This window comes from Martes martes, assembly GCF_963455335.1.
Source record: "Martes martes genome assembly, chromosome: 1".
In the NCBI taxonomy this organism is placed as follows: Eukaryota; Metazoa; Chordata; class Mammalia; order Carnivora; family Mustelidae; genus Martes; species Martes martes.
This window is the reverse complement of record NC_137888.1, coordinates 107,516,435-107,568,014: the sequence shown is the minus strand read 5'-3', so window position 1 is coordinate 107,568,014 and position 51,580 is coordinate 107,516,435. Positions and strand designations below refer to the sequence as shown.

At 42.2% G+C, this 51,580-nt stretch overlaps 2 protein-coding genes across 2 annotated transcripts; both read right to left on the bottom strand.

Annotated features, from left to right (window-relative positions):
- Positions 1-503: 503 nt before the first annotated feature.
- HRG (histidine rich glycoprotein) lies at positions 504-10,065 on the bottom strand. The gene is made up of 7 exons (XM_080808448.1): positions 9,766-10,065; positions 7,957-8,073; positions 7,039-7,129; positions 5,727-5,893; positions 4,684-4,767; positions 2,891-2,992; positions 504-1,414 (listed from the first exon to the last, which is right to left on the bottom strand). Exons 1-7 carry the CDS (start codon positions 9,961-9,963, stop codon positions 584-586), a joined length of 1,590 nt encoding a protein of 529 aa, XP_080664574.1. The 5' UTR covers positions 9,964-10,065; the 3' UTR covers positions 504-583.
- A 3,780-nt stretch (positions 10,066-13,845) lies between these two features.
- FETUB (fetuin B) lies at positions 13,846-27,577 on the bottom strand. Its single transcript, XM_080805926.1, has 7 exons — positions 27,156-27,577; positions 26,722-26,829; positions 25,156-25,243; positions 23,070-23,233; positions 22,232-22,333; positions 15,188-15,271; positions 13,846-14,345 (listed from the first exon to the last, which is right to left on the bottom strand). The coding sequence occupies exons 1-7, from the start codon at positions 27,387-27,389 to the stop codon at positions 13,962-13,964; spliced, it is 1,164 nt and encodes a 387-aa protein (XP_080662052.1). The 5' UTR covers positions 27,390-27,577; the 3' UTR covers positions 13,846-13,961.
- Between the last annotated feature and the right edge of the window lie 24,003 nt (positions 27,578-51,580).

Below are 51,580 nucleotides of genomic sequence, written 5' to 3'. Positions count from 1 at the left end.
TTAACCTACTAGGATGGCAGCCTGAAATGGAAATTAATTTGCTCTGAAAATAAAGTGATATTTCTTGTGCCCCTGAACTCATGGTTATGATTTGTTCCTGCAATATTCTTTGCAGTTCATAGCCCAAGCCTTGATTGCATCAAATTGAGTTTAGAACTTACTTTTTTCCAAAGGGAAACTTAGAGGACTATAAATAACAAGTAGGAGGGAATTTGAATTTTGGGTTAGAAGAATAATCCCTTGACTGATAAAACATACCTTCTTGGTATGCCCAGCTACAACCTAACTATTCGGTGAGGAAAGACTCTAGACTTAAAGGAGTTATTAAATCCAGGAAAGAAAGAGGATCAGAGATTTGCTGCAAGGATTTCGTGGTCAGTGACAGACTTGTAGCATTGACATCTTTCCTCTCCTTTCTTTTCGTCTCTCTCTTCTCATGTCATCTCCTCCCCCACCCACATTTGCCCTACCGTGAATATGTAAGTAAGGCTAAAGTACATGAATTTTGTATTCATCATTGATCATATTTTATTTATGGTTCTAAGTCAGAACATTAATTTTTCTCCATCAAGGAAATCAGATTTCATTTTGGAAGTGAGTTTGCAAAAAACTTCGAGACATGTGAAAACTCACTCTTAAATGTCCCTGGGCATGATTCGGAAACTGATTGAGGGAAGGGCTGAATTTCTAACTTTTTAGGATTGTTGAGGTCTGGCAATGAGAAGCTGGGAAAATTGGCTTCTGGAAGAGGAAGAACTTCACCGTCCTTTAGTGGAGGTAGCCGGTAAACATATCCCATTTGTCTCCAGTGGAAGGGAAAGTGTCTTTTACCTAGACCTCTTTCTTCTGAGGGCCTAGATGGCGGGCCATGGCCCCGGCGATGGTGATCTTCAGGACTCTGGCTTTGGGGTGGTGGGTCACAAGGCCCATGGTCAAAGAAATCATGGCTGTGGGGATGGTGTCCATGGGGATGGTGTCCATGGGGATGATGCTTATGGGGATGGTGTCCATGGGGATGGTGCCCAGGGGGATGGTGTCCATGGGGATGATGCTTATGGGGATGGTGTCCATGGGGATGGTGACCAGGGGGATGATGCCCATGAGGAGGGTGTCCGTGGGGATGGTGCTCACTGGAACTATGATTATGAGGGTGTCCATGGGTCCCACTGGGGCCAAAATGGGGGTGATGACATCCTGGCCCTGGAGGCGGCCATCGTGGAGGAGCTCCTGCCTGAAATGGTGGTCTGTCTTCTAGGAGAGGTGGGCATCCAAATTTATGTGGCTTGTGGGGATGATGGTGATCTCTAAATTCATCAGGCTTAAATGGAGGCTTCCCAGCAAGAGAATGCTCATGCCTACCAGAGTGGTGAGGATGGCCAAAATGGTGTGGTATACCACTGATGTTTCTACATTCCTGGTAAAGGATACAGACAAGTGAATGTTATTGCAGAACACAAAATGAGAAGTTAGATGTGAAAGTCAGTTTAGACCAATGGATTTCAGACTTCCAGATTCCACAAATCAATTTTAAAAATAGGATAGCAGTCTCAAAGTTTCATCCATCCAAACTGACATTTAAAATGCAAATAATGGGGCACCTGGGTGGCTCAGTCAATTAAGCATCTGGTCATGGTTTCCACTCAGGTCAAGATCTCAGGGTTCTGAGGTTAAAGCCTACATCCATTTCCATACTCAGCAGGGAATCCGCTTAGGATTCTTCCTCTCCCTCTCCTTTTGCCCTTCTCCCTGCTTGAGCTCAATCTCTCTCTCTCTTTATTTATTTATTTTTATTTTTTTTTAATTTATTCATTTGTTAGAGAGAGAGAGCGAGCGAGCACAGGCAGACAGAGTGGTAGGCAGAGGCAGAGGGAGAAGCAGGCTCCCCACCAAGCAAGGAGCCCGATGTGGGACTCGATCCCAGGATGCTGGGGTCATGACCTGAGCCGAAGGCAGCCGCTTAACCAACTGAGCCACCCAGGCATCCCATCTCTCTCTCTCTTTAAAATAAATAAGTAAATCTTAAATAAAATAAAATAGAAACAAAACTGTCATCTGCTACCATCATTATTTCATAATCGGAATATTTTGATAATACAACAGTCAGAAAGATATCTCAGAGTAAAGGTGGTTCTTCAGAGGCAATAAATATTGTATTATGAAAAACTTTACTTATCATTCCTATTTTCTCATTTCAACATCAAATGGTGAAATTACATTGTAGAATGCTACTTATATGGTATAAGCATCTCTTACTCCTTAAGGGTGAGCACTTCATTTCTTCACTCTCCTTCTTGTCCAGATTTTAATTAAAAAAGAAAAAAATCTGTGGAGCCTTGCTCCTGGTAACCAACCTGTCTTGCCCCTCCCCCTCTTTGTTTTACGGTTTGGCACATAGACGTTTGGATTATTTTCAGTTTTTGCCGACATGAAAAATGCTGTGATGACTATCTTGGTACGGAACAAAGCTTTCCGGGACAGATGTGAAACATTGCTCTGTGCCTTATTTTATGCATCTTTATATAATGTGTTTGAGGTTTATTCATTGCCCTTAGGTCCTAGGCTTGATGGTGAAAGCAAAGATTTGAGTCTCAGGACTGGAGCTTTGGCTACAAGGACCATTTTCAAATTCATTAGACGTTCATTGAATTGGTTTTGATTTTACTTTACAAAGCTTACCTCTTCCCAGTTGAGGTATCATATCAGCAATTGTACCCCATTCATTCCCCGGGGGCCTATTCTCTCTGTATTCCTTTTCAGCCCCCTCTCATCTCTCTGCCTCTATCCCTATCTCCCTACCACCCCCAGAGCTAAAAGAACAAAATACACTATGCGTATGAAAATATCTCTTTGTCTGGCACGGCACATGACAAAGATGACTTAAACAACCCACCTCAAAATTGAAGACTTCACAGTTTATGGCAATGTGTTCTGGGGTTTCCAAGTCAGAGACTTCTACATCATAGGACAAATCTGCTCTGCAGAATCCCAAGACCTATAAAGAAGAGAGAAGCCTGTCAGTGTGTATACGTATGTATTTGCGTGTGTATGTGTGTATGCAGGTCGCAAGAAGGTGCACAGCTAGAGCTGTGAATTTTTATATATTTGGTAAAGATGAGCTTTAGAAAAATCAGGGTAATATTGTCAAATATCTCTGCTAGTTATTTAACAATCTTTCCCAGTCAATACTTGGAGAAAGTGCAGTTTCCTAAGTGGTTCACTTCAAGTTGCTGTGGTTCTCTTCCATGAGGGGTCACACCAGGAGCACACCAGGGTCACCCCATGGGGGGTCATGAGGGATACCCCATTATTGATGCCTTGCCTTTCATCCAACCCTTCTGCACTGGAGACCCAATTTCCTGTGCCTAGAGAGAATGAAGAGAGGTGCCGACTTTACCCAGACCCTTGAAGGAAAGTGCTGGAAAGGAGGGAACCAGTATGAAAATGGGTTTGCTGGACCCTGTCAAAGTGATTTAGGGCCCTACCCTGAGTACAGAGGCTATGACTGGCTGGCATCCCTATGCTGCAGAGGCTCCTAAACCCAGCTGTCAAAGTTAGACTAGGACAAGAAGACAATGCTTTTTTAGAAGCGACAGTTAAGCACTGAGGTTCTGAGAACAGTTCTGGAGTCAGACAGAGCTATGTGAATTCTGGCTTCACCATTTACCAGTTGTGTGAGTTTAGGCAAGTTACTTGAAATTTCTAACTACCTTCAGGTTGTGGGAGGGCTTAATTAAATGAGATCATGCTGCAAAACCCTTAGGACTGAGACTCCTCTTCTCTGGCTGCCAAGTTTCTGCACTGGGTTGTTAAGGATTTGTTGAAGAAGGGACTGAGAGAGAGAGAGGTATCTTTTCTGGGGGCAGGATTCTAGAACTGCTTCAGGTGGGAATACTGACCAGCCAGAAAGGAACTAACGAATGCTTCCTCTCTTCTGGCCCTGAGAATATGCTGTTAAACCTCAGAATTATCCTGAACTTGAAATCAGAATGCCACTGTTTAAATCCTATGTCCTAACACTGTCTAGCTAAGTGCACTTGGGCAAGTGATTAAACTTCTGGGCCCTTCAGTCCCAGGGAAATGAGTGCAGACATTTGCTTCTCCTCAGTACAGTTGTTACAGTGATCCAAGGCAATAACATCAGTGGAGGTGTTTTGGAAACTCTAAGTCGCCCTACAAATGCTGAGTTTCACTAATAAAAGCTTTCTACAGATGCGTGAGTATCCATTTATAAGTGATTAGGGGGAAAATCGCATTGGACTGAGCATTAGGAGAACTGCATTCTAATCTCAGCTTGGATATGAACCTTGGGCAAGCCCCCTTGCTGGTCCTCAGGTACGTCCATATTTGTCACAGGGGTTCACTGTGAAGAGCAAATGAGATGAAGTGAATGAAGGCACCCATGGTGTAGGCTCTTAACTCTTTAGCTAAGTCTTTAATCCTAGTGAGTTCAAATTCAATCTCAGTGTCAAGTTTAGGTATTTATTGTGCATATTATAGAATCGTACTTTTATGACTCATTTAACTTCCCTGTGCCTCAGTTTCTCCATTTCTAAGAGACAAAAATAATATCTTCCTCACAGGGTAGTGGGGGGGGGGCTAACCCTGGAAGGGTGCCTGACGCGGGGGGTGGGGGGGTGGTCTCTGAATGTTACCTGGTATTTCAGAGACATTTATTATACTCACATTATGGTGCCTGGGGAAATGGTGGCTCCTGGAGCAGTTTCTCATGGAGAAGTCCACGTAGTAGTTGGTTCTTTCCCCTCCTCTCTAGAACAAATTGGATCAAAGCAGTTTCAGGCACATAAGAAGTTAGAATAAAGGACAAGGCAATAGATGCCTACTACCCAATGGACTGTAAAGCACCACAGTGATTCAAATTGCCAATATGCGCCCTTTTTCTCATGGCCACTGTCTTTTAAAAATTTATCACATAAGTGACAAGGTAAATACTATTTCATTGAAAAGGTCAATAATATAGACATAACCAAGCAGTGTGAAAACTCACCCTTCCTGCTCCTGATCTCTTCTTCCCAGAAGTACCCCTACCACGTATCTGATGTGTTTCTCCTAACCTTTTCCTAAATATGTTGCCCATATACACACATATCTAATTAACACAAATGGGCTCAGAGTCTAAGTTTCACTCTCTAACCTGCTTTTCCCCCTAGGAACTCTTCCCAGTGCATACAGACCCAAAACATTCTCTCTAGTAACTGTGCTATATTCATTCCATCACAAGTACACACCGTAATTAATTTAACTTGGCATTTTCAAAATGCAAGACATTCATCAGAGAGCTGCTTTACAACATCCCTCTGGGTGGGAGGCAACGGGAGCCCTGGACTGGAAGGCAGCACACCCCTGGGTGTGCTGAGATGGTGTCTCTGTGCCTCAGTTTCCTATCATCATACAAGGAGGTTAGGACTGGGTGATTTTCAACGACTCACGTAACCCCAATATGCTCTTCTGTCTTTCCCTCCTTCCTGTCTGAGTTTTCCCTCCTCTTCAGTAGATATTTATACTCCCCACAACTCTCCAACATTAAAAAACTACAGGGGAGCAGTTTCTTTGGTATCTCTTGCCTTTCGGTTGAGGCTGCAACAGGGCCCTCTGTTAGAAAGGAGCTGGACATGTGAGGCCAGTGGAGAGGGCCAGTGCCACCGAGTCTGGACCTGCCAGGTTGGAGCTGGGCCCTCAGAAGCCAGCTGACATGAGCAGAGACTCACCGCTCTGACAACTCTCTCCACTCGGTCCACTCTGAAAGCAGCAAAATCTCCATTCTCCTGTTTGTACTTCTCAAGGGCTTTGTTGGCTAGTTCCCTGTAAGGCTCAGTTTCTTCTAAAAAGTCGAGGAGTACGGGGCTATCTTTGGTATTGGTCAGTGCCGAAGAGACTGGGGAAAGAAGATGGCAATTTTGCAATACTGGGTTGGAAACAGCAATGTCAATGCTGGGACTTAATACACATAAGTATGGTTGCAAGAGGAATGATAGCTCCCATTTTACAGATGGGCAAATTGAGGGTTGGAGAAGCTAAGTGATTTGCTTGAGATCAAATCAGCCAGTCCGCAGCAGAGCTAAACTTAAATCCAGATCCTTCTGATGCTTTAGTCTCTGTTGTGAACCCATTGAGACACACCTCCCATCACTCACAAAGGGTTAATATTTCACTAAACTCCTCCTGTCTCTCCGAGGAGGCAGAGGCATTATTAGCAGAGTTTTGCCCAGAGAGAGGAGATACAGGTCAACCTTTCTTCAAGGTGACTTCCTGAAGGAGTTGCTTGGCTATTAAATTGTTATAAGTTGAATCATGTTGTAATGGACAATTTTTAAAGGAATTCTGTAATGATTCTTTTGGAAACAACAACAAAAAAGAGGATGACACTCAGAGTCAACAGTCCTGAAATAGGATCATGTCTTTACCACATTTTGGCTGTGTTCCCAAGGCCAAGTCACTGAACCACTTTGAGCCTCGGTTATTTTATCTCTAAAATAGAAAGTATCATAATCTTTACCTCGTTTGGTCTTGTTTTAAGATGAGAAACGGGATAAACTGTGTAACCGCTTTGGGAACTCTACAGTAATACACAACTTTTAGATGCTGAAATCAGTAATGGAGTGCTAAGTAGTCTGCAAAGTATGCTACATAGAGCATCTTACTTAATTCTAAGAAGGATCCGGAAGGCTAATACTATTATGATCCTTATTTTACAAAGGAGGAAAGCTTAAAGAGGTTAAGTAACTTGCCCTTAAGATGGTACAACTATTAAGTGAGGAAGCTGGGATTCAAACTCAAATGTGACCTCAGAGCATACGTTCTCTACAATGATACTGTACCACCTCTTACAGATTTCTATTCTATATCGAATTTCTTTAAGGGAAGGTGTACCAGTAACAGAAGAAAACCCTCTCCCTTCTCCTCTGAAGACAGCAAATAATAATCGAGTCTATGAGGGCAGGAACCATTTCTTAGCATTATATGATGAATACCATGGTGTAATTGTTAATCCAGAATTAGCATTTTAACAGATGACCATACCAGAACTTGTGGTGCAGTTATAGTCATTCACTCTGAAATGCTGGGAGTCATTCAAACATTGTGTAGCTATTACCTTACACTGTCCGATCACCTGTAAGAGAAAAGGGTTTGTGTCATTGCATACTGCTTTCCCTGGGTTGAATGTGAGGGGACAAAAAGTGAGGTCACGAACCCGTACTATCCACTGAGAATTCAGCTATGTTTTCTCTCACCAAATCCTCTTTCAAAACCTGTATTGTCTTAGTCTATATCTGGGAGCTGGATACTGTAGGCTTCCAAAACCTTCATGAGAGCCAGGGAGAAACTGTTTAAACAGATCATAACCATATCCCAAACATTTTCAAGGGAAAAAAGTACTAAAAGTTCTACATATGCAAACATCTTATTTTCTAGAAGTGAAATCTTGTATATGTGCTTAATCTTCTTTGTGTTCTCTTCCCACAGTGGAGAGTCTGGTACCTGAGTGCCCACGTGCAATGTGTAGAACAAGACCCTATTCCTCAAGGTCACTGCAGTTAATCCCTTCGGCTATTCCTGCCGATGGGGCCAGTCTTTACAGGACATACTGACAAGTTCATAGGTACTTAGACCCATGGAGTGGACCTTAGGGTCCAGCTACTCCAAACCCCTCCTCTTCTTTCACAGTTGAGGAGGCAAAATTCTAACGACTTTAGGTGATTTGCCAAAGGTCTCACAGCTGGGCTTGTTATCCCATGAGACCGTAATCCCCAGGATCCCGGATCCCAGGTATGGCTCTGGACAGACTATTCCTCAAGGTCAACAAAGTCTTCATGAGTCAAGAGGCAGATTCCTTTCTCGCTGTGTTAGCCACCAGGCAAGCAGCCACCCTGCGTAAGCAGAGTAGACAGAGGTCAAGGTCAAGAACGATAGAAGGAGAAGGGTACCTTGCTTACTTACTATCTCAGGTACACGTTTAGAAAGAGCTGGCTCACAGTCATCCCAGCGTTTCCTGGATAGGACCGAACAGTCAGATTCTTTCACATCCAAGACTAAGTAATAGACAGCCACAGATTCCTGAGGAATGCCAAGAGAGCAACAGGTGAATAGCATGTGGGAGCCCAGTGCTTTTTCGAGAAAAGCAGTCTCTTTATTTCTGAAACAGAAGTCCTGCTCCTCTCCAAACCCTCACAGATGTCCTACCTTTGTGTCATTTGATCTACTTATTTTGAATAAATAGCTTCAAAGAGTTGCTTCCAAATGTTCTTTTTAACTGGTCATGATGCTGCTTCTGCCCACAAGCTTTAAAAAGCAACCACTAAATAGCAGTGTGGGTTTGGGTGGAGGTGGTGAAGGTGCAAGCCCAGAATTATAAGTGATGACAGCCTCCAATCTGTACGCGCAGTCATGTCCTCTCTCCCAGGTCTATTCCTGAACTTGGATTGCTTGCCTTGATTTCAACTTGCCCAAAGCTGAAACCACTCTCTTCTCCTACAAACCACCTCCCTCTCCCAACTCCCCTTGTCTTTCAGCAGAGGCGTCATTAATTACTGATCGCCTTAGTCTCTGGCTTAGAATCAGAATCCGGAGATCAACTTTGACTTCTTTCCTTTGCTTTCACTACCCAGGCACCAGGCTTGCCCATGGTCTTTCTTTGAAATGCCTCTTGTCTTTCCTTCATTCTTCCTGTTCTGATTCCCACTGTCTGAGGCTGGTCCTCATTTCCTCCCTCCCGAACACATGAAAGAGCTTCCTGGTTCATGTCACCTGCCTCCATCTCTCCAGGCACACTGTGGACCTGCCTTACTCACCCACATAACTTCTCACCACCACTCAGAGGTAGCACTGTCCCAAGCCATCCTATGCTCTGCACAGGAGGCAGAGAGCCTGAAATGGAACCAACGGTCACTGAATTGCTGCTTGAATCCTAAAGTCCAGCAATCGGTCTTGGTCTCTGCAACCTGTACTGTCTCCGTCTCTAACACTGGTAACAAGTAGAATGTCTCTGCTTGTCTTCTGCGCAGCTCTATGGTCTGGCCTCCTTGATTTAGCGGTTCCACCAAAGGAAGCACGTGGGAGCTCAGTGCTTATTTTGGGGGTGGGGTGGGGAGGGAAGCCTCCTTCCAGAATCTCTATCAAGCCCTCAAATATACTCCAAATGAGCATTTAATCTTATTATTATGTGAAAGCAGTAGGCTCTCTTTGCTTCAAGATAAGCCTAGTTTCTCTTCCAACCTAATAGCTGCTCCAAAGCCCACATAAATCTTCTGGAACCACCCCGCTCACCCCTTGGCTTATGTGCAATTACTCCCTGACACCCTCCTTCCTGATTCCCTACCCACACCCCTCTCCCACTCAATTTTAATCTCCTTTCCTTAGATTGTTTCAGCACCTATACCGCTCACTTGGCTATGGAAGTGGGCCCTATCTTACACAGTTTGCCTGTGCGTGTCTGTGAGCCAATGATTCTTTCCTTGAGGACCCCAGCCACGCTTTACTCTAAGTCTTCTCTTACAGTACTTAAAATTTGATTTGGCTCAGAATAAATGCTTATAGGGACTTAGAGACTGATTCACAATTAAGGACATACAAATAGCAGATGTGAGTTCGAAGGAAAGAAGAACAATGTAGAGCAGCAGCAGACACTAAACCGGAAGCCCTAGCCAAAGCCACTGCATCGTGCAAAGCAGCAAGATTCGGGCCCAGAACCACTTTCCCCCTCGGGGCTCCTGGTCTCCCAGCTCAGCTCTGGCCCTGCCAATTCCTCACCGCTTGGTCCAAATGGGCATCAGCGACCCGCAGCAACTGGAAAAGGTAGCCATGCCGCCGTCCCTTATTGATCACGTCTAGCACTTTCCCAGCAAAGGGCTCAGTAGCATCGCAGTCTGCGGGACTCACAGCGGCGGCGCAGGAGTTCTGCAGCGCGACCAAGGGGAGCAGGAGCAGTGTTGCCCTGAAGGCTCTCATTTCCCGCACATGTGAAAACCACCCCTTGCTATAGCTTTATCCCAGCAGAGAATTTTATACAGACTTTTTAAAACACATACAAACACACACACACAATTGATTAAACAAAGTCTTTATGCATTTCTGTTATGTAACCAGGGAGAGTCACCTTGACCCCTGGTTAAAACATCTGTCAACATGCTGTAAATGATTAGTGGGTCCCTGGGGACATAAAGTCAAGACAGGCCTCTGGTGAGTGGGTAGACCCGTGATCCACACGAAATCTGGATTTTTCTAGTAGTAGCAGATCCAGAGTGTGTTTTTGACCTTAAGCACAGCCTACGTTGGGGTGTGGGATGGGGTTAGAAGTAAAGCAGTTCTCTGCCGTCTGCCTGCCTGTCTCCACCGGGAATCTCCACCATCACGCCCTGCCCCCTCCCCCCACTCATTATGACACCCAAAGTCCTCAGTAGGATGTAGCTGCATTGCCGAAGGGAGGGAACACATTAAATGGTTAGCACCATAAAAGGAACTGAGTTCTGAGTTAAATAGAAGGATTAAAAGCCTGTGACTTTGGAGTCAGATCTAAATTTCAAACCTGCCCTGTTCTCCTACTGTGTGATGCTGGGTAATCTACAAAACTTCTCTCATTCTTAATTTTCTCATTTACAAAATGGAGATTCACAACTCTTGGCAGGATTGGGTGATACTTAAATAAGAAAACACATAGAAAGTAACTAGCGCAATGCTCAGCACGGATTCAGGTGTTGACTAAGGGATGTGCAGTCTTGTTATCATTGTGATCACTACAGTATCTGAGAAGAACTGGGGAACCCCATGTCATTTCAGTTCTCTGTGACCCCTAAAGTGTGCAAAAGAGAATTGGTTTATGCGGAAGAGAACGGTGGTAAGGGTAGGAGTCAAGCAATTTGATGTCCTGTCCAGAAAAGGGGTTGGGAGGACTAACCCTTAGGAGGGGCTCAGCATGGGAGGCAGACCTCGGGTTAAGTTGATACCCCACCCCACCCTTTTAGAGAGACAATACACCTGTACACACTCTTCCCACCAGTGGCAGCCAGCATCAGACAGGACCAGAGGGAATCAGCCTAGGTTCCCTCCCATGACCAGTCCCTTGAACAGCAGCTCCCCTCTTCCTGCTCTCTCTGCAGTGAGTTGTCTCTAAAGGCCAAAGCAGTGGTTCTCATACTACTGAGAATCACCTTGTTGGGTCCGCAATGTTGGGTCCCCCAATAATGGGTCCGTGATTAAAGGAGCAAGACTGATACAAAGCAAAGGTCAAGCAAAACTTTATTTTGCGCCAAGCATCAAGAATCAAACCGAACGTTCGGGGCCGCGCCTCTTACAGAGAGGGCAACCCCTCTCTGCTTCACAGACTAGCTTTTAAGGGCAAAGGCCATGCGGTTGGGCCTGGCCACGCACAGGTGGCCAATGAAATTGTAACACACAGAGAAAGCTGCACAGTCATGCTAAGTGACCAATTGAATTACAACTTACCCTAGTAGATATTTGAACGAGCCTATCACCTTGGTCAGAATTGGCACCCAAAAGATGCCCAAAGGGCGGGGCCCATACTCCTTGGTAACTAGGGAGACAGTATGCACGCTTTACTGATTGGATGTCTCCACCTGACCCGACTCATCCCTGCATTTGGGCTGTTATCTCCACCTGACCTGACCCACCCTTGTATTTGGGCTTTGTTACCTGGACTGGTTTCCCAGACTTGATTTTAAGTAAGTTCCCCTGGGGGGGGGCGGTGGGCAGGGTCAATTTAAGTTTTACTGCATAAACAACAAAATGGCAGTTCAACTGGGGCGGGGGTGGGGGGGGCCTCTGGCTGAATAGGCCCTTACAACCTGAGGGGCTTTTAAAACTCTTATGCCTAGGCCTCTCCCCAGAGCAATTAAATCATGACTCCTGGGGGGTGGACCCAGGTGTGGGTACTTCGAAAACTTCCAGGTGATTCCAATATATATTCACAGTCAAGAGCCACTGGACTCTAAACAGACCCTGAAGGGAGGAAAAGAATTGGAAGAGGGAAGGAAAGGGGAGGGTATGTAAAAATCAGGCCTCACTTCCCAGAGTCACAGGTTGGCCTAGCAAGGGCTAACCATGGAAGACACATGTTTTCAATTGTGCTTGATATTGAGCTTTTAGTATCAGTGACACTAGCTTTTGAATGCCGAAGGAGAACCTCTTCAGTGAATTTTAGAATGACAGGAATGGTATGGAATCTGGCCAAGTTCCTACTACGGGGACTCGAACCGGGGTGGGACAGGGAGATGGCTATAGATGAGCACAAAAACTTGTACGTTTTGATGAGCTGAGCTCCTCCATTAAGCCTTCTATTCTTGCTGTCTTGGCCAACCCAATACATAGGGCCTGTGGGGGAGCTGAATGCAGGTGGAGGGAAAGGCAGGGGAGGGAAGGACTCCCGGGATGAAGATAAGCTTTTCCTCCAGTTTTGCCGAGATTTAGGTGTGCTCTCTCGAGCCATGCATTCTCTTCCCCTTCCTTTGCTGAACCTTCAAGGTCAGTACAGTGCTAGTGATGCATTGTGTTTCTTGTTAGACTCTTGAGTGAGACAGGTTCTAACACTCAGCATGACGCCTCTCCTCCATCATTTTTCCTTCCTACAGGAAGCAGCTAAGACTAACAGCGTGTGAATATTGTCTGCTTCTCTTAAATGAATGCTGTCAAGGCCTATGTGCCTCTTCTAAGAACCAGTGCCGGGCCGGAACACAGTAGTTACACCTGCAAATTCCCTGTTGTACTAGCTTGCTAGGGCTGCCATAAGAAAGTATTAGAAACTGAGTGGTTGAAATGACAGCAATTAATTTCCACACAATTTGGAGGCTAGAAGTCCAAGGTCAAGTTGTCAGCAGGTTACTTTCTTTTGAGGCCTCTCTCCTTGGCCACCTTCTCTCTGTGTCCCTGTATGGTCTTGCTTCTGTGCTCATCTGTGTTCCTGGGCTCATCTGGGCCCATGTTGTACTAGGGCCCACACTAATGATTTCATTCTAGGTTAATTACCTTTTCAAAGACCTGTATACAAATACAACCACATTCTGAGGTACTGGGGGGTTATAACTTCAGCATATGTATTTTAGGGAAACAATGCAACCCATAACACCTGTCAAATTTCAAAAGATATGTGTATGTATATGTATATGCATATATTTGTGTAAATATATATTACATATATTTGTGTAAATATATATATACACACACGCAAACATACATGTGTACAATATATAGTATATACATATCTATTATTTTTTAAATAATAAAACTGGGAATGAATGTTATCAGGTCCTGAATATTTACTAGGAGCAAAACTATTCCAGGAGCCAGAAAGCTCCCCAACTTGAAGCAATGTTGGGTTCTCCCCAGGCTCAACCACAGACCACAGGCAACTGTCTCTTCCAACTACTCCTATCGATAGGTGAGTTTATCAAGTTCTGGGACTCGGAGATTACTCGGACAGGTCAGAAAAAAAGCCACAAAATTCCACCCTCAGGTTGAAGATTGTGCAGACAGTATCTGACTGATACTTGGTGTTGAAGTAATTATGGAATAAAGGGAGAATGATACTCTGATGAATCCCAGTCTCTTGGTATCCTTCAATTTTCATCTCCTTTTGATCAAAAGAATCACAGTGTGCTCCTGCCCAGAAAGAAGAGGGCATTCCTAAGTATGGCAGACCCTATAGCAGAGACTTAGCTGAAAGTCAGTAAGATTACAGAGGGAGAGGCTGAAGACAGGGGATGCAGAGAGTGTCTGTCCGTGGTATGAGACCCTGGATGGTTCAGAAGAGATGAAGCCTCATGTACAAGTACGCAGTATAGTCTTACACTTCCAGAGAACATGATGAGACCAAGAGAGTCAGATTTGTACTTTATTAGTCACTCTACATTTGAACTGCCTCTCTATCTCCCTTCCCCAGCACCTCTCTTCTCCTGCAGGGCACTATACCCCCCATGGAATTCTCTATGTGGTTCTCATGGTGGGAGGATAAGAGGGTTATTCTTCTGGGCTGGTCCTGGGCACTCAGCAGAGTGTCGTTCATCCTTGGGGAAAGGCAGGACAAGCAGCTTCTGCTCCGCAGGCCCAATGAAAAGGAAGGACACATCCAATCTTTCTCCCTGAGGATTTGCGGTGAGATCCAGCTTCACAGGGAAGGCCTCAGCATGGTGGTTTTCCTCAGCATCCTCGGGCTTCTTCTCATCATCGAAGTCAGGGAGGTGTTGGACAGATCCTTTAGGCACAGCTTTGGGGGGCAAGCCAGGAGTAGGAGCTACAACCTTCTGCTGAGATTCTTCCACCCCAGGGAGATGTGCTGGTCCCTGATTAGCAGCATCAGCTTCCCCTCCAGGGGCAGGGCCCTAAAATAAGAACATTTTCAAATAAGGGAACATTTCCAGGAAAAACTCCTACCATGGCTAGTACCAAGCTAAGCCTGTTCTGGGACTTTCTGATGGAATGTCTCAAAGCTCCGGAGACCAGCTAGAGGGATGATTTAACTCTGCTTAAAGGGTTAAAGGGTTAAAAGAAGCAAAAGCAGACAACAGAGTATGTGAGACTACAGGCCTCACAAACTCCGAGCTGAACAATGGTTTGGAGGGGTTGAATGACTTCTTCCAAGTACCTTGGGGTGCTGTCATACCATCCCAGTAGTGCAGCCACAGTCATCTTTACTCATGGCTTATTCAATGCCATGCGCCACACAGGGCCCTTCCTCTAGTCCCTTTCATTGCTTCCCACAGGGATCTGAACACAGTGGTTGTTGCAACCCCATTCTACAGACAAGACAACCAAGACTCAGAGAGGTAAGAAGTTGCCCAGAGTCACACACACCTCATAGGTGGCAGAGCAGGACTGGGACAAGGTGGCCTGTCTCAATCACCCTCTCAATGAGAGCTGGCTGCCTCATAGTGAACACTCGGCAAATACTTTGGGAAAGGGTGAGGGTCTTTGGGACACTGGATTTAATGTTTCAGAGGCCTCAGCCATCTGAGCTAGGATATCTCTATTTCTGAAGGAGTCTTATTTATTCTGTAGGACCACATTGTGACTGGAAAAAAAAAATATATGACTGGTCTTTAACCAGCCACCCTGTGGGTGTGACCTTGGGGCAGCCTGAATAAAGTGGTGATCATGGATTTTAGGAAATCAATTATCTGCTCTCTTGTTCAATGAGAAGACAAAAAATTAGATTGAAAAATACCTGTTGTTCAAAGAAGTTACAAGACACGGAGACAAACTTTTCCATTGGTGTTTGAGTCACGGAACCTGTGCAAAGACCAACAGGCTACAGACAGAGAAAATACAACATTCTGTGAGTATTATGATTATTAGTGATTAGAAATGGAAATCAACTTGTTTTCTGCTTGTGTAGACCCACAGCTAATCAACATTTTTATGTGCCTACAATGTTATGGGCAGGCCCTGAGCCAATTCTCTCTACATCATTTTTGCCAATCACCCAAACTAAGCTAAATTTCCTCCAGTTATGTGGAACTCAGGATGTACTTTTTAAAGTAGGCTCCATGCCCAGTGCTGAGCCCAATGCCAGGCTTGAACTCATGACCATGAGATCCAGACCTAGGCTGAGATCAAGAGTTGGATGCTTAACCAACTTAGCCACCCAGGGGTCCCTAAACTCAGGATTTCTTGAGGAACAAGCCATTAGAAAAGTCTTTGTATTGAGCAGAAATCTGTGTCTATAGAACATCTATATCTTGGTCTTACTTCTACCCTTGGGTCATTTTGAACACCTGCTCTCATTTTGCACACAGTAGTGGCCTTTTATGTACGTTCCACCCAGAGCTTTCTCTTCTCAGACAAAATTCCTCTAAGCTCCTTCAATTTCTCTTTATTTAAAAATAAAATAATTTTGTTTTCTTTATACAAATATAATAAATAGTTATTTAGAATACAGATAAACAGAAAGTTAAAAAGGACTCATAATTGCATGTAAGGTAACTATTTCTTTTCTTCTAACCTTTTTTCCTATGCATATATATTTTTATTCTAGATAAATAGGATTACATTACATATTTTATAACTCCTTCTCATCACTTAGTAATATATTGTGAAAATCCTTTAATGGCATTAAATAGTGTTCTGTGATCTTTTTTATAATCATTAACTAGTATTCTTCTGATTATTTAACAAGTTCTTAGTTACTTCTTAGGGTAAATTCCTAGAAGAGGAATTTTAGAGACATAGAGTACACATATATTTAAGGTCAAATAGAATATTATAATAAAATGTTGCCTCAATTTCTAAAGAAGAACTCTTAAGAAAGAATATTCACATGGAATATACTAAAATGTATCTAAATGGATTGCCTGAATACCCTATCACCCATGTGAAGACTATGTAAAGAGAAGATTTGAAGTTCCTTATGATGGGAAAATCCATGAGTGTAGAAAGTCCTCAGAGAATGGTGCTTCAGCCTCTTCCTTCTCTAATTCTTCACCAAATCATATAGGGGACACTAAGAGAAGCTTCTGGAGAGACTGCAGTTACCTGTACCAAGTAGAGCCTAGCTACTTCCACTCTGACTAGAATTTGCTGAGCTACTCTAATTCATGCTGAATCTAGAGAGAACCACAAAAAGGGAGCTTGTGGACATGCTTAACATGGGAACCCTAGAGTTTTGGGACATATGGGCTATGATGTTTGTTATCTGCTTCTCTCTCAGGGCATTCTGAAGGCAGGATCTTGGCTAAAGCAGCCTACTATGGTAGGGTAAGGAAAAAGGGTGGGAAAGGGAATACTATCTCCACTGTTTGGAATAGTAAAAATGTGTGAATTTCTTGAGACAAGCAAATGCCATAGGTAGGGCTTTTTTGAAAGTACCTTCCCAAGGGACAATATTCCAGAGAAGGGATAATAATAGGTGAGAGTAAATCACTTGTTTACTATCACACTAAAGTGATAGTTAAAATCTGTGGGGGCTGAATCTGAGAAGGGGTGGTTCCAAGAAGTCAGCTAGAGAACACATCATCCTGCCAGGAAAGAACCTCTGGATGAAACCACACCTGTACCACTTGAGAGAACCAGCTCTGGAACCTGGCTTATGGAGGGCCAGTGTAGACCAAGAGAAATCCAAAACTGCAGTTATATAAAAAAGACTTTGGGCTCTTCTCTCTTCTCCTCTTTCACTCTTCTTGGAACTTGGAAGAGCAAGAATTAAACAAAAGATTACAGAGAGGGAAGAAAGAGTGAAAGAATAGACCTTGACCCCCTTTCTCACAGCAGGTCCTAAGCTCTGAGTCAGGATGAAGCTATGAAAAAAGAGAAAAGCTTTGCATTGGATATAAGATAGAAGTTTTGATTCAGAATTGACTGAACAGATTTTTTTTTTCAGACCTGTAAGTGAACTTTAATTACCTAAGTGAAATTGTCCTTATTATTGATAATGACCAGAATGCTATGGGATCTGTCCAAGATGTTATTGACAAGTGAGAAAAAGAGATCCTACAGAATAGGGTGAAAATGTTTTCCCAATTGTTCCTTGAGAAAATTCACTTGAATAATTATACAAGTCTTTCGAGACACACATTTTAAAGATTTTTTATTTTATTTTATTTATTTGACAGAGAGAGAGAGAGATCACAAGCAGGCAGAGAGGCAGGCACAGAGAGAGAGAAGAGGAAGCAGGCTCCCTGCCTAGCAGAGAGCCTGATGCGGGGCTGGATCCCAGGACCCTGGGATCATGACCTGAGCTGAAGGCAGAGGCTTTAACCCACTGAGCCACCCAGGAGCCCCGAGACACACATTTTAGACAAAGACACATGTAGGTTGAAAGTAAAAAGATGGAAAAAATATAAATGCAAACAATAACAAAAAGAGAGCTGGAACGGCTATACATATGTCAGACAAAATTGACTTTAAGATAAAAATTGTTAGTAGAGACAAAGAAAAACACTTTATAATGATAAAAAGGCCAACTTATTAAGAAGACACAAAAACCATAAATATATATGTACCTAACAACAGACCCCCAAAGAACATAAGCCAAACTGACAGAATTCAAAAGAGATAACAACAAGTCAACAGTAATAGGTGGAAATCTCACTTTCAGTAATGGATAGAACAACTATGCAGGACATCAACAAGGAAAGAGACGACTTAAACAACACTATAAACCAATCATTACAGAATGCTCCACCTAACAACAGTACAATATATACCCTTCTCAAGTGTACATGGAACATTTTCCAGGATATACCTTATACTAAATTTTAAAACAAACTTCAATTAATTTAAAAGAATTCAGATCATATGGTGCATGTTCTCCAACTACAATGGAATGAGATTGGAAATGGATAACAAAATATTGGAGAATTTTGCAAATATTAGATGACATACTCCTACATAACCAATTGGTCAACGAAATAATCACAAAGAAAATTAGAAAATACTTTGAGATGAATAGAAACCAAGACAAAACACACACAACTTATGAGATTCAGCTAAAGCATTGCTGAGAAGGAAATCTGTAGATGTAATTGCTATTGTTAAGAAAAAAAAATAATAATAAATCACTTATGTAACGTTCTACCTTAAGAAACAGAAAAAACAGAAAAACAAAACAAAACAAAAATAAAAACAAACTCATCCCAAAGCAAACAAAAAGAAGGCCATAATAAAGAACAGAGAGGAAAAAATTAACTAGATGATTACAAAAACAGAAAATGAAACTGAAAGTTGATTATTTGAAAAGATCAATAAAATTGACAAAATTTTAGCTGGACTGACCAAGAAAAAAATGTCTCATATATTAAAATTGGAATTAAATTTTAGCCTTTCAGAAATAAGAAGGGAATACTATGAACATCTTGTATGCTGAGAAATTAAGTAACTTCGATGAAATGGACAAATTCCTAGGAAGACATGAACTACCAAAACTTAAGAAACAGAAAATCTAAATAGAACTGTAACAAGTGAAGAAATAGAATTATTAATAATAATTCTTTTCTAAAAACCCCAAACTCCTCATAAAGACAAGTTCAGGCCCACTGTTGAATTCTACAAAGCATTTAAAGAAGAATGAACACCAATCCTTAAACTCTTCCAAAATAAAATAGAAGAGGAGGGAAATTTTCCCAACTCATTCTGTGAGGCCAATATTAAACTCATGGAAATCAGGCAGAGAAAACACAAGAAAACTATAGATTAATATCTCTTATGAATATAAAAGTGGAAAATCTTATTAAAAAAATACTGGCAAATTGAATTCAGCAACACGTAAAAAGGATTATTCATCATGATCAATCGGGATTCATTCCCAAAGTGCAAGCTTGTTTTAACATACAAGAGTCAATCATTGTTAATACAATAACGACAGATTAAAGGAGAAGAAAACCATGGCTACCTCCTTAACTCAGAAAAAGCATTTGATAAACCCCAATACTGTTTTTTCATTAAAAAATTTTTTCAGAAAATAAGAATAGAACTATTTCAACTTAAGAGGGCATCCATGAAAAACTTATAGTTAACATCATATTCAATGATGAAATACTCAGTGTTTTCCCCAGGAATACGATAAGGATGTCTACTCTTCCCACCTCTGTTCAATATTATACTGGAAGGTCTAGCCAGGGAAATTAGGCAAGAAAAAGAATTAAAAGGCATGCAGATTGGAAAGGACGAAGTAAAGCTATCTCTAATTGCAGATGACATGACCTTGTATGTAGAAAATCCTAAGAAATCTACTAGAAAACTATTAGAACTAGTAAATGAGTCCAGCAAGGTTCCAGGATACAAGATCAGTATGCAAAAACCAATTGTATTCCTATACACTTATAGGAAACAATTCAAAAAGAAAATAAAGGGAAACAAATACATTATTTTAGCATCAAAGTGAATAAAATATTTAGATATACAAGTAAGAGAGTATTGAACATTGAAAATTATAAAACATTGTTGAAGGAAATTGAGTCTTAAACAAAAGGAAAGACAATCCATATTCATGGACTGAAAGACTTACTATTGTTAATATGACAGTATGTCCCACATTGGCCTACAGATTCAGTGCAATTCTTATCACATTTCTAACTTCTTTTTTAAAAATAGAAAATTATTATGAAAATGCAACAGATCCAGAATACCCAAATAATCTTGAATAAAGAGAACAAAATAGGAGCACTCACACTTCCCAATTTCAAAATTTACTACAAAGCTATAATATTCATGATAGTGAAATAGTGGCATAGGAATAGCTATATAGATCCATGGCATAAAATTGAGAGTGCAGAAATAAACCTTGACTTTTATAGCCAAGTGATCTTCAAGAAGTATTCCAAGACACTTAAGTGGGAAAAAATGATTGTTTTTTTTTTTTCCCACAAATAATTCTAGGACAAATGGACATCCAGAAGCAGAAGAAGAATGAAGTTGAACCTCCTACCTCACCAATATAAAAAAAAAATTAACTCACTACAGGTCACAAACTTAAACCTAAGAGCTAAAGCTAGAAAACTCTTCAAAGAATACATAGGAGTAAGTCTTAGTGATTTTGGATTAGGCAATGATTTCTTAGAGATGACTCCAAACACACATTCAGTGATGACACAAATAAATAAGAGGGGCTTCATGGAAATTAAAAAACCTTTTGTACTTCAAAGAACATCATTAAGAAAATGAATAGACAACCCAGAGAATGAGAGAAAATCTTTACAATCATATATGGGATTAAGGGATTGTTATCTAGAATATGTAAAGAGCTCCTACAATTCGACAATAAGAAAATGAGTAATCCAATTTTAAAATGGGCAAAGGATTTGAATAGACATTTCTCCAAAGAATATATATACGATAATGGCCAATAAGTACATTAAAGATGTTTAACATCATTAGCCATGAAGAAAATGCAAGTAACAACCAAAATGAGATGCCACTTCATACTCAATAAGATAGCTATAATAATTTTAAAAAAGACAGATAATTATAATAAGTATGAGCAGAAATGTGGAGAAATGGAAACCCACATACATGGCAGATAGGATCATAAAACTGGTGCAGTCACTTTGGAAAACAGTTTGGCAGTTCATCAAAAGGTTAAACGTGAAGTGTGACTCAGCAATCCCACTTCAGACCATACACCCAGGAGAAACGAAAAGACAGTAGGCATAAAAACTTGTATACAGATGCTCCTAGCACTATCATTTATCACAGCTCCAACAGGGAAGCAACCCAAACAGCCATTGACTATTGGATGAAAAGCAGTACTTGGTGCATCCATGCAAATGAACTATTATTTGGCCATAGAAAGGAATGAGGCACCGATACATGCTACAACACAGATAAACCTTGAAAACATTATGTTAAGTGAAAAAAGGCAGACACAAAAGGACCTACACACCATGATTCTGTTACATGAAATGTCTGGAAGAAGACAAAGTCATAGAGACAACAAGTAGACTAGTGGGCTCCAGGGACTTGGGTGTGGGGTAAGGGGAACAACTGCTAATGGGTAAGGGGTTTCTTTTTGGGCTGACGAAGATATTCGAAAGTTAGATAGTAGTGATGGTCCACAGCTCTGTGAATATACTAAAAAACCCACTGGACCGTATATCTTAAAGGGTGAATTTTATGATGTGTGAATTATCTTAATAAAGCTGTTAGTATAACTAAGGAGAAAAAAGTCTTTTGACTCATTTTGCCTGATTGTGCTACACAATACTTTGTGTCAATTGATATTTCCCACCAGGTGTGTTTCCGATGGTTTCAAGGTTCCCTGCCCATCGTGGACACATTCTTTGAAAAAAGGCCTGTTTGACTTCTTTGTCCTTCATAAGAGCGGTCCGAGGAACAGAATACCATGGTGTATTCCAAATGTAACAGGATTTGTTCGGATAGAATGTCTGAGAAGATCTGAGAAACCACTGAGAAGATCTGCCTATGTTTTACAATGTCTATGATCTTTTTTTTGCAAAGTCATCATATTGCTGATGAAAATTGCAATTATGATAATTGCATCATAAACCACTGAGAAGATCTGCCTATGTTTTACAGTGTCTATGATCTTTTTTTTGCAAAGTCATCATATTGCTGACGAAAATTGCAATTATGATAAAGTAAAATCCTTATTGTTGTACCTGAACCCGCACAATCTCTACTTAGTCCATTGTTCCTTAAGGGGAACAATGCATCTCGTGCATTACAATACCTCATGTAATAGTTTATGCTCAGAAAGTACATATAGGTCATTTGTGAACTCAAATCCTAAATTATGAAGACATTCAGGAATACTTACCTCAGAGTCAGGGGGCTGAAGTGCACAGCTGCTGGCCTGGGATTTGGTACATGGTGATTCTTTGATTAAGTATTCCACAAAGTAGGCAGGGCCAACCACCCACTGGTATGAGACAAGAGTTGAGAAAGAAAAAAATCAAATCTTACATGTGGAGAAATGATTCAGGTTTGGCAGCATTTTATTTAGGAGAACCAAACATCCTCAGTCAAAGTCATGGTCAGCCCAGGTCTGCTGCTGTCCCTGTACTCCCCACCAAGATCAAAGCATGTATTGTGATTCTGTCATTTAAAAAATCATAATCACCATACTTTTCTTCCCTTCTTAAGGATTTGAAAGGGCTCTAAAAACCTTCCTAGGTTGAGCGGATTTTTCCTCCTGTAGATTTGTTTTTAGATTAGATTTTCTCTATATGATAGATTTAACATCATCCAAATGCAAATGAGCCTCCACTTTCCCTAATCTGTAAAACTCATAATCCATTCCAGGCCTTAAGATGAAGCAGAAATTGACTTGCTAAATGGACCATCATCAGTTAAATATAAGAGTGTAGCAGCAAATAGTGAACCTAAGTAGAATAACCAAGGAGACCATGAGTCGACTTCCCTTCTCACCTTAAGGCCAACGAAGTAAAATGGAGTCCCACAACTCTGGTGGAAATCCCCTGGCATAACTCAGACACGGAAACATGACTGATGTACATCGGGTCCACCCAAGGAGGGAATAAAGAAAAGGCTTTTCAGGTCAAATTAAAAGGAGTGCCTTGATATTCACCTCAGCTTAGGAACCGAGAGGAACAGTTAGGAGAGACATCGTTGGTGTAATGACACTTCAACCTCACCTGTCTAGAAGCCTGGGTGACTTGGACGAGAGAATACTGCTTTGAGGGGCTCTCACTGTTGTATTTTGCAAGAGACTCAAGGGCAGCTTCCAGATACTCAGGATCTGACAAGTTGGTGGGGAAGGGGCAGTCAGGGCACATTGTGTGAATTCTTCTTCGAGAAACTGTGGATGCCAAAGAGAGAAGTTTTAAAATGAAACTCCTTAATGATTTTTAATCCCATAAATCATGACTACCACAGAGGCAGAGATCAAAAAAAAAAAAAAAAAAAGAAATCATTTCGGCAAGGAGGGAGTGGAAAAGACATTGTCTAGAAAGAAAGCAGTCAGCAGAGAGTTTCCTGCAATGACTGTATACTACTTTCATAATTTAAAAAAAAAAATCAAAGCAAGATTTTTTCACCTCACACAAAGGTATTTACATGAAGAATTGTGTTCAGAAATGCATGTGTGTCATATTGATACAAAAACTTGCCCCCAGTTAGCTCAGTGAAGATATCTTCCACCAATCACTGCCTCTGTCAAGCAGACTGAGTGTCTTAAAATGTTGGGATTTCATGAGTGTCATGTCTTATTCACCTTTTAGTCCCCAGCACCTAACATAACATCTAATGCATTGTAAGTGCTTAGCAAGTGCTTGTTGAGTGACACATAGAAGGTAAGCACACCCTCCCCAGTTAGAAAATACAAGCGAGCCAGAAAACACACATCAGTCAAATCACTGTGTGACTGGATAGAATAATCCTGCTAAAGGTGTAGCGAGCATTTCCGACTGGAAAAAGCTGGAAGTGGCAAAACTCTCATGGAAGTCAGGCCAGGGAACTTTTCTGTAAGTTATTTCTGTAGTGCAAACACTTTGTTTTGATCAATTGCATGCTGATTTGCATGTATTTGGGCATTCTGGGAGGCAGTTTCCATAGCTTGTCACTCCTGGCACCATCATCCCCATGGGTCACTTCCTAACCTCCCGTATCTCTGGCACCTATGACATCCATTTAAATCCCAGTCTGCCTTGTTGGTTCTAGTCTGGTTTATTTATATAAAACTCCTCTTGGCAACCAGGAAGCTTAAAGCATGGCCAATAAAATATTTGATCTGTTGCTTTATCTCCCAAAAGAACCAGCTAACATTGTTATCTCTTGGAACTTATTAGAAATGCAGACTTTCAGGCCACGCCCCACAACTCTAGAATCATAATCTGCACTTGAACAAAGATCCACCAGGGGAGTCATATTCACACAATAGTCTGCCAAGTAACCACATCCTATTTGCCCAGGACTTGGATGCTTTTTTTCCAAAGAAGGATCCAGAACAAATGCACGTGCATATTTGAAATGTCATTAGTTTCAGCCTCATTCTTAGTTCATTTATTCAACAATACTATGGACTCCTTACACTTGATAGGAATGGAGGGAGAGCTTTGGCAGGCAGGAAGAAGGAAGACATGCTTGGCTTGATGGAAGAAGATAGGAGACCCAAGTCAAGGCAGCCCACTCTCCGTTCCACGAGGAGTGGTTAGGCTAACGTTGTATAGGAAAGACAACAGGTGAGCACCTTTCCTTTCTGGAGTAGAGAACATGGTGGAAGAAGCAGCACCGGCAGGGGCCCTCAAACAATGTAAGTTCTAAGGGCAGTGGGTGTCAGGTGAGGGCATCCTCAGTGGAGGAGGAAGCAAACAGTACATGTGGAGCCTGGAAAGTGCAATGTGTGTTTGGAAAATAGTGAAGCATCCATTCAGTTTCAGAAGTACAAATTTGGTGTAGTCAAGGAAATAACATCAGGAGAGCTAGAAAGGGGGACTAGGGACCAGAGCAGAGATTAAGCCATTTACATCAGACTGAAAATGTAGGATTTAATGCAACCGTCTATAATAAAGGATTTAAGTGGTGTATTTAAGAAGATTCTTTGTGGGAAGAGGAGTGGTACAAGATGAACTTCACAGGAGAGGCAAATACTGGATATAAGAACGTGGCCTTTGTATGAATAGGAAGTAAGGATGGGAGAACCGTGTATTCTCTAGGCATAGCTCTGTTTAATGCTCTTTTCCATATTTTATTAAAATGAGTAAAATCAGAGTGCTCTCTTACCTGGGCGAAGAGTACAGTTATAAGCAGATAAGTAGAGAATCCTTTCTGGCCTGTTAACATAATATATTGCTTTGCACCGACCATAAACCTGGAACAAACACACATTTTATGAGATGGTGGAACAAACCCCGACTTTTAAAAATATCCAAAATTAGATTGGACATTTTATTTTTGAAGATTTATTTGTTTGAGAGAGGCAGAAGGAGAGGGAGAGAGAATTTCAAGCAGACTCCACACTGAACACGGAGCCTAACGTGGGGCTGGATCTCAGGACCTTGAGACCACCAACCTGAGCCGAAACCAAGAGTTGGATGCTTAATGGACTGTGTCACCCCAGTTCCCCCGGACATTTTCTTTTTAAATAATGAAAAACTAAGGTCAATTTTGGGGGTGTGGGGTGTGAGAAACTTCCAGCCACTCAACAATTCACTCAACCTTCTTCTGAGACACAGCTGGTCTATATTTCCCAGCTTCCTTCCAGAGTAACTGTGACTGTGTATAATTGAGCTGCAGCCACAGGAAGGTGAGCAGAAGTGACTGTAACCATTTCCAGGTGGCCCATGAAGTTTCTTCCCATGTGACCTATCCACCATACTCTTTCGTTTTCGATAGTCTGATGCAGAGAAGCTTGGCAGTCATAGAAACCACCAGTTGAAGGTGGCAGTCTAGATCCACAACGTGGAGGAAACATGGGTCTCCAAGGCACTTCTGAAAGAAAGCTCCCTCTTGATCAGGAATTTCTATTTTGAGCTTTACATGAGTGAGAAATAAACTTCTATCATGTTGGAATCAGTATACAATTTTTAGGGTATATATTAGAGCCACTAGTGCCACCTTAAATATAATTCACAACAGGGTAAGAACACTTTTTGCTCTTTAAAACCAGATAGGTGAATTTGACAGATTTGGTTAAATGATTAGAAATCCTGAGTAAATAGTTTACTTCTAAACACAGTTCTGTACTCCAAATATAAAGTTTCACGTCAATTAATGGACATAACCTCAGGATAACTGAGAATCAAAAGAAAGCTATGTTATTTTCAAGCTTCTTCATGAGTCCCCTTTAAAAGGTTGACTTCTGAGGCCTTTAGGTTCTATGATTCCAGGAAATCCTTCCATAGCACCTCTGGCAGCTCCCATACTGTAATCTTTCCCTCTCCCCAGCCTCACATTTCATATTAGTGCTCACCGAAACAAAGCAAAATAAAACCAGGAAAGAAGCTCTCTCTCTAATACTTCTATAGTCTTCCTTAGGTATATATCCAAAGCATTACCTCTCAAATCTTTTTTCTCACAATCCAAACACTAGCTCGGAATCTATAGGAAGTTCTTGAAGGTAGGAAACCATTTGGGGACAACTTTTCAATTCTGGGGTCGTGACTTCTAGTGGGATGCTCAGAAACTCCTTTGATTAAGCTGTTTGATCTACAGCCTTAGAATAACCACATGGGTGCTCTGCCCGAGAATTGATAATGAAGGACATTCAAGAGATGGACACATTGAGCAATCTTCACCCAGGTCAGAGAACACCTAGCTTCTGCAGCATGCCTGGACACAAGCACTTACCGATCTATGAATGTACCTCACCCCACAGTCCTTCCACGCCTTCCTAGTGAGTACATGGCAGTCCGTTTCTAACACATCCAGTGTGAGATAGAACACAGATCCCAGGACCTGTAAGAGGGGGTTGAGAAATTCACTGCATCCCACATGAAGCAGAAACTGGCCAAGAAGTCTCTGTTTTATGGCAGAGCCAAAGTCTTTGATGTTTGTGAAGATCATGGGTAACCTGTGGGACGCTAGACAAGCTTCAGAGTAGGATAACTATGAGCCCAAGAACAAGAGTGAGTAGCACACCCTGGCGGAGAAGAGAGGAATGTTCTTAGCAGGATTTCCAATTCGGAAAGCATCTTCCAACACGTGTCTCTGGGGTCCCCTCCCCCCGGATGTCCTCCTCAGCTTGTGTAAGCACCTGCTCACGATAGGGAACCATCACTTGCCTGTCTGTGTTCGCGGACATCGCTCACTCGGTTGAGGCTCAGCACGTAGCCATCTTTTCGGTCCCTGTTGATGTCCTGAAGGGCAAAGCCTGCGACTGTCAGAACATCTGAGTCATTGCAGCCACGGGAGAGCAAAATTGCGGGTGCGATGGGTGGGGGGAGTGACCCCGGTACAGATCTAGCCCTGCAGCATGCAGCCAATGTGCAGAGCACCAAGGGTAGGAGCAGACCCATTCTGTAGGGAACAAGGTCCAGGGTAAGTCAGGTTATAGAGTTACAGGGATTGGGCTGCTCGCAGCGCTCTCTCTATAAAGCCAATTTGCACAGTTTTGTAATTGCAATCTGAACCTATTACCAGGTTTTGAGACCCAATGTCCCATTTTATCTCCTTGAATTCTGAATGTGGATTTCCCTGAGTCAGTACTTTGGATGGGATTTGCCAATGTTTCGAACCTTGGGCCCTGCAGCAATCTCATATTCACGTGTCATGTAAACAAATTTGTTTCCTAACCTTTTCTGAAGAAACCATAATGAACACTCAGGTCAAGGCTCCTAAGAGGTCATGACTGGATTCTGGTTTGTGTCCAGGGCTCTACCCGAATCAGAATACGTGGGCTGTCACCTTTCTCCTTCTCTCCTGGCACCTGCCCTCCAGCCGATGTCCTGGGCCACACTAATAGTTATCCCGGGCATGGAACCTGGGGTTCGGTCCCAGTGGTGTTCAGTGAGTTCAGATTTCCTGCCTGACTTCCCATGTTTACCTCTTATTAGATCAGGAAAAGGGCTCTAACTTCACATCCCCTACAAAAAGTAACTGTGACATCCCTAATGCACTTTGATACGTGGCTAGAAAGTGGTCTACTTGGCCTTATTTGAATTTTTTAAAACAAAGTCTTCATTTAAAGAAAAAAGAAGTGAATGATTCATCAATAGTTCTTACATCATACTCCAAGTCTACTTCTCTTTCTGTGGTCTGTATGGAAGCAAACTCCTTAAACACTATGCTTAAGAAGAGATAACTAATCATTCAGAATAGAAGGAGAGATAAAGAGTTTCTCAAACACTGAAGGAGTTCATGCCCATTGAACCAGCCCTGCAAGAAATATTAAAGGGGACTCTTTGAATGGGAAGAAGATATAAAAAATGACAGCATAAAGGTAGCAAACATAAAAGTAGTAGAAATGAGTATTTCTGTAAAAAAAAAAAAAAACATCAGTCAAGAAACTCACATGAGAAAAAGAATATAAAATATAGGGGTACCTGAAAGGCTCAGTCAGTTAAGTGTCTACCTTTGGCACAGGTCATGATCCTGGGGTCCTGGCACTGAGCTCAGTGTCAGGCTCCCTGCTCAGTAGGGAGTCTGCTTCTCCCTCTCCCTCTAACCCTCCCCCCTGCTGATGCTATCTATCTCTCTCAAATAAATAAAACCTTTGGGGGGAAAAAAAGGATATAAACTATAATAACATATACCTAAAATGTGGGGAGGAGAGGAGAAAAGAATGGGTTCAAACTTAAACAACCATCAACCTAATATACACTGCTATTTGAAGAAGAGGTTATATACAACCTAATGGTAACTGTGTATCTAAAACCACTAATAGGGGCGCCTGGGTGGCTCAGTGGGTTAAAGCCTCTGCCTTCGGCTCAGGTCATGATCTCAGGGTCCTGGGATCGAGCCCCGCATCGGGCTCTCTGCTCAGCAGGGAGCCTGCTTCCCTTCCTCTCTCTCTGCCTGCCTCTCTGCCTACTTGTGATTTCTGTCTGTCAAATAAATAAATAAAATCTTTTTTAAAAAAACCACTAATAAACATGCAAAGAATAAAGAGAATGAAATCCAAATATATCACTAAAGAAAATGTGAGAAACACAAAAAAGAATCAGAGAAAATCTTCAGAAACAACCAGAAAACAAGTAATAAAATGGCAACAAATATATATCTATCAATAATAATTTTGGTTTTTGGTTTTCTTAAAAGACTTTATTTGTCAGAGAGAAAGAGAGCAGGGGAACCAGCAGGCAGAGGGAGAAGCAGACTCTCTGCTGAGCAGGGAGCCCAATGCAGGACTTGATCTCAGAACCCTGGGATCATGACCAGAGCTGAAGGCTGAGGCTTAACTAACTAAACCACCCAGGTGTCCCTATCAATAATTTTGAATGTAAATGTACTAAACACTCCAACCAAAAGAAATGGGATGACAGAGTCGATAAAAAAAACAAGACCCATCTATATGCTATCTGAAAGAGACTCATTTTAGACCTAAAGACATGTGCAGGTTGAAGGGATGGAGAAACATTCATTATGTAAATAGATGTCTGTGGAAAGAAAGCTGGAGAATACTTACATCAGACAAAATAGACTTTAAAACAAAGACTAACAAGAGACAAAAAAGAACACTATATAATAATAAAGGGGACAATCCAACAAGAAGACACAATTGTAAATATTTATGCATCCAACATAGGAACACCCCAAATCATAAAACAGTTAATAACAAACAGAAAGGAACTAACCAATAATAGTGCAATAATAGTAGAGGACCCTAACACCCTACTTACATCAATGGACATACCATCTAAACATAAAAATCAACAAAGAAACAATCATTTTGAATGACACACTGGATCAGATGGATATATTCAGAATATTCTAGCCTAAAACAGCACAATACACATTCTTTTAAAGTGCACATGGGATATTCTCCAGAATAGATCATTAGTGCACAAAACAAACCCCAATGAATTCAAGAAGATCAAAATCATACCATGCATATTTTCTGACCACAAAGCTATGAAACTAGAAATCAACAAGAAAAAATCTGGAAAGACCACAAATACATAGAGGTTCAACAGCATGCTACTAAAAAATGAACAGGTCATCCAAAAAATCAAAGAAGAAATATAAAGTTATATGGAAACAAATAAAAATGAAAACACAATGGTCCAAAACCTCTGGGATGCAGCAAAAGTGGTCCTAAGAGGAAAGTTCATAGGAATACAGGCCTACCTCAAGAAGCAAGAAAAATATCAAATAAACAACCTAAACAACCTAACCTTACACCTAAAAGAGTTTAAAAAAGAACAACAAATGGAACCTAAGCCCAGCAGAAGGAAGGAAATAATAGAGATTAGAGCAGAAACTTGTGATATAGAAACTAAAAAAACAATAGAACTGATCAATGAAACCAGAAACTGGTTCCTTGAAAAAATTAATAAAATTGATAAACCCCTAACCAGGCTTATCAAAAAGAAAAAAGAAGGGACCTAAAAAATAAAGTCACAAATGAGAGTGAGAAAATAACAACAAACACCATAGAAATACAAACAATTATAAGAGAATATTGTGAAAAACTATATGCCAACATATTGGACAACCTGGAAGAAATGGATAAATTCCTAGAAACACATAAACTACCAAAATTGACATCAGAAGAAATAGAAAATAGACAAATTACTAACAAAGAAATTGAATCAGTAAACAAAAAATTCTCAACAAACAGAAGTCCAGGACCAGATGGCCTCACAGGCACATTCTAACATTTAAAGAAGAGTTAATATGTATTCTTCCCAAACTATTCCAAAAAATAGAAAAGGGAGGAAAACTTCCAAATTTATTCTATGAGGCCAACATTACCCCAATGCCGAAACTAGATAAAGACACCAAAAACAAAAACAAAAAAGAAAAGAAAAGAAAAAAAGACGACAGGCCAATATCCCTGATGGAAGTCAATGCAAAAATACTCAAGAAAATGCTAGCAAATTGAATTCAACATTAAAAAAAAAAATCATTCACCACAATCAAGTGGAGTTTATTCCTGGGATGTAAGGGTGGTTCAGTATTCCCTTATCAATGTGATACATCACATCAATAAGAGAAAGGATAAGAACCATATGATCATTTTGATAGATGCAGAAAAAGCATTTGGCCAAGTACAACATCCATTCATGATGGAAAAAAAAAAAAAACCTCAACAAAGTAGGTTTAGAGGGAACATACCTCAACATAACAAAGACCATATATGAAAAACCTATAGCTAACATGGGAGGCTCTCTGGAATCAGGAGTTAATCAGACTAATTAGATTAATAAAATACAGTCCCTTGCTGATTTCTGCAAGCGAGTAAACAGTTTTAGAGGCTTGATGTACAGACCCAAATCTAAAGATCCCAGTTCCTTAGAGCTGGGCATTCAGCATTAGCACTAGGAAAATGGGTACAGAAGCCAGAAAATGGGCATGGAAACCAGATACTCAAGTTCTGGGGTCCAACAAAGATTTCCAGCCAGCGAGTGCACAAACATTCACGGGGTCTGAGCCCTGTGTGGAAAGAGGTCAGGAAGGACAGAGGACACAGGACAGCCAGAGGCCGTCCGAGGCCTGAAGAAATGCATCAGATGTGCACAGCTGAAGGCCGTTACTGCAACCGGAATGAAAGGCAGGGCTCCAAAAACCAGATTAAAATCCCATGACGCACTGACCAGAGAGTAAGGCAGACTCTGACCCAGATGTCCTGGTTCAGGCCTTAGCTGTGTGACCAAGAAGGAGGGGCACAGCCTTCTGAGGTCCGGTGTCCCCATCTGTGAAACTGGGTTTGGGGCCATGTTTAGAAGGGTTTAGAGCCCTTCCAGCTGCGGGAAGGCATTCCTGCCTCTCTCTTTACCCGATGTCATTCCATTTCCATGGGATCTGGGTTTCAGCTCCATTTCCAACAACATGGGCCCAGCTTTCTTCTAGACTATGGAGTACCAGAGCCCTGGGAGATGCCACGGGGAAGAGGCTAGTCTTTGGAGGCAGACAGACCTGGGTTCAAGTTCCACTTCTGCCATTTGCATGGCAGAAGGCCTCAGATGTTGTGGCTGTGCCCTAACCTCTAGTTTTTTTCTCCATAAACACACACACACACACACACACACACACACACACACACACACACACACTTGCACCCTCTTGGAGAAAGAGGGGACCATATTTCCTGTCCTCAGGAACCGCACCCCAGGTAACACTTTTTTTGGCCCCCATGTGTGTAGGGACGATTTGAGTGTCAGCATAGTTTGGTTTCAGCATCAGAGTGAAGAGCAAGGCCATGGAGACGTTTGACCTGGGTCTGCGTCTTGGCTCTGGCTTAGGGTCATCCCCTAAGCTTCCACTCCCTTGTTTAAGTTTACATTTTCTAGTAGCCACATTTAAAAAGTAAGAAGAAATAGACACAATTCACTTTAGTGTTTTGTTCCACCCAGTGTATTCAAAACACTATCATTTCAATCTGTAACGAATATAAAAACTGGGAATGAGCCAGTGGCCACTGTTTCACACTGCAGCAGACCTGAGTTGAGGGGCTCAGTGGTCAGTTGCAGCCACCTGATTAGGTTCGTCCAGGCTGTTCCCCATCCAAGGCAGGTGGCAGGAGGACCCCCTTCCTGAGGCTGTGGTCAGGATCGGACGCAGAGCTGGTGCATGCAGGGTGCTGGGTGCCACCCGGGGCCCTAGGAAGCCCAGAGACCATGTCTGCTCTCAGGGCTGTGATGTTCCTGGGGCTCCTCACCTTGTCACACACATCGCAGATCCGTAGATCCCGCGCCGCTCTGCTGGCTGCCTTGTCCGTGTCCACCTGAATGGAGTCACCACCAAGAAGGCCAGGTTAGGAGAAACAGGGCTGGTTTTCCTTGATGCAGGAGGGGGCAGGTACCAGACCTCCCGGTCCGCCCACCCCCTGACACAGGTGTGATTCGTGATTGTTCTAGAGTAGGAAGAGGTAGATAGGTGAGGCCTTGTTTGCTGCCGAGCTGGGAGAGGCACAGTGCATGGGATTGGGTCTCTGGGTAGTTAGAAATTCAGGCACCAAGTCTTGCCCTGAGAGGGCAGGGTGTGTACAGAGGGGAACCGGGCCGCACCCCGGGGCTCCAAGTGCCAGGTTGGGACTTCCCTGGCTGAAGATGGCCTCTGGGACCGCTTGGCCTCTTCTCTCTCCTCTCTTTCCCTGTTTCTCTTCTTCCCTCCACAAATATTGAATGAACACTTATTCCACAAGCTGCCAACACCCAGCATTATAAGTAATAGACAACACTAATGAGTTCTCAGTATGTGTCCAGCCTTGTGCTAAACACTGTGTGCACCTTCTCTCATTTCAAGTCCACAACCAACCCAGGGCTGGAAGTGTTGCCATTATTCTCATCGTTCAGAAAGGGGAAACTGAGGAACAGAGAGGTGAAGAGTTTGCCCAAAGTCTTACAGCTAGAGGTTGCATCTAGCCTATATGGCTTCAGAAAGGAAGGTCCTCTTGAGTGGGTACTAGGAAAGCAACCCTAGGACAAACTAGTTCTGCTGGGGAAGTCAAGAAAGGCATCTTGGAGGAGGGGACATTCTGTCTGGGGCTTGAAGGATGAGTAAATGTATTCCCGGTAGGAAGGGAACCCAAGGAAGCAGGATGAGGAATCAGTAAAAATTTAAAAATGTGAATTACGTAGTTTATCTTCCATGTCGTTCCAGCTGTCTGCTCTATAAACTGAATGGTATTCATCCTCCCAGCCCACCCAGTGGCCTCCGTTACCTTTTGGCAATTTGTCTCCTAAAGTACCCTACATCTAGAACTTCTTTCTCTCCCTAACTTTTATCAATCATATTTAAGCAATGTTTGAGAAAATTCAGAAGGGTTAGGGCACATTTTTCAGTATCAAAAAGATTCTTAGGGCAACCTGCCTTGCAGTATCATGAGTGGGATTTCTTCTAAGAACCTGTTATGGTGTTGTAGCCAAGAGACAGACTCTGAGCTTGAATGAACCTGAGTTGGAATCCCAGCTCTACCACTCATCAGCTGTATCACCAAAGATGGGTCCCTCACCGTCTCTGAATCTCAGCTTCCTCACTGATAAATTGAGGTCACAGTTAATCCACAGGACAGATGTGAAGGTTAGGTGTGTTCCCACACACAAATAAAACACCTGGCACGCAGTTTTTCTCAATATCTCACTAAAGAGGGGCACCTGGGTGGCTCAGTCAGTTAAGCATCTGCCTTTGGCTATGGTCATGATCTCAGGGTCTTGGGAGGGAGCCCCATGCCTGACTCCCTGTTCAGTGGGGAGCCTGCTTCTCTCTCTGTACTCCTTCTGCTTGTGCGCTCTCTCTCTCTCTCTCTCTCTCCCCCTCTGTGTGTGTCAAATAAATAAATAAATAAGTCTAAAAAAAAAACAAAACACTTCACCAAAGAGTTTCTAACAGAGAGCGCCCTAAGGGAAAGGGGGTAGGATCTCCAAATGTACATCTCCTATTCACTGTTGTGAATGAGGTTGGAGGGAGTAGTGCTGGTTTAGGAAGAGATGTCTAGCATGTGTCAGTTGTGCAGGTCACAATGCAGGCTTTCCTAAGGACTATTTCCTAGTGTAAGTCCTAAGGACCATTTCCTCCTGTAAGGACTAAGGAAATAGTCCTTAGGAATGTCCTAAGGAATCCCTGAGACCTGGGGGCTGACTCACAAGCAACCAATGTATAAACCAGAATCCTGTGGTTAATTTACACGGGAGAAGGATGCCTCTCTGGCATCTCCCCAGCAGGCTGGATAAACACTGACAAATTCTTGCCCTCTGGTGCCCCTTTCATACCTGCAGACAGACTGCGTTGTCACTTCAGGATGCCAGGCCACAATGCACTTGGCTGAGCTGCAGCCTTCACTAGCCGGCTACTACTGGTTCCCGAATTAGAGCTGGGGGTGGGGGGAGCAGAAGGCTAATCTTTAAATTAGGTGCAGTTGCTTTCTGAAGAGCCGCCTGGCACCTTGTTCAGACCTGGGACTTCCCAAATTACCTCACCAACACCTGTACAAACCAACCTGGAGGGTGCGGCGGCTCTGGAAATGGCTCCCTTCACCCAGAAGTGAGACCCAGGGGTGACCTTATTGCAGTATCCCATCCTAACCGGTGCTGCCCAAACACTGACTGAAGAAGGGAAGGGGAACGATCACTGCTGAGTGGGAGGTCTTACACTCAAGCCTCAGCCTTTGTTGGAAGGTGTTCTTATCCCCATCTGTTGACTGCATCACCCCAAGGCCTATGCCCTTTCCAATACCCCATGTGTGGTAACATCTACCAGCGTCACAGAACCAGAACTCGGGGGCAGGACACATTCCCCTGGAGGCGTGGCAGTTCTGGAACATTCGCTTTCAGCTATGATTCAGTTACTTCTCTTCCGGATTTGGCTTGAATGCTGGAGGATAAGGAGATTTTGATGAAGAAATAAAAGAATATGGGCTTGAGGGTGGGCCAAATGGGTGAAGGTGGTCACAGGGTACAGACTTGCAGCTATAAGATGAATAAAGTCTGAGGATCTAATGTGCAGCATGGTGGCTACAGTCAACAATGCTGTATTGTTCACTTGCAAGTTAAGACAGGAGACTTTGACTAATCTCACCAACACAGTGCCCATCCCCCCCAAAGGAAACAATGGTAAGTATATGAGGTGATGGAAGCATTCACTAACTTTATTGCAGTAATCATTTCTAAATATAGACCTATACCAACTCATTATGTTGTAAACCTTAAACTTATATAATGTTACGTGTCTATTATACCTTCATAAAGCTGGAAAGAAAAAGGATACAGGATGGCCAAGTTTGAGTGGAGCAAGGAGGAGGCATGTTCCAGGGGGAACCTCACCAAATCCTATTGAAGGGAGGCATAACTGGTAATAATTAAAAGAGAATTTTAAATATAAATAAGAGACAGAAAATAAATTACTCAAAATTGCTAGTACTATTTTCTAAATATTCCTTTTTGTAGAGTTTTGACTTTTGGGACCATGTTAATGTTTCAATTATTCAAAACAATAAAATTAATTCGACAAAGCTGGGGGAAGAAAGCGAAAATGATTATGAACAGAAACAAATGAGTCTGTGTTTCAGATAAATACCAGACACAGTGAAATGGGGAAAAGTGGACTAATACAAGTAACTTTAGAACATAATGTTTTGATCGTGTATCATCAGTCTAAAGAAAAAAGAAAACACAAACAAATGTCAAACTCTGCTTTTTAGGTTTGTTTTTCGTAGTGGAATAGAGGTAGCAATTCCTGAAACTATTTTGTGTGTTGCAATATTGAGCAAATGATACTCTTGTTTTGTCGTTTGGGAACCAAGGTTCTCACCAAGGAGGAGAGTGGGGACAGAGAAAGACAAGGAAAATTCTGAGTTTGGATTGGTGCTAGGGGGAGCAATACAAATTCAGAATTTTACATGAATGGCATGAATGAGAGATAGACCATATGAAATGACCATTCCTTCCAATTTTGTCCACTGTGGAGGCCTAGAAGCAAGAGCACTCAGCCCATCCAGTGCCCAGGTCTTGCTTTCTAAGTAGTATTCCCCACTAGGAGCAGCCAAAGCTCCTGGAAGAAATGGTTGATCCTGGGGAAAGGGAAGTAGAAAATGAGCTTGTGCCAGAAAGTAAGAAAGCACTCGAAGAATGATGAGGGTCTGCAAAAAGGAGCCACTTAGAAATCTGGCACAACCTGGGCATTACAACAAACAATGAGAGTAACAAATTACAATCTGTTGGATAAAATAGAGATCCCATATTAGCACTAACTAAAGAAGGAAAAAGGCAAGACTTTTCTCACAATAAAATGCCAATGACTAAAAATATTGATAAAATGATAGTCAGAAAATCAACATTGTCACCATTGTTGTAATTCTGAACCAAGGCAAGACCATCAATGTAAGTTAAATAGTAGAGGGAAAGTCTATACACTCTTAAAGCATCTCTCTACAGACTACTTAATAATTAATTAATTGCAACGAATTAATCATTAACTACTTATTCATTATCAGGGGGAAATTATAATTAAAAAGCAGAGAAACCTGGAAGACACCACCTTAACCAAGGTATCAGAATTCACATCTCCAATAACAGGACAAATAGATACCATCTGCTTCCTGATGAGGTACAATGAGGACACAACATCTCTTCCATGGTATTCCTGGGGGAAGGGGGAAAGCATAGACTAACTCTAAAGATTAGACAAACCCCAATTTCAAGGGCATTCTACAGAACAACTAGCTTATCTCTTCCAAAATGGCCTTAACCTTAAGAACTGTTTTAGACTAAAGGACATTAAAAAGAATGTGTAACTGGGGCGCCTGGCTAGCTCAGTTGGCAGAGCATGGAACTCCTGATCTTGGGGTCATGAGTTTGAGCCTCATGTTAGGCATAGAGATTACTCAATAATAAATAACAATTAAAAAAGGAATTTATAACTAAGTGCAATGTGTGATTCCAATGTGACCCTGGTCTGAATCTTGGGCTGAGGAGGAAAGAATGCTTTAAAGAACTCCATTGAGACAGTTAGCAAATTTTGCATATGGAATATAAATTATATAATAGTATGTGTTAAGTTTTCTGAATTTGAGAACCATAATGTGATTATGTAAGAAAATGTGCTTGTTCTTATGAAACAGATATGAAGTTTTTAGATTGGGAGTGTGTAAGTAGGGAAGGAGAGAGAGAGGGAAATAAAAAAATATCAAAGTAACAAAATATCAATAGTTGGTGAATCTGGACCAAGGGTACTTTGTAATTCTTCTGCACTTTTGAAGATAATCAAAATAAAAAGAAATACTATTCAAAATTGAAATTTGCTAGTTACATAAATACCAAGTAATAATTAGGAAGCAGGAAATTTATTAAAGTAATTGTTTACCATAAATGCCCAAATGCTGTGGACTGAAAGTGTGTGTCCCTTCAAAATCCATATACTGAGACCCTCATCCCGTGTGATGGTATCTGGAGGCGAACTGCGGAGATGATTGGGTTTGGATGACATCATGGGGTGGAACCCTCAAGATGGGATTAGTGCCCTTTAAAAGGATTAAGAGCCCAGAGCTCTCTTGCTCTCTCAGGTATGGGAGGGTGCAACAATGAGGTGACAAGCCCAGGAGAGCCCTCATCAAGAATCCAAGCAGGTTGGCACCCTGATCTTGGATGTCTAGCATGCAGAACTGTGAGTAATAAAGTCCTGCTGTTTAAGCCACTCAGTCTGTGAGATTCGTTCCAGCCACCCTAGCTGACCAAGCACCAAATAACAAGAAAATCAGTTGCTCTCCCAATGGGAAGCTATGGTCTTATTCCTTGCTTATATGTTGAGACAGCACTTCCAACAGCATTACACATGGATTCCCAAAGTGCCCAATCCCCCCTCCCAGCAACACTGTATGTGTGGACGCATCCATTTTTCTGCTAAGGGACTCACCACACAAGGGATTCCACACCACCTCTGGAGCCCTGGGTTGAGAAGCTGGACGCTGCTTGTGCTGACCCAGCCTTCAGCCCTGAACCTTCCTCTTTACCATTACATCCACTCATCTCTGCCTCACCCATAAAAGAGGAAAGGTCTCAACAGTTTGAACCCAGGACCGAGTCACTGATCTCCTTACTTTGTTCATTCATCCCACATGTGGCCTCTTGAGGGGCCTCGGCAGGCAGCTGATGGGGGACTGGAGAAGGGCCAGCGATGGCCACATGTGATCTGAGGAGAGCGTGGGGAAGGAGGACCATGGAAAAGACGTACCAGAGGGGAGAACAGCTTAGAGGGAAAGATAGGAAAGCCATGGGGAGCTGAATTTTGGAATAAGTATAGGGTTAAATATTGTGGCAGGATATCCGGGTAATGTTTACAGCCAGAAGCTGCTCAGTGTTTGCAGACCAAGTGGGAGGGTTGCAAGATAAGCCCTCGGAGGGGATAGTGGAAGCCCCAAGGATTGGTAAATCCACCAGGGCTGAGTTTAGGGCAAGAGTCAAGGACAGAATTTTCGTACTACTTCCATCAGGATTTTACAGACTGTGGGGTCAGAGTTCTACATATTTCTGTAATTTTCTAAAGAAAAAGACTCATTCTTTTGTAAGATGGACCCATCCTTTATAAGATGCCATCCCATCATATCTATGTCTGTCTGTCTACCTATCTCTCTACATATCTATCTACCAACATATCCATTCATCTGTCTACATATCTATCTACATATCTATCTAGCTACATATCTACCATCTATCTACATATCTATCAATCTACATATCTATCTACATGTCTAGCTAATATCTACATATCTATCTGTCTGCACATCTATCAACATATCTATCTATCTATATACCTATCTATCCACCAACCTATCTATATAGGCAGTATTTACTCTCCCAGGGTCGGTAAACCCAGGAGAAGAAAGGTTTTCTCATATTATAATTATTATGTGTTATGACAGTGCATGGGGAATAAAATTAAAGCAATAAAGCTGACATTGGTTTTATTCAGTCAGTATTGTTACAGATGACTTTATCTTGACACGTTCCACACTAATAATGTTGAGAAAACACCCATATGGAGCACATCTCATTTTAAAGCCTGCCAGCTCCCCAGTCTTCTACTTTTGGATGCCTCAGCTCTTCTCTCCTCAGAAACATGGTTGTCCCAGGCACGGGGATGAGGTGGGACAAGGGAAGCAAGTGGAATATTTAAAAGAAATGAAATGGGACCACCCACCCAAGGACACACCCCCAAAGGGGAGTCGGCTAGTTTCAGAGCCTCTTGAAACAGGTGGTCTTACATCCCGCCTCCTTCTGCCCCATGCCACCTGATCCTCGCTCCGGTCAAGTAGAGGTGGAAAGCATGATTGCCAAGAAAATACAAAAGCACTTAGTGTATAGATAAAATAAAGTTTGAACACTCAATTGACCCCTCTGCCTTTGAGGCTGGAATAATCTAGAAAATGGACGAGCATCTTCCCTGCCCAGTATTCAGGTAGGACCAGGTAGCAGCATTAGCCCCTGGGAACATTCCTAACATCGTGAGCACATGGATTTGCTCTGCCCAAGCATGGAACACCATCCAGTGAGGGCATTTGCTTTATTCAGTTGGTGCTACTACAGGTGACTTTATCTGGACACCTCCCACACCAATGACCTTGGGAAAACGGGAGGAATAGCCTCATGGGGGTTCAGGCCTGTGGGAAGTGTCCGACAAACTGGGGATTTTCCAGTGTGGTTCAAACAGAAGGGTTAGAAGATGGTTATTTGTGCTTCATTCATCAAACTCCTCCCAAGGACCTATGTGTACCGGGTACTAAGTAGCCGGGGAGATTGAGATGTGAATATGACCGAGTCCTGACTCATAAAGCACTCTGAGCCTGGAGGAGAGAAGCTATTTGTAAGGAGAAAATACAATACCTTGCCGTGTGTGTGTGTGTGTGTGTGTGTGTGTCCAATAAACCTCTGGTCACAACATTTTCATCAACTGATCAATAATATATACCTTCATTTTATGTGTTTCTGTTTAAAAACATTGTATTTAATTCACACTCTTAGTTCTTTAACTACCACAATCCTGAGAAATTCGATAACCTGCACAAGACCATGCATCCAGCCAGGGATTGAACCCCAAACACTCCATGCCAGTGCTTTCCTCAGTGAGTGGGTGGTGTTTGTTGTTCTCCTTCATCATGGATCTGGTTGGGTAAATATTCAGAGAGATAGACTAATAACACATTAACTACAGGGGAAAAACCAATATACACCCCCATGGCTTTGATCCAGCTTCTACTAATGCAAGGGTCTCCAGCCTTTGATGGATTATGGACAATGACCTCAAAACTCATTTGCTTTCACCCTTCTCAGTGCGGGCACTGGCCTCAGGGTTGGGTGCTTCCGACTGGGGCCTCTGCTGTGCTAGATAGTAGAAAGGCCCACGACTCCTAACAGGGTAGGCCTGTTGAATGGAATCTGTCACTAACTGTGTTATTTCAGGAACAATGTATTTTCTCAACACTCAGTTCTCTATTCAATAAAAATGGAGACATGTTTATTTTCTAAGACTCAATGAGATCATGCATGTGCTCCATCAATTTTAAGTCTTAATACTTGATAATCTTTTCCTCCTCTTTTTCCTCCTCCTCCTCCTTCTTTTTGGTTAAAAAGTATTTATGCCTATTAATGGTGTTGGGTGAAGGACTTAGAGAACTCACTGCAAGTTATTTAAACTTTTTCTCATTAACAGGATATGATCAAAGCAATTTAAGCTCATTATAGAAAAATCAAAAAGACAGTGAAAAAGATGGCAACATTCCATTGCATATTAATAGTGGATGGATATCTTTCTAGACTTTCTTCTACACACATATAACATACATGTTATATACAGATAATATATATTATAACTTGCCTTTAAAGTCCAATAATAGATCATGAACATCTTGATATATAAATAAACCCACTTGCACAACTTAATTTTTAATTACTGCACAGTGGTCCATTGACAGTGGATTCTGTTTTCCAAACCAATTCTCTTTGACGGATATGCAGAGTGTTTCCAATTTTCTGCTGTTATGAACATGCTACAATTAACATTCTTGTGGGTAAGTCTTCGTTCACACCCTTAATTATTTTCTTAGTACAGATGGCTTGAAATGGAATTACTGGGTGAAGGCATTTCTTAATGTGAAAGCATTTTAAGGACTTGGTTCTCATAAAGATCACTCAAGCCCAGCTTCTTCAGGATACCCGTGTCACCAAGGTCAAAGGCAGAAGAATGGGCTTATGTATTCATCCACCCTAATGGGTTCCAGCTCATGTTTGTGGGTTCTGGCCTGCTTCCCACCCCCCACTTCACAATTGATCTTCTGTTCTTGAATTCCTGCCCCATGGACTTCAGGCTCCAGGAGCAGATATGAATACAGTTTTACAGGGACTGTTTATTCAGTCCCCTCAATGAGGGGGGGCATCATTGCATAAGCCCATCCCTGTAATACCTCCCACTTGTTCTGCTCCTCAGGTTGAACCCTGACAGATACAATCATAAACAAAGGAGACCTATTGGAGGTGATGTTGCTGAAGAGGCAGAAGTGACAGTACGTACAGAGAGGACGGGATGGATCTGAGATATATTAGAAAAGTAGGAAGTCAAGACTTGGTGACCCAGCAAATATGGCAGTGAGGAGGAGAGAGGGGTCAGGAATGAGTCCAGAGGTTTCAGGTGAGGTGACTGGTTGGAGGGATTTTTGGATGGGGGCAGGGGGTAGGGAGGGCTGGAAACTTGTGTGTGAGGCTTGACAAATCTCTAAGTGTAATAAGTGTCGGATACATGGACCCGCAGCTTGTGGGGGCTGAGCTGGACCACGATCAGTACCACACGGAAGCTAACACCATGGGAGCAGGTGAGCTCTCTCTGGGAAGGCAGGTAAGGTAAGAGGAATCGACGTGGGACTCCGGAAAAACTAACATATAGGGGATAAGAAGCGGAAGGTAAGCGTAAAAAGATAAAGTCTACAATTGAGAGGCTGCAGAGGAGAAAGCCAGACTCCCTGGATGAGGGAAGATTGAATTCAGAAAAGAAAGGGGTGGTGGTGAAAGGGTCACAGTTATATTATTTATACGATAAATAATATTTATCATATAAATGTTTATACGATAAATATTTATACGATAAATAGTATTTATACAATAAATAATATTTGTAACTATGAAAACGTGGGAACCACCTAAATGTCCAACAAGAGAGAACAGTTAAGTAAACTATGGTATGTTCATTTGCTGAAATCCTGACTAGTTATCACAAATAACATTTGGGAGGCCTATAACATAGAAAGATGTTTATGTTATAATGTTAAATCACAACGTGGGATAGACCATTGAAACTACAGGGTAATTATATGGTGTTTATGAGGCATCTCTATGGTGGGAGCAGGGGAGTAGCATGAATATAATACAGGAAAATGTTACTAGTGCCTGCATCAGAGATACAAGACTATATATAGGAGATCCCTATTTTTAGTCTTTCAGTTTTCAGTATGTTCCGAATTTTCCTTAGTGAACACATAACATTAAAAAAAAAAAAACTGAAGTAAGCATTTTTTAAGAAGAGGTTTGGTGGGAAAGGAAAAGGGAGGGATGGGGAGTGGCTTGTGAGAGGGGAGTGGATTTTTAGAATGGGGATTATCTGAAAGGATCTGTGGTCAGGGGAAGGGTGAGTCTGGTTTAGGAGAGAAAAGACACCAGGAAGGACACAGTAATCAAGAATGGGGTGCGGGAGGTTGTGGTTGGGTTGGGAGAGTAGCTTGAGAGCTGGGAAAGGCATCTGTTTTGAGCAAGAGTTAAGAACGGGTGACATGGAGATGTACTGGAGGGAAGTGGAGGGATTTTTCACTGGGGAACATTTTTTTATTTGGAAACTAGGAATCTTAATCTGTTGAGGGTCAAGATGTGGAGGGAAGTGGTGTCATTTACCATGTGTCGTCTCAACAAAGATTTTATTTGAGCCTTTCTAAGAACAAGGCAGTGTTCTAGGAAGGCTGAAGAACAAGAGGATGAATTAAAATGAACCAGGCAATATGAGACATGCAAACAAATAGCCACAAAATAGACTAGAAAGTGCTCTGTGCCATAAGATGGGTCCAGAAAGGGGTGCGGTTTTTTGGCTGGGGCTTAGGGAAGACTTTTTGAAGAAGAGGGTATTGGAGATGGTTCTTGGAATAGCACTCAGACATATGGTTTGGGGGCGTTGGGGAGAAGACAGGGAGCAGCATAAGGTGGTAGAGGAACAAGAAATCCCAGGGTCTGTTCAGATGAGATCTAGTAGCTGAATTTGGTTACAACACAGCATATACAGGAAATAGGATATAGAAGGTGAAGGAGCTGATTTTGTAAGGACTTCATTGCCCAGGTAAGGAATCTAGACTTCATTCCACACAGTTGGGGTTTCTAAATTTTTTTAATCGTGCACCCTGTTAGTAATAGAATGTTAGAATATGCATCCCTGATATATGTATATTTATTATGTGTGTTTATATCAATAATTAATATATTAAATATTAGCAAAGCTTAATTTCTTTCTTTGTAAGTTAAAACAAGTAAAAACAGATTCCTTTAAGAGAATGAGAAAGCAAGTCTCAGACTGGGAGAAAATAATTTACAAAAGATAAATCTAGTAAAGGTCTTTATCCAAAACATTCAAAGAACTCTTAAAACTCAACAGTAAAATAAACAACCTGATTTAACAATAGCAGGGGTACTTGGGTGGCTCGGTCCCTCAAGCATCAGACTCTTGATTTCGGCTGTAAGATACAGCCCCGCATTGCAGCACCCAGCATCCGGCCCCATGCTCAGCGGGGAGTCTGCTTTTCTCCCTCTCCTCCTGCCCCTCCCCCTCCTGCTTGCATATGCACACGCACCCTCTCTCTCTCTCTCTCAAATAAATAAATAAATCATCAAAAAAATAAATAAGAATAAAAAAGGGCAAAAGAAATGCATCTCAACAAAGAAGATACACAGATGGCAAGTAAGCATATAAAAAGGTGCTTCACATCAGATGTCAACTGGGAATGCAAACTAACACAACAATGAGATACCACAACACACCTTCTAGAATGCCAGAATCCAAAATTCTGACCACACCAAATACTGGTGAGGGTATGCAGCAACAGGAATGCTCATCATTGCTGGTGGGAATGCAAAGTGGTACAGCCACTTTGGAAGACAGTTTGGTGGTTTCTTACAACACTAATCTACTCTTACCATACAAACAATCCAGCAGCCATGTTCCTTGGTATTGACCCAGATGAAACAAAAACCACATCCACACAAAGACCTGCACATGGGTGTTTACAGCAGCTTTATTCTTAATTTCTAACACTTGGAAGCAACCAACATGTCCTTCCACAGATAAACTCTGGTCCATCCAGGCAATGGGATATTACTCAGCGCTAAAAGGAAATGGGCTATCAAACCATGAAAACACATGGAGGAACTGTACATGCATTTTGTTAAGTTAAAAAAGCCAATATGAAAAGACTACCCATTTTTCCAACTATACGACATTCCAGAAAGTGTGAAACTGCAGAGACAGTAAAAAGATCAGTGGTTGCCGGCCGGATGATGGAGGGGAGAGAGGACTTTCAGGGCAGTGAAATGTATGTGTGGTACCATAATGATAGACACAGGCCATTATGCTCACGTCCAAGCCTATGGAATGTGCGACATCAAGAGTCAACCCTAATATGAACCGGGGACTTGGGGTGAAAATAACATGTTGACATAGGTTCATAGATTACAACAAATGTAACACTAGTCAGGGATGTTGAGAGTGGAGAAGGCTGTGGCCATGTGGGGACAGAGGCATGTGGGTATCCTCTGTACTTTCTACTTAATTTTGCTGTGACCCTAAAACTCCTCCAAATAATAAAGTCTGTTGAAAAGGAAAAGTCACTCTCATATGACCTAATGTACACAGCCAATAGATATAGTAAAATAGTAAAAAACAAAAAACAAAAAACAACCCACAAGCCAGTGATTTATCTTGTGCATTCCCAGGGGTTTGTACCCCTTACTTTGGAGACCTGCGATCATACAAATCCTCCCTTTGCAGGGTAGTGCCAGAGCCTGGTCTTCGTGCATGAGCTTCTGGAAGCCCAGTATCAGACCATGGAAAAGGGTGGGCTGGAGCTGGCAAGATCCATTAGGAGGTCGATCTTTTTTTACTTACTCATTGAGTTCTTCCTCTAGGCAATGCCCCAAAAGGCGGTGAAGTAAATAAAGAGGGATACAATGGAGGAAGTGATAGAGATGACGAACACATCATTGCCCAGTTCAGTTACATTGGGGCTTGCCTCAGTGGGGACCAAAGGCCAAAGAGTCATGAATGGACTTTGGGTAAGGTGAGAGTAGGGGAGGAGGGCATGGAGGTGACCTAGGGAGGGAAAGGCCTCACCTCCTCCAGAAGTTGCTGCTGTTTCCTGTATTCAAGGCCTGGAAATGAACTCATCTCATGGCCTGCTCCTGCAACACCAAATTACTGCCTACTCATTCCCAACACGAATCCTCAAGAGGCCCACATGCCCCCAGCGGAACCCCTCTTGCTGTCTGTCCTCTCTCAGCAGTGTCATTTTCTTTGTGCTCTCTGTGTCCTCCCCTGCAAACTGATAAGCCATCAGGCCCCCCCTCTTCTGCCTAGATCTTTCTTTCCACTGTGCGTTCTGAAATTCCCTTTCCTTAGTAAATAAAGTTACCTATGTCATTAACCTCGTCACTTCCTGGGCTCAACCGAAGGCACAGCTGCTCCATAAAAGCTGTGGCATAGAGGCTGACATCTGGTAACATTGGCACCCTCCCCATTTCCAGTGCTATTTCTAGGATGGTTAAGCCTCTATGCTTGCGTAAACCCTGTTTCTTTGAGAGTCATGCCACATGGCCACATCAGCCTCCTGCTTCGGGTCACTGTCATCTTCTGACCTTCTGGTCACTTCCTCTCTGCTGTAAAGCCTTTAGCTCCTGGCTTACCTGCTGCCTTCCACCCTCATCCTGCTACTGTTCAGATAAATTCATCATCCCCCAGGCAAGAGTCTAGCTTTTTCCTGCTTGACCACTCTGACTCTAGAAACTAGCACCCAGCTCTGCATGGAATCACCCTGCTCTAGGAACACCATTTTCCTCCCAGTTCCATTTCTCTTTATTTCTACTTTTCTAGGACACTGCGACCTGAGGGCCAGATGCAGCTCACTGTTAACTTTGTAAATAAAGTTTTATTGGGACCAGCCATGCCCGTATGTTTCTGTATTGTCTATGGCTATTTCTACAACAGAAGAGTCAAGTAGCTGAGACAGACAGACACCATATGGCCCACGAAAACTAAAATATTACTACCTGGCCTTTGATAGAGGAAGTTTGCTAACCCCCATTCTAAGCAGAAAAGTAAAATAAAAATCTTGTTTATAAAATTAGTACACAAGCATTATAGAAAGTTTAGAAAATACAGAAAAGAATAAAGAAAAACAACTCATTATTCCGTGACTTTGATGTAATCATTATTAATATTTTAGTGTTTTTCTCTCTGTTATCTTGCAGTTTTCATACCTGAGTGTGTGTCAATATGAGTATGCCTATATACAAAATTAGGATCATAATTTTAAAACCTGCCTTGTGATTTCAAAATATATGAATATTTTCCTATATGAATTGTTATGTTTTTGTAACAGATTTTAAATTTCTGTGTAGTGGTCTCAATGGAATGGATGTAACAAAATTTAGTCAGTCATCATTACAGTAATTTATGATGTTTACAATTTTTGGTCTTTTAAATAATGCTTTAATAAACACTGTGAACATTCTCTGCTCTAGAAGCTCTAGAAGGCCATAGAGAGAAGGGTTAGAGTGACCACGTACTGAATGGACATCTTGTGTTTTCTCTCTCTCTCTCTCTCTCTCTATATATATATATATATATATACACATACATATATATACGTGTGTGTGTGTGTGTGTGTATATATGTATATGTATATAGTGAGAAGAATGCTAGTAAGTCAACATGGTATTTCACATATTCCTAGTGATACTTGGGGTGGTGAGGGCCTTGGTGGGGGGGTGGGGAAAGGGCTGGAGTCAGGGGGAGCAGTATATGTTAGCACCAGCAATATTTTATGAAAGCAATTAACTGGGAAACAATGTTAAGAGTGCTATTTTTTTTTAAAGATTTTATTTATTTGACAGAGAGAGACACAACAAGAGAGGGAACACAAGCAGGGGGAGTGGGAGAGGGACAAGCAGGCTTCCCGCCAACCAGGGAGCCCAATGTAGGGCTCGATCCCAGGACCCCGGGATCATGACCTGAGTCGAAGGCAGATGCTTAAAGACTGAGCCACCCAGGCGCCCTTAAGAGTGCTATATTATATAGGTTAGATATTCTTGCTTTAAATCTTAAAGACTAAAAGAATAGAATTTACTTTGTGATGAATAAAATTTTAATTGTTGGTCAACTGGATATTAGGAACCAAAATGGGAAAGATGCAGGGATTGGGGGTCAGTTTGCAAGAGATACGGACCAGTTGTGGTTTGCACATACCAGATAGTTATATCTTATGATAGTGACACGGCAAGATTTTGAATTATGCAAATTTTAAATAGTTGGATATTAAAATAGCAATAAAGTCTCACCCTACACACAAAATCAGAAGCAACTTGAATTCTCCAAATGTTAAAAATTAGCCAAAGATCGGGACACCTGTGTGGCTCAGTCTGTTAACTGTCTGACTCTGGATTTCAGGTCAGGTGATGATCTCAGGGTCATGAGATCGAATCTCGCATCAGGCTCTGCACTGTCATGGAGCCTACTTAAAATTCTGTCTCACCCTCTTCCTCTAGCCACCTCTCTACCCTCCCATTCCGGCTCACACATGTACACACTCTATCTCAAAAAAAATTTTTTTGTAAAGATTAAAAAAAAATAGCCAAAGATTGAGTATTTTTTAAGTGATTACTTTGTAAGCCTTACTTATGACATTGTCACGTGATTGTCCCGTGGAAGAGAAATACCCAGCACCCTTTGTCAATATCGTGAGAACCACACTTTTTTGCATGAGCAGCAAAATTCTGATGATTGATTTTTATGACCCTGCTATTCAATTATTCTAATGTTCAATGTTATCATAGTTGCAAATACTAGAATCATCCTAAGAGTCACCAAACATTGTTAATTTGTGGTGGTACAAGTACTAAAAAAATACACTTGAAATTCAACAACCTCAGAACATGAGTTAGATGTGATTAAAAAGTCACTAAGAAGGCAAGTAAGTGAGACACACGCAATGCTATTAATTTAGGAGAAAGCATTCTGCAAAGTTTTAAAGAATATGCTGAGAAAATACAGAGAAGCTTTAATGCAAAAAAAAAATGTGTTATAAGAGCAGGAGACCTAACAGCTCTACAACTCATCCCCTCTAATTTATGTTTATTCTTGTGAAGACATTTTTCTAGAATATGCACATTTTGAATAATGCTGAGTCTTCAGGTATGCCTCTCTTAGATAAAATAAATCGCATAGGAGATTGTTCTACGTAAATTCAAGTGAGGAAATCCTGGAGACATTTGGAAATGCAACGTTGGAATTCAAAAGAGAGGCCCAAACTGGAGGTGTAAAGTTAGATGTTATTTGTGCAAGACTGAGAGTTTAAATCATGAGACCTGCTAAGGAGAAAGTACACATTCAAGAGAAGGTCAAGAATACAATCCTCTGAAGCCACCAAAGTCAGAGGGCAGAGAGGGAGGACACTTACTGAGAACCTAGCACGTGTCCAGAAGGTTCCAAGCCTATACTTCTAGCATCTCATCGAATCCTCGCTGCCGCCCTGCCAGACTGCTCCCTGCACCTGGTTGTAGAATGAGGGCAGAGAGAAGTGAGAGGTGAAGCAGCTTGGCCCAGGTCACTCAAGTCTGTCAGATTCACTGTTTCCTTGAGAGGCATGAGATCAAGGCATGGGTAAGGCTGATGGAAAAATCAACTGCAGAGGTGCCTGGGGGGCTCAGCCAGTTAAGCAGCCAAATCTTGATTTCACCTCAGGTCATGATCTCAGTGTCCTGGGATGGAGTCCCACGTCAGGTTCTGAGCTCAGTGAGGAGTCTGCTTGAGATTCTCTCTCTCCCTCTCTTTCTACCACTCCCCTGCTTGTGCCCACACACTCTCTCTAAAATAAATAAATAAATCTTTAAGAAAAAGAAAAGAAAGGAAAAATCAAGTGCACAATTTGAAGACAGAGAGGAGGGAGGGTGAGGTAACTCAAATGAAATGAACCAAGGCGCTCTGCCTCCGTGAATGGCAACACTATCTACCCAATCTGCAAAGCCATAAATCCAGGAGTTACCTTTCACTTCCCTCTTTTTCCACCCCCATGTCAAACCAATCAGAAGCTCCTAGGATTTCCACCTGAAAATTATATCCTGGCTTCACCATGTCTCCTGCCCACCACCTTACCCTGAATTACACCCTTCTCTCTCCCCTAGAAAGCTCTAGCCTTCTTCCTATCCCAGCTTTCACCCATTTTCCCTACAACAAACAACAGATGAATGCTATTGATATTTGGGGCATTAGCTAATCATTATTAATTGTTGGAGCTTCCTTATGGGGCTGACCTGTCCATTTCAGAGTGTGTGGCATCCTTGGCCTCTGTCCAGCAGCCCCCCAAGTTAGCGCCTCTGCTGACTTTCCAATGTCCCTCTAGGGGAAAGGTGATACTGCTCAACCCTACCTCACTCATTCCCAGGTTGAGATCCACAGAGGCTGATCTTTTAACATAAATCAGATTATGTCACTGACCTGCTTACAACCTTTAGTGGTTTCCCATTTCACTGAGAATAACACCCCAATTATTTCTGGGGACAGCAAAGCTGTTCATGACCTGGCCACATGTACTGCTTCAACCTCATCTTCTCGAACGCTCCTTCTCCTCCTCTTACCTGCTTCGGCCCAGGTTCCTTTCTCATCCTTGGCCACATCAACCTACCTCCTGTCTCTAGGCTTTGTGCCTGCTGGTCCCCTGGAATAGCTCCTCCTTTCGCTCTTCTGGATTGGCTCTTCTCTCCTTCTTCAGGCTTAGGGACTATGCTGATATAGGTGTGAGGCTGCCAGTGGCCATCCTGGCTAAGAGTGAAGGTAGGCCTTGCTGAGAGATGGAGATGGGTGTGAGACGATATCTTTTGAACTCCTGGATCCAGCTGTGCCTTAGGTAGAACTCATCCATTTGACTTCCCAGTACACAAAGCGGTAACATTCCCCCTTTATTTATGTTGGGTTGGGAATCTACCGCCTGCCCTCGAAAACACTCAGACTGATATTCCACGTGTTGATGGAAACACCTGTATGTATGTAGCAAAGGTGGAGAGGGTCTCTTTCAGTACTAGGTCAAAGTTGCCTTTTCAGGATCCTCTTTCGAGCTTCCTTAAGGAAGGTCAAGAGGTGCTCAAACCCTCCCGTTTCCAGCTCTCGACTAAATCATCTCTCCCAGCATCCTGCCCCATCATCTCCTCTTGCTTCTTCCGTCTCTTTCCATCTTTTGCCCTAACTATGCTTAAAAATCCTTTCTGGAAAAGGAAATCTTCCCTGGACCCAGTTTTCCTTTTGGATTACATCCTATCTCTCCCACTCCTCACCATCAAACTGCTTGAAAGAGGAGAATGCATGAGTCCCTCCATTTCCTCATTACCCACCGCCAGTTAACCCCCTGCAAGTAGCTTTTATACTCATGCTCCGAGTGAAACTGCATCTGACATGACCTCCAAGCCAGTCAACTAACCTGTGGATTTTTCCTCATTCTCTTTGCTCCTTCTGCAGCATTTAGGCCACCCGACCATACCTTCCTCATCTTCCCTGGCTTCTGAGATGCCTAGTGGTTTTCCTACCTTCCTGGCCATTCCTTCTGGTTACTGGAATATTGGCAAAATCTCTAGGCGATAGTAATTAGGTATCAACACTTGATCTGGTCTCCTTGGTTCAAGTGAACCCAGTCAACTGGTTGTTAGTCCCACCTCTTAAAAATTCTGTCTGAAAGGGCCTATCCTTTAGGTTACTCAGAACAACTTAATGCTAGGAGGCAAGAAGGTGATATTGTCTGGACATCATTCTATACTAGGAACTGTTTATT

Coding starts and splice junctions, on each gene's coding strand:
- HRG (XM_080808448.1), bottom strand. CDS start 9,963: ATGAGAGCCTTCAGGGCAACACTGCTCCTGCTCCCCTTGGTCGCGCTG. Junction 2,993..4,683: donor ATTTCCCCAGGCACCATAAT/GTGAGTATAATA, acceptor TCTTCTTTATAG/GTCTTGGGATTCTGCAGAGC. Junction 1,415..2,890: donor GTGAAGTCTTCAATTTTGAG/GTGGGTTGTTTA, acceptor ATCCTTTACCAG/GAATGTAGAAACATCAGTGG.
- FETUB (XM_080805926.1), bottom strand. CDS start 27,389: ATGGGTCTGCTCCTACCCTTGGTGCTCTGCACATTGGCTGCATGCTGC. Junction 26,830..27,155: donor ATGTCCGCGAACACAGACAG/GCAAGTGATGGT, acceptor CCCCTCTTACAG/GTCCTGGGATCTGTGTTCTA. Junction 14,346..15,187: donor GTAACTTCTTTGAACAACAG/GTATTTTTCAAT, acceptor TTCTTATTTTAG/GGCCCTGCCCCTGGAGGGGA.